Source organism: Chanodichthys erythropterus, chromosome 8, assembly GCF_024489055.1.
Source record: "Chanodichthys erythropterus isolate Z2021 chromosome 8, ASM2448905v1, whole genome shotgun sequence".
NCBI classification, from domain to species: Eukaryota; Metazoa; Chordata; class Actinopteri; order Cypriniformes; family Xenocyprididae; genus Chanodichthys; species Chanodichthys erythropterus.
In genome coordinates, this window is record NC_090228.1 from 38,199,656 (window position 1) to 38,271,744 (window position 72,089).

At 39.6% G+C, this 72,089-nt stretch overlaps 3 protein-coding genes and 1 pseudogene across 4 annotated transcripts in view; 3 read left to right on the forward strand and 1 right to left on the reverse strand.

Moving 5' to 3' along the window:
* Positions 1 to 2,034, forward strand: part of LOC137025223 (zinc finger BED domain-containing protein 5-like) — a 4,546-nt gene extending 2,512 nt beyond the window's left edge. Inside the window, exons 2-3 of the mRNA XM_067393248.1 lie at positions 465 to 682; positions 814 to 2,034. Coding sequence (XP_067249349.1) covers positions 465 to 682; positions 814 to 2,034 — 1,439 coding nt within the window. The remainder of the gene's footprint in view (positions 1 to 464; positions 683 to 813) is intronic.
* Positions 2,035 to 19,529: 17,495 nt separating this feature from the next.
* Positions 19,530 to 30,515, forward strand: LOC137024883 (E3 ubiquitin-protein ligase TRIM65-like). Its single transcript, XM_067392825.1, has 6 exons — positions 19,530 to 20,067; positions 20,973 to 21,068; positions 21,155 to 21,388; positions 22,292 to 22,451; positions 22,605 to 22,652; positions 29,646 to 30,515. The coding sequence occupies exons 1-6, from the start codon at positions 19,585 to 19,587 to the stop codon at positions 30,167 to 30,169; spliced, it is 1,545 nt and encodes a 514-aa protein (XP_067248926.1). The 5' UTR covers positions 19,530 to 19,584; the 3' UTR covers positions 30,170 to 30,515.
* A 14,895-nt stretch (positions 30,516 to 45,410) lies between these two features.
* On the forward strand, positions 45,411 to 50,401 carry LOC137024879 (tripartite motif-containing protein 16-like). Of its 2 annotated transcripts, none has more exons than XM_067392820.1 (6): positions 45,411 to 46,002; positions 46,412 to 46,507; positions 46,594 to 46,827; positions 47,667 to 47,875; positions 48,002 to 48,021; positions 49,157 to 50,401. In XM_067392820.1, the coding sequence occupies exons 1-6, from the start codon at positions 45,430 to 45,432 to the stop codon at positions 49,681 to 49,683; spliced, it is 1,659 nt and encodes a 552-aa protein (XP_067248921.1). In that variant the 5' UTR covers positions 45,411 to 45,429; the 3' UTR covers positions 49,684 to 50,401. The 2 variants fall into 2 exon arrangements, with proteins under 2 accessions (XP_067248921.1, XP_067248922.1); XM_067392821.1 differs by having other exon boundaries at positions 47,667 to 47,820; positions 47,974 to 48,021.
* Positions 50,402 to 66,909: 16,508 nt separating this feature from the next.
* LOC137024871 (NACHT, LRR and PYD domains-containing protein 3-like) overlaps positions 66,910 to 72,089 on the reverse strand; it is a 24,484-nt pseudogene continuing 19,304 nt past the window's right edge.

A 72,089-nucleotide genomic window follows, 5' to 3' on the forward strand; every position in this document is an offset into this window, starting at 1 on the left:
GCAGCGCAGAAGCTGTGCTTATGCAGAGCGGGATTAGCATGCATGTGCTCTGGCAGCGTTTGTCGTACACAGATAAACCGTTGCTTGTGTACTGCAAATACAAATGAGTATCGTCCATTCTGTTATCTGTTATCCTACAAGGCAGCAGTTCCCAAAGTGGGGGGTCGCGAGATGATTTCCAGAAACTTTATTTTTTTTATTTATTTTTTTTTTATATATATATATATATAATGTTAAAAAAGGTTGTAATGCGAGTATAAATTTAGGATAATTAAAATAAACTGGAAATAAAACTTTGTTTGCTCCGATTAATTACGACAGTTAAGTGACGGCGTCAATCACAATTTACAGCACAACAACATGCGCTAGCTGGATGCACATTTGGTGTTTGGCTAAACAGCGATCTGTCTATTTTGAGATCTAAACTTGATCAAAAATGAAACGGTGGTTATTATCATCAAAAGAAAAAGAGAAGGGAGCAGAGATGCCTGCTGATGAGAGAGCGGGATCAGCAAAAAATACAGAGGGCAGAGAAGAGGATGAGCCGCCAAGACTACCCTCCACCACTGGAAGGGCAGCCCGCCAAACCCATGCCCCGCAAATGGACCATCCCTCCTCGAAAGCCAGAAAATACAGAGAGGAATACATAAACTATGGTTTCACATGCATTGTTATAAATCAGGTACAACACCCTCAATGCGTTGTGTGCTCCGAAGTCCTCGCACATGAGAGTCTGAAGCCCGTGAAAATGCAAAGACACCTGAACACCAAACACCCCAGCCTCACAGATAAACCCACTGACTTTTTCCGCAGAAAGAGTTACAGGGACAAAAGAAAGTCCTTATTAAACAAACAACTATCCCCACTAAAGCTCAGAGGGCTTCATATGAGGTCGCATATTTAATTGCACAGACCAAAAAGCCACACAACATTGGAGAAACTTTAATCAAACCAGCAGCAATAGCTATGAGTCACGTCATGCATGGAGATAAACTGGCCGCTGAGTTGGAACAAGTGCCGCTCTCTGATGGGACTGTATCCCGCCGCATTACAGAAATGGCTCAGGATATCAAGTGTCAACTGATTGACAGAGTGAAGAAGAGTGGGAGGTACGCCTTACAACTGGATGAATCCACAGACGTGTCCAGCACCGCTCAACTCCTTGTATTTGTCAGATATATTTTTGAGGGGAAACTAAATGAGGAAATGTTATTTTGTACGCAACTGGAGGGATCATGCACGGGCGAGGACATTTTCAATAAACTGGACAGCAAACTTAAAGATGAAGGACTATCTTGGGGCGAGTGCATATCAGTGTGCACAGATGGAGCTGGGGCAATGCTGGGAAAAAAGAAAGGACTAAAGGCACGAGTCCTCCAAGTTGCACCTCACCTCAATTTCACGCACTGCATCATACACAGAGAAGCCCTTGCGTGCAAAACCCTGAATGCAGAGTTTAAACATGTTCTTGACACTTCTGTGAAGATTGTTAATTACATAAAATCACGTCCACTGAACACACGACTGTTTTCCACTCTCTGTAATGAAATGGGATCAGAGCACAAAGGCCTGCTCCTGCACACAGAAGTCAGGTGGCTGTCGCGAGGAAATGTGCTGAGACGCCTGTACGAGCTGCGGGATGAGGTGCGCATTTTCCTCACAGACCAAAGATCCCCACTTGCTGAGCATCTGTCTGATCCTGACTGGGTGACAAGACTGGCATATTTGTCATGTATTTTTGAAAAACTCAACGGACTTAATGTGTCCCTGCAAGGTGAAAACACAAACATCTTGTACCTTAATGATAAAGTGCAGGCATTTGCGAGAAAGCTGGTTCGTTGGAGAGAGAGAGTGGAAATGGGACGCATAGACATGTTTCCTGAACTGGAAGAATTCATGGAGGAAAATGCACTCAGTGTTAACAGCATCAAGGCGTCTATTACTGCTCACCTTCAGTCCCTTTTGGATCACTTTCATAAGTATTTCCCTGAAGGAGACGCTCCCGACCAATATGACTGGATAAGGTCACTGTAACACGGTTCGTAGATGTGGGAAGAAGGAGGCGGGAACCGGCGAACGTTCAAACAAAGTTTTAATTCCAAAAATAAACAAAGAACAAAACTAAAGTAATGTCCGCGAGGGTCTGCCGGCCACACAAACATAATAAAACATAAAATAAAGTCCAGGCCTGGTCCTCTCTCGTCCTTCACGGTCGTCGCTCCTCCTTTTATGCTCCCGGAGCTCCTCCGTGAGAGACTCAAGGCCGGTGCGCCTCCCAGGTGATGCTCGTTATCACTTGCGTCACCGGCCTCGCGCCGTTCCCTCACGGCTCTCGCCCGCCCTGGTCACCACAGTCACCATTCAGTGTAACCACGGCAAATCATCTGGCGTCAGATATGGAAGATGCGCTGATAGAACTTTCAACCGATCGAACCCTGAGGACGGCATTTGACGGCAAGACGCTGGATGAGTTCTGGGTTTCTGTCGCGCTGGAATATCCACAGTTGTCGAAAGCCGCGTTGGATGTACTCATGCAATTTGGCTCAACGTATTTATGCGAAAAGACATTCTCCGCGCTGACTTACATTAAGAATAAACACAGGTCACGGCTTAACGTGGAAGATGATCTGCGGGTGGCGATCTCCAAAATTGAACCTAGAGTGGACCTGCTTTGCTCCGCGCACAGCGCCCATCCATCACATTAAGCGTTTTTCTGAATACAAAGTTATAGTTGTTCCAAGGCGCCAGCCAACGCTGTACGCGTGTTACAGGCAGCTTAAGTCTTACGTTTTCATCCACCAGGAAAAAAATCGTTAGTTCAGTCACAATCAGAAAGCATTTGTATATCTCTCCTTAGGCACATGGCACAAGATTTGAGTTATCTTTTATGTGTGTAGGACAAACTTACCTTAGAAAAAAATTTCCGAAAGTTCTTACAACAATCTTGTTCCTCTGTGTCATTATCGTTATAGCAGTAGTGTGGATTTGCTATTCTCATAGAATTAGAATAGCCTAACTATTAAAATTTTACAGTTATTATTATAGTTATTGTTCTCAGTGTGAACGTGCCTTATCAGTTCTCCTTTGAAATACTTTAAGATTCATGAAGAGTTCATCACACACTGTTATTTATGCGAAAAGACATTCTCCGCGCTGGCTTTTCTGATTACAAAGTTATAATTGTTCCAAGGCGCCAGCCAACGCTGTACGCGTGTTACAGGCAGATTGATCGTATTCTGTCTGTAAGCATTCCACAGTTATGGGATGTATTTGTTTTTGTCCATAATTTGTTAATAAAATAACCTGGCTTAGAGATTGTGTTCCTTTTTGTTTTAGCTCTGTCAGTCTGTAACCAAATCGCAAATTCTCACAAGCTGTTGGAGGAAAACACAGAGAGGGAGAGGGAGAGGGAGAGAGGGGGAGAGGGGGAGAGGGGGCGGGTCGTCAGCAGTCTAATATTGGGGGTCGCGGTCTGAAAAGTTTGGGAACCCCTGCTACAAGGTGTGGGATATCAATGTGGGTTGCAGGCAAGGTCCATGATGTCAGAGTGTTTGGCACTAGAGGTGTCAGAGTGATGCACTGTTCCCTAATATCAGAGAGAGGTTTGCAGGAGAGGTGCCAGTGGTGATTTTGGGGATGCAGCATATCCACTACTGCCATGGTTGATGAAACCATAGCCTGAAAACCAACAAACAACCCCTGCACAACCCTTTTAACAACTGGCTCAGCAATGCACAGATGAGTGTGGAAAGGGCATTTTGCCTTCTTAATTGCCTTCACAATTTTTTTTAAAGTTAATAGTGAGGAATATGATGAGATTGATGTTCATAAAGAAAACAAGACCCGTGAATGGAATCATCTCCATTCAAACACCACATCAAGAGATGCCTTGTGTTCATGTTTCTCAAATCTGTAGAGGTTTTTTTTTTTTTTTTTGGGCTGGTACTGGCATTTAATTCATATTGTTCATTACATTGCACTTTGTTTGTTAACATGAACTATATTTTTCTATGTGATGCTGCCAATAAATTCATATTGTTCTTTCCAAGAACAGTGTGGATATCATTTGTCAAGACAAAACATCAGCTAATGTCCCAAATATGTTGTATTCAAAAACATATTTGTGACATTAACATATTTTTATTCAAGTGCTTAAAGCACTTTCAATGGTATTAACCTCAGTACACAGAACACAACCACTAAAGTGATAACATGTTGGGGAAAAAAAGTGTTCTCACTTATGTAGCGGTTGTTCCTCTGCGTTGTGTTGAATTTTTGATGGTAAATAAGGATTCTCGAAACAAAGCTGGTTTTTACCATAGATCTTTTAATATCAGTGCCTGTGTGGTGAAACACACAAACAGACAGGCACTGTTATCTGCATCTGCTCTTAATTTGCCTCTCCTCTCTGATGGCATTGAAGCAAAGAGTAACATACACACACTTTACAACACACATACACATAATATAATATATATAATAATAGTATGAGTAATAAAAGTAATAATAATATAAGTCATATAATATAATAATAAATTCACAAACATATCATTCTTATATACCAATAATTCAAAACAGCATTACAGTGATTCTTGTATACCATTTAACATACCTGTGTGGTGAAACACACAAACAGACAGGCACTGTTATCTGCATCTGCTCTTAATTTGCCTGTTAACCACAAATTACATGTTAAGTACCCCAGGTAGTTAACCACAGAACACACAATGAATGCAATTTACAATATATATATAAAATCTATCTCTTAAGGTGTACAAAATACAAAATATATTCAGGCTAAAATATATATTTAGTTTACAAAATATAATTATACATACACGTCTTTTTAATTAAACATATCAATCTATTATTTATCAATTTCTATTTATCTATATATAAATATTCCTTAATTGAGATGTTAGCCGCATAGCCGCTAACATATCCTTCACACACGCGACGCACACACTTTGCCGCCATCTCACGCAATGCACTATTCACCAGTAAAGAGCACTCAAATAAACTACATTTAACAAGTCGATAACACGAACTAATGGTCAAATATAACATCACACAGAACACTTTCTCTTATTTGATCATATAAACATGACGAACACTTATAACACATTTTAACATTTAATGAACGGAGCTTATGAAAATCGTACCTCTCCTCTCTGATGGCATTGAAGCAAAGAGGACGAACTTCCGATTGCGCTGCGTTTTGAACGCCTTACCTACGTATGACGTCAGCCGACGTACATACTATATTTAATAAAAGCACGCAACATTTTCAAAATAAAATGCCCCCAAAACAATTAATAATAAAAAAAAACAATTATATATATATATATATATATATATATATATATAAAAAAAATAACAAAAATGATTTATAATCTGGTGTAACAACATATCCCTGCTACATCCACCCCCACTGTTTTACACCAGATTATGCATTACATACAAAGTCTTGCTAAATTAGCGAAGGATGTCACATTCTCTGAAATCACATTAGATTTGTTCAGTTCATCCATTCAGCATTCAGACTGCGTGTCGCGTTCAGTTACGACAGTCAACACAATGAAACTCTCTCCAAGATGAATCAATGTTTCTATTATTATACTTAATCAAGATACCGGTAATACAATACGCATCAATATTTCTTCACTTTGTGCTTTGAACTTTTCACTGCGGAGCGCTGCCGCTGCGCGCTGATTCCAGAAAGTATTATGAAAAGTTAAAGTCTGCGTCACTTTTCAGTTTTCATCTTACATCTCATCTCAACACTTTTTGAGGATCGTGAGTGAACGTGATCATCTCTTCTTCTTTACTACTTTACAGAAGGAAATAAACATGAATGAAAATCAAAAAATATGTTGAAAGTTGCAGTAGCTTACCGAAATCTGTATCACGTCAGTTCAATCAGTGTTGTAAACAATGTCACATAGGAAAAGCCATTCATTGACCATAAACTTAGTCAGCAACAACAAAAATAAAAACTATTTAAAACAAAACGGATTTGAAACTTTATGTAAGCATAAGTATTATAATATAATATATAATAAAATGGACAAACTGGGTGTGTGTAATCAAAGGCATCGTTTTCATTTTATTCTGGAGACTGAACTCGCGCTCTGCTGCCACACTGGAGCACACTCACCACCTACTGGACAGGGGTGGGAATTACAGTTAAGTTACATCAGCCTCAGTAATCTGTCAAAATGACGGACAGGCTGCAGATTTTTTCCGTCACTGCTAAAAAAAAATTCCATCAATGACGGAAAATTCTCGGTTAACCCGACCTTTGAGATTATCTATTATATACACGCCACACTACCGCCGGTGACACTCCACGAACGCGGTGGCGCGGTTGTCATGCCGACCGTCACAGCCCTAAGTGAGGCATACAGTTTATTAGGTAATTTAGCGCTTTTCTTATTACTTGAAGATCGGATCGGATCGGTATCGGCCGATACTGAATCCCAGGTATCGGGATCGGTATCGGAAGTGAAAAAGGCGGATCGGTGCATCCCTAGTTAATGTACTCATTACACTCGCAAAACATGTATTTAACAAAAACAAGCAGAAAAAAAAAATGAAAGTCTTTTAACTCTTTAACAAACCTATTTGTTGTTCTCAATTGAACAGTTCAAATTTCATGAATTTCATACACTCTCTGAGTTGACATTGACTGTATCAGTCTGTTAACTGGCTTAATCAATCTCCCAAATCTTGACCTAAAGCCATCTTGTAGACCAGAGACTCTTTCATTCCCCTGATCTTGCACACTGGACAATGTCATAGGAATTTCTGCAAGTTGAAGTACACTCATCAACTTCAGAAACACAGTCATCACTTAGAACTGCTGATACAGAAGAATCATCAGACACCAATGAACATACAGATAAAATAGAGTTGGGCAAGTTGTCTGAATTTGCGTTACACACAGGTGCGCCAGACATCTCAGAGTCACATTTCACAACTGTGTCACCAATAGCTTCACTCTCATCAGCATTAGTGCACTCCACAGACTCTATTTGTGTAACATCTGTGGCAGCATCAAGATCTGCAACCCAGCGAGAGGTTCGATCGTCACTCCGAGTTTGATCATCTTCATCACATGACACACAGACAGTGGAATCCTCGACATCATCAACACCATCACTACCATCATTCCAAGATGGCACCGGCAGGAAATTGACAGGCATCAACAGATTACGATGTACGGTTTTGGTACGACCTGTCCCAGGATTTCTTATCTGGTAAGTGTTCAATGCACCCCTTTTTCCCACAACAACATACACAACTTTTTCCCATCGGTCGGCTAACTTATTTTTCCCTCGTTCACCCTTATTCGCAAGGAGTACTCTGTCACCCAACTCAAGAGAATGACCTTTACCCTTTCGATCATAATACTCTGCTTGTTTGGCTTGCTGTCTTTTAGCATGTTCTTGTGTGATTAACATTGCTTCTCGCAAGTCTTTCTCAAGAGACTGTACATACTTGTGAACAATAACGGTCTCATTACTCACCAAGATTACCAGTGGACATCCTGTTCGAAAATGTCATGCTGTTCGGCCGAACATCAAGAAAAATGGTGGAAACCCAGTGGTCTCATGCCTCGTACAATTGTACGCGAAAGTAAGAGTGTTCAGCATCTGTGGCCACTTAACTTTAGATCTCGGAAGCAGTGAACGGATCATATCACCCAGTGTACGGTTAAATCTCTCAGTTTGTCCATTACCCATTGGATGATATGGGGTCGTGTGCGATTTACCCACACCTGACAATCTCAACAACTCGACCATAAGGGAGCTCTCAAAGTTTGCACCCCTGTCGGAATGTATTCGCTGTGGAAACCCATAAATACAGAAAAACTTGTTCCACAGGACACGCGCAACAGCTTCTGCAGTCTGATTTGGGCACACATAAGCACAAGCAAGCTTTGTGAAATGGTCAGTGACCACTAACACATCAACTGTTCTGTTGTTAGAATCCTCCGCTGACCAAAAGTCAATGCAAACCATTTCAAGAGGGGCACTCGTGTGAATTGATACGAGTGGAGCCCTTGCCTCTGGTTCAGGCCTCTTACTCAAAATACACCTCTGACACTCATTGACGTATGTCTTTATGTCTTCCTCCATAGACTCCCAGAAGAAAACCGGATTCTTAGACACTCTGTATAAGACACCCAACCTTAAGGACAAGTTTACCCCATTGGCGTAGTATTTTCACAGTTCTTTTAGACTCGAACACTTTTTCTCTGCGAGATGGACGTCTGCCCCTCTCCACAAAGAACTTCACTCTATCAATTGCAGGATCCTGACTCTGTTTTTCCAGCAATTCATCATGAGTTAGGCTGCGGAGCTCACTCTGCTCTACGTCTACCAAACTCTCTAAATGTTGCACATATGACATGCTTCTAATGGCTGCACCATGCTCCCAGTCACGGTGAGAATGAAGAACAGCTGACAAATCTTGGCGAGACACTTTGCCAGTAAGGGAAGTGCACCCTACATATACATCTCCACCTACATTCACAGGCTCTGACAGCCCATCTACCACTTCACCATCCTCGCGTTCACACGAAAGATGGAACATGTCCTGTACCTGTTCGACAGCAACAGCCTCTGCCTCATGCAGCAAAACATCATAAGGCGTCCGTGTCAATCTGTGCAAAATTCTCGAAGTCGCAAACGGTTTCCTGCTTAATGCATCTGCCACTATATTTTTCGGACCGGGGATATACTGAATATCAAAATCGTAAGGCGCCAGCTTCGCTACCCACTGTTGTTCACATGCATCCAGCTTGGGCTTTGTGAGGATGTACTTGAGTGGGTTATTATCAGTCCACACAGTAAATCGGTGTCCCCGCAGCCAGTGACTGAACTTATCACAAATAGCCCACTTCATCGACAAAAACTCAAGTCTGTGTGCTGGGTACTTCGACTGTGCATGATTCAAAGACTTTGATGCAAAGGCAATAGGCCTTGCCACGGCACATCCCTCCTGAACCTGCGACAAAACGGCCCCGAGCCCACTAGTGGAGGCATCCACAGACAACAGAAACGGCTTCGAAAAATCTGGATGCGCAAGCAAAACTTGACTCACCAAGGCAGACTTCAAACTCTCCAGAGCTGCTCTGCAGTCATCAGTCCAATCTGTTGGAGAAAGTGAACGACTCCTCAGTCGTTTTACACCCCTCCCCACTCTAGGTCTTTTCTGCCCTGTCAACAGCTGAAACAAGGGTTTAGCCAGCATAGAACAATTTTCTATGAAATGCTGGTAGTACACCACCATACCTAAAAAGGATCTGATTTTACTCGCTGATGGCGTAACACAATCACTCTCCATCAAATCCTTCTCAGATATATTCACAATGGCCTCAATTTTCGCTGGATCACTGGCCACCCCCTCTTCAGACACAATATGACCCAGAAATTTTACAGACTTCCTCAAGAACCTACATTTTGAAGGAGACAATTTCAAATTGTGGTCTTTTAGACGCCGGAACACCATCTCCAGCCTTTCCAAGCTCTCCTCTTCTGTCTTACCGAAAACTAATAAATCATCTAAATAACAAAGAAGGTTTAAGAAATTCTGGTCACCAAACACAGTCAACATCATTCTCATAAATGTTGCTGGGCTGTTACAGAGTCCCTGGGGCAAACGATTATATTCATGGAGCCCCAATGGCGATCAGAACGCCGTGAACTTCTTGTCATCTTCGTGCAATGGAATGTTATAGTACCCGGAAGTCAGATCCATAGTAGAAAAGTATGCGTTCCCACCTAGCGCTGCAAGAACATCCGATTGGTGAGGAAGAGGATGAGCATCCTTCACCGTGCGTGCGTTCAACCATCGGAAATCAGTGCATATCCTTAAATCACCATTTTTCTTCCACACTAAAACCAAAGGTGACGCATACTCACTGCTCGACTTCCTAATGATCTCCTTGTCCTCCATTTCATCTAAAGTCTCTTTCAACTTCAAGTAATGAGCAGGAGAAAGACGCCGGTATGGAAGACGAAAGGGCCTATCGTCCGTAACTCTGATACGATGACAAAAACCTTTTGCGTCGCCACAGTCCAAACTGTGCCTGGAAAACACACACTCATTTTTCAATGAGATCTACCAACTTGTTCTTCCAAAAGGGAGACACTTCACAATCCCCGACGTTCAAGTCGCTCAGCCCCAAGTCGTCCAACCTGCAGTTACCTGTCAAACTTGGTCCAGATGTAGAGCCACCCCCAGTAAGACTACCACATGACTTGTCAGAACGTACTGCACCTGCATTTTGACTAAACACTCTGTCAGTGGTTAGATCGAGGTCCTCCAAAGCGACACAAGGATAAACATCAGCTACCTTCACGTTTTTCCTCAACACAATTTCTGCATTGGTCGGGTTGATCATCTTTACTGGAAGCCAGCCATTGCCCCACAAAGGTGAAACAACCCTCCCAATCAGCACATTGCGATGCGCGCAACGTGAAGTACTCGGTTCGATGACCACTGTGCTCCCTACTAACAGTACTGACCCTGGAGGCAAACGACCCCAAACAAGATGTTCACTCCTTGGCTGGAGTGTCACAGCTGACCTCAGTCTCAGAGTACCCACCTTGTCAGGAATCGAATCACCCCTCCATCTTTCGATACAAGAAAGCATGCGTAAAAACTGGCCATTTTCAGATTGCACAGTCGAGTCAGGTCTCTTTACCACTTTCCAAAATTGGTCTGTACGCTTCATCTGACTTATTAGAGGTTTCAAGACATTTGTGCCAAGTATGATCGGGTCCTTTTGACCCCTTACAATCAGAACTGGGACAATGAAACTGACCCCGTACACTTCAAGCTTCAGATTGCACACACCATCTGGAGTAGTTTGTTTGCCACCACAACCCACCAAGACAATATCTGAAGAGCTCAGAATATCCTGGTCCAGCACCCCAGCGTCTCCAAGTTGAGGAAGTACTTCCGCACTCAGAGTGGTCGCCATGGAGCCACTGTCCAACATCCCCCGAAGCTCAACTTTGTCCTGTAGTAACACACTTGTATAAAATAAACTGTTACTTTGATCAACTTGCATGCTGTTCTGGAAAATGACTGTTTTTGTTTTGCCAACACTCTCACAGAAGAAGGAATAAACAGACTCAAAATCATTCTCAGAGGAACTACACAGCCCCACTTCGCCCTCTGCCCGAAGGGAGCTGTCTAGTTTCCCTGAGACGCAACTTTGTCATGCTGACCGGAGCCCACCCTGGACGTTACTCTATGACTGTCGCAGTTGTAGCTCGCATGTCCAGCCGCAAAACACTTGAAACACAAATTATACATTTTACAATGAGCAGTCGTGCTGTGCTCACTGCTTTGACACACTCTGCATTCTCGAATCTTATTGCCCGTTCGTTTAGGCCAGGGGCCTCGCACAGACTGACTGTTGCACACTAACGCTTTTTCAAGCAAAGACAAGACTTTGTCCAATGCATTCTCGTCAGCTACGCCCCCACCCTGTTCAGACTTAGACGAAGAGACAGGCACATCCACGTCTGGCTCTGAGACAACCGTGGTGAATTGTTCGACAGTGTGATTCGTCAATTTACGTTCCCTTAACAACTCGTCAAGCTGCTCCTGCACCTCAGATGCATTCCATGACTGTACAGGCTTACTCTTGAAAACGAAAGCTAACTCTTTGTCAGGGCAGTTACAATGAACATAACGGCCACCTCTTTGCTCCTGTTATCCAGAGATCTCCCTTCCCATCTTAAACTTTGCTCTGCAACATCCGCTGCCTTGTTTAGTCTTATCCAAAAATCCCAAGCGCTCTCTCTGGGATATGGTCTCACAGAATAGAAGTCAGCTAAAGGAATACCTGAACTGCTCTGGTCCCCGAAGTGCTGCTTCAAAACAGAAAATACAGAGTCAACAGTAGGAGTCGTAGAACCATTGCGCAGCCATACTCTCATTACATCTCTGGCCCGCCCCATAACTCTGTTCATTATCTCATCAACCAGTTCAGACTCTGTCACTTCTAGGGCTGCAGCTATCGATTCTTTTTGTGATCGATTAATCGGATCATTTTTTTTAAACAACCAAAACAAATAATGCATAGCAAAAATGATGTGGCTGTAAAATGATCAAGCATTTGGCTTTTATTTCTAAAAAAACAGGTATTGGTTCCAACTCCAACATTTGGCTCCAAAACTAAGCCTATTTATTGCAATTTTTTACCCATTTAGTGTTTATAAGTGCCAGTGCAAACAATTATATAACAATACAGTTAAGTCAACTTACTGTAAAACATGTATAACATGTAAAACTATGAATACAAACTTAAATAGTAAAGGCCATTTGGCCTTAGTTTTGTCTTCTTAATACAACATTACAAAAAAAGGATTGCACCTTCTGAAAATTACCCACCTGAGAACAAAAACACATGCCGCGTGTGAGGAAGAGTGACGCCCCAGTCAGACCAGTTGCTTCATTGCAGTTTGGTACGGCAGAAATAGCCTACATACAATCATTTTCAATAGAACGCTGCATTTGGCTTGCATCACTTGCATTGCGGTGCATTTTAGGTGAAGCATCCATTCGAAAAATCGCGTCACAACATCACGTCCCTGTGTATACAGTGAATGCATGCTGAAATTATTGTTGCGTGGCTACATAAAAAGTTTAAGCATATGTGATGCATTGCCGCGATTGGTCTGACTGGCGCGTGAGAGAGACGAGGGTGTATGCGTGTGTGTGTGTGAAGGGGTTCTTTTTTTTAGGCTATACTCTTACAATTGAACGTGAATACGTTTACTACTTAAAAACATCAAAGCTAAACATCATATCTATCTTTACTCTCCGCCATCGCGCCAACTAAATTCAAAATGTCACGCGCTATGGTGTGCTTCCTGAACACTGAACAACGGTCCGTGTGAATCAGATCCCTGCGCGTATAGTGCGCGTCATAGGAATTTAACGAGGCTTCGAGGCAGAGTTTTTGCCTCGAGGAATTTTTGTAATCGAGTTAATCGAGTAACTCGATGAATCGTTTCAGCCCTAGTCACTTCAAGTTTGTTCAAATATACCCTCATCATGTCTTCCCATTCCAGGACTGAGTATTTGTCTGAACTATCTCCTCGAAAGTGTGGTGGTGCGGACACCTCAGCTTTCAGGATCAAGTTCATTTTTGATGCGTCAATGACAGTAGTATTAGAGGGGTCAGTCACATGACCACTGACACCTTCCTGTAACTTTCTAGCAGATGGATGATTAGAAAAGTCAGGCCTCATCATACTCTCTCTAATTGATTGCCCAATCTCAATACCAATTTGTCTTATGAGGTTACTCATTTGACCAGACATTTCTGACTCTTGAGGAGCGAATTCATAGTTACTGGCTGCAGCGATTGGACTACCGCACATTTGGACTCTGTCATTGGGGGAAAGACCAATTGCTCTACCCCGACCTGTACTACAGTACTCAGGATCTTCAAACAGCTTTGCTCTGTCAGGCGTATTCAAAAGACTGCCCCGCCCCCTACCAGCTGTAAACGTGTTGTCCCACCCCAAATCACTTCGTTTAGCAGCCATTTCGCTCAGGCATCAGAATACACTCTCAAAACACAAAAATATTAATAAAACAAAATAAATCAATGTAAAAGAAACAGTTTAAATTCAGAAAAGTGAAGGAAAAAGAAAAAAAATTATTTGACCCTAAACCTCATATAAAGCGCAGTCCACTATTTCTTTTTTCCAACGTCCTCCTGTCAAAAAAAAAAAGTCAATTGATGATGTGAAGTACCTTCATTTACAGTTCAGTCAAAAAAGTTAGGCGGCGACACTCATCGATGATCCAGCCTGGCGCTCGCTCGATCCACCTTAGACACAAATCACCAGTTCAACAGTCCGTGCTTCGCCCACCTGCGTCTTCAGCGTTGAACTTCTGTAACAGTACGTCAGCAGTCTCCTCCTAGACACAGCTCAATCCGTCAGACGTCCGAGCTCCACCGAAGAAACAGCAACAGATGACAGAAGCACCGTCTCGCCTCCAGCTCCCCTCATCGGTAGTCACACACCACGTCAGCAATCCCGGCGGTCGACAACGATCAACCAGTCGACAGGTCACGGCACCAGTTTTGTAGCGGTTGTTCCTCTGCGTTGTGTTGAATTTTTGATGGTAAATAAGGATTCTCGAAACAAAGCTGGTTTTTACCATAGATCTTTTAATATCAGTGCCTGTGTGGTGAAACACACAAACAGACAAGCACTGTTATCTGCATCTGCTCTTAATTTGCCTCTCCTCTCTGATGGCATTGAAGCAAAGAGTAACATACACACACTTTACAACACACATACACAAAATATAATATATATAATAATAGTATGAGTAATAAAAGTAATAATAATATAAGTCATATAATATAATAATAAATTCACAAACATATCATTCTTATATACCAATAATTCAAAACAGCATTACAGTGATTCTTGTATACCATTTAACATACCTGTGTGGTGAAACACACAAACAGACAGGCACTGTTATCTGCATCTGCTCTTAATTTGCCTGTTAACCACAAATTACATGTTAAGTACCCCAGGTAGTTAACCACAGAACACACAATGAATGCAATTTACAATATATATAAAATATATCTCTTAAGTGTACAAAATACAAAATATATTCAGGCTAAAATATATATTTAGTTTACAAAATATAATTATACATACACGTCTTTTTAATTAAACATATCAATCTATTATTTATCAATTTCTATTTATCTATATATAAATATTCCTTAATTGAGATGTTAGCCGCATAGCCGCTAACATATCCTTCACACACGCGACGCACACACTTTGCCGCCATCTCACGCAATGCACTATTCACCAGTAAAGAGCACTCAAATAAACTACATTTAACAAGTCGATAACACGAACTAATGGTCAAATATAACATCACACAGAACACTTTCTCTTATTTGATCATATAAACATGACGAACACTTATAACACATTTTAACATTTAATGAACGGAGCTTATGAAAATCGTACCTCTCCTCTCTGATGGCATTGAAGCGAAGAGGACGAACTTCCGATTGCGCTGCGTTTTGAACGCCTTACCTACGTATGACGTCAGCCGACGTACATACTATATTTAATAAAAGCACGCAACATTTTCAAAATAAAATGCCCCCAAAACAATTAATAATAAAAAAAAACATATATATATATATATATATATATATATATATATATATATATATATATATATATATATATATATATAAAATAACAAAAATGATTTATAATCTGGTGTAACAACATATCCCTGCTACACTTACAAAGCACAATATATAAGTTACATAAGTGTAACTGTATCAAGACACTTTTGGGAAAACAATGCTTTGTTAGAGAGATAGTTCATCCAAAAATGAAAATTCTGTCATTATATTCTCATGGTCAATTTTTACAAACCTTTATGAGATTCTTTCTTCTGTGGAACTTTGAAGAATGTGGGTAACCAAACAGTTGATGGACACCACTGACTTTCACAGTATATATTTATTTCTAAACTATGGAAGTCAGTGGTGTCCATCAACTGTTTGGTTACCCCCATTCTTCAAAATACCTTCTTCTGTGTTGGTTGGATACTAGATTTAAGGCCGATTATTTTGTTGACAGCATCATACCACTGGAATTTATCCTATTTTTTTTTTTTTACCTCTCCCCTCAATTTCCTGTAGGAAGTCCTGGAAAAAGTTAATTTCCTTGCTGTATTTCAGAAAACTCTTCTCAACTAAGACAGGGTGGCATTTCTCCAAAATGAAGGCTTCAACCTTAAACAGACATAAACAGATTTAATTTGCATTTGAACAGATGGCTCAAACAAATGAAATTATCATCAGTTATGTCATCATTTACCCACCCTCATAAGTTTCCAAACCTGTAAAATATCTAGCTTCCGCCAGACTGCCTTCCGTATACAAGTTATGAAGAAAGTGTAATCTGGAATTGCGTCAAATAGGGTTAAATAGGGTAGGCATAGGATGTAGCGTAAGCTTTGTGAACTGCAAGAGTTTTACACTTTCTTCCCATGCTGAATACGGAAGGCGGCTCGTGTGGAAGCAAGATATTTCACTTCATAACTTGTTAAATATGGATTTTTTTATATATGAAAATGCATCGTTTTGCTTCAAAAAGTCTTTATTAAACCCCCGGTGTTGAGCTGTGTGGAGCACATATTTATGATGGAAGGATGTGGATGGAAGCACTTTCTTCAGCTCATACTCTACAGCTGATCCCTACACTTTTATGTTTCTATAATGTTATGCTGTCATAGAAGTGTAAATTCAATTACATGTTTTAGCATTGAGGTCATAGTTTGTGGGGGTGTTGTTGTCTTTAGCAAGGCAACAAGTGCAGGCCTGAAAAACATGATGGAGCAGGAACAAAGACCAACCCCTTACCGGACAACAGCATGGTTTCTGGAGCAGGTGGACCACTGGTTTGACATCATGTCCTCTCACCACCCAGTAATGGCACTGAGCACATACAAGATGGAGGAATACCAAGAGGCCATTAAGTTCCTCCAGGACACCATCCAACTCTTACGTGGACTGAAGATTAAATGAAATGGTAGATGGAAGCTTGTGCAAACAGGATTTGTGATGGCAACATCTACATTTCTATCAATCCAACAAGACATGTTGGCCCAGAGACACGTTTGTGTTGACCAGCAGGTTTACCCAAGACTGTCTTGAAAACCTGTTCAGCTGCTTGTGACAGTGAAATCAGGAAGCTATCAGGAGGATGACAACTTTTGTCTTTTGGCAGACTTCCTGGACACAAAGCGGACACTGGTGACTTCAAAAGGAGCACCCCCCCCCCCCCAGAGACTGACCAGATCCACATTCCAACACCCACACACACAGGCACACACAAAAACACACAATCATACATTTTTGACTGTATATGTAAAATACAACTATGCTGAAATATATCCATCATGTATTTTAGGGCCTATGCATGTTTCCTAGTGTTTAAATGAGTGTATTTGTGCTAGTGTGCATTTTAATAGTGGAATTTTGTCTGTAAACCATAACTTCTTTTCTATGCCTTTCTGATCTGTCGAGTTTGATCTCTCCGTAAAGCTCCGGACTCGAGCTATTCACTGAGATATGTCACATAGCTGACAAATGCATTTTTCTATGTGTTTAATGATACTGTGAAGAAAGCACTCCATCTCGAAATCCGATCTGATAGTCATTAAGTATGCAAATTCATCTAGGAGACCAAACAAAGGAACTTTGCCCGCCAAATAGTGCTGCGCATCTATTGGCCGCTACAATTCAGGAGGTGTGTTAGCTTGGGTTTCCATAAAAACAACGACACACTTTGTCTCCCGATTGTCTCACGAGCACCTCGTGCACGTCTCTCCCGGACGCCTCCGGTGACCACACGCTGCCATCGCGCTCATCTTCGGGACCACTTCTTTGGACTCTCTCTCTCACTTTCTCTCTTCGGTTAAGTTACTTAAGTTTAAACCTCTTTTGAAAACCCAGCCGGAGAAACCCTCTCGGAAAGGACCAACCAAGCCAAGCGCATTGAAACTGCTACACACAGACTTGAACCAATAAGCAAGTATTATCATTTATCTGAAATTTGTTTAAACTGATTTCTGTGCTGGCTCTCTCAAAAAGGTTTAACTGTGTAATTTGCCATTCTTTGATCATCTTTCTTTCCCTGTCTTTTCTTCATTTTCACTCTTGTGTATATATATGTGTATACTTCTGTATATATTTTAGACGTATAATCTCTGTAGTCGTAGCTGCATATATTAAACACCTAATTCATGCTCGATTGATCTTTTTGCTCATTTCAACAAAGCCAGGTCACTTTAACGTTTCGATCCTATACCCTTGCTTTACGTTTGGATGCTATCATAGAAATTTATCCTCGTGGCCAGAGGATAATATTTCTGTCGTAATAGTCTGTGGATAACTTACCGGTTTGCTGGACGGACCGATAGTTCTCTACATAATTATCAAACCAGAACTAAGCATATATGTAATTGATTATAATTAATTGTAATTAATGCACAATATATGTTTAATTCCCCCTTGGGTCGGTATGTGCAAAATAATGATTCATAAATCTTTATGAATTATTATATTCATATTCCACCCATAAATTGATTAATAACTGTAGTAAATCGCTACAGCCATAAACATGAGTTATGTTATGCAGCTGAAATTCTTCACTGCATTCTTAATTAACATGATTTCAGTTTTTTGGTCAAAATTCAGTCTCCAATTGTTTCAATTTTATTGTCTCTTCAATTTTAAAATTGCAATTAGCAATTCTACTTTCAGTTATCAGTAATCTGCAGTTATGCTTTCTTTTTACTGGGATCATCCACATTAATACTGCATATCCTGTATGTCTATGAAAACAGTCTGTGTAACTTTAATGACTGAATTAACAAAGGAACAACTTTGATTTATATTATCTAGTTGAGCTACTGTTCATTGTAATCAGATGTACTAATATGGTCACAACTAAGTTTTTCTAACTTTAACAACAAATCTAATAACTAAAGATAAACATTGAATGCCAATTAAAATATGACAACTAGGGCCTGGTTATGGTATAATGCGGCTCTCCATGTACGCGCTTTGGATGAGTAACACCAAATCCCTTTAAGACAAGGCATTTCATTCAGCGGCCATCTTTGAAACGCCTCTTGGGCATCCAGCTCCAATCTCTTTGAATGGGGAAACATCAAATTCTCCAAAGCTGTTTACCAAGCTTTCGATTAAATTTCATATTTGAAATCACCAATGAAATCTGACAACAACTGTGTCATAAATTTTGTTTCCAAACGCTTGAATCATGACAAAAACGACATTGGATCAAGCTAATGTGCAGTCCTAAATGCGCGTCTCTTGTGTCTCATTTCAGAGGTGCATGTCTGACTGTTTCTATAGGAACCGGAGCTTCTAACGGCCACTGCAGTGACGCGATGACTGTACCAGTCAGTGATTGGCTCTCATTTAGAAGGCGGGACTTATTTAGCCATATTGCCCGTTGCATTTTCTCCCATTCACAACAGTATGAGTAACAGTACGTTCACTCTGTGAACCTTCATTTTTGCTCAGATCTGATTTTTTTGTATAGCTGTTCATGTTGTTTTAAATATGGCCAATATCAGATTATGGATGTGAGCTGACCTGCATGCACAAAAAAATGATACAAACAGGGTTGCCAGGTTTTAACCACAAAATCCACTCAATTTCTTCTCATAACTACTCCAAAACTAACCCAATCGTGTTCTTTGGGGTATCCCAGTAAAAACATTCACGTGTGTCTGAGACTGAGACTGATTAAACACAATGTGTGTGCGAACAAACATGAAAACTAAAAACTTAGCAGCTCTTCAGGACCAGGAATGAGGAAGCTGCTTTACAGACACACCTGTTTTAAACACGTCACTAAAACACAGAACCAGGAAACAAGAATCACCTGAGTTCAGAGTGCACTCACCTGAGTGTAGTTGAGCTGTTGTGCGTTTGTGTCTCTGTGTTCATGCTGTAAAATGGCAGAAGCCAGAATTTCTCAGGATGAGTTCATGTGTTCAGTGTGTTTGGATCTCCTGAAGGATCCAGTGGCCATTCCCTGTGGACACAGTTACTGTAAGATCTGTATTACAGGCTTCTGGGATCAGGAGGATCAGATGAGAGTCTACAGCTGCCCTCAGTGCAGACAGACCTTCAGTCCAAGACCTGCTCTAGCTAAAAACACCATTCTGGCTGAAATGGTGGAGAAACTGAAGAAGATTAAACTTCCTGCTGACTGTTACACTGGAGCTGGAGATGTGCAGTATGACGCCTGTACTGGAAGAAAACACAATCTGATTGAAGCCACTGGACGACTGCAGGAGATGATCTGCACGAAACACGACAAGATCCTTGAGGTTTTCTGCCGCACTGATCAGGAGTGTATATGTGTGCTGTGTACGATGGATGAACATAAAAACCACGACACTGTATCAGTTGCAGCACAGAGGACAGAGAAACAGGTATGAACTTAAGGAGGTCCCATTATGTTCATTTACAGGTTCATAATTTTGTTCATGGGGTCTACTAGAATACATTTACATATTTAATGTCTGTTTTCACCCTCTCTGTCTGGTTTACTTTAAAACGCTTGTAATGATGATTGACAGGACTGAATGATTAGGCTCCTCCCAAACCTATGTTTTTAACTTCATTTATAACATCTGAACTGGGGTGCGTTTCCCGAAAGCATCGTTGGGGAACCATAGTCGTAAGTCCCATTGAACTCTATTGGTAACAACGGAACTTGCGACCGTAGTTCGCTTCGGGAAACGTACCCCTGCATGGTTCAGAAAGCAGTCTTTATAAAAATGATGAGAACACAATAAAAGATTGATGTTGTGAACTGTTGAGGAAACTATCAAGTTAATCTGCGTTAGGAAGGCCAGAAAGGGGAAGGAATATGTTCTAATTCACAGTAATCATAAAAAAGTAGGCAAAAAGTACCTGGATGACCAACTACTTCTGAGATTCTGAAGGGTGCGGTCGATGGACTTTATCCCATGAGGCCACTGGAGAGAATTTATGGCAGTGAAGCAATGCAACTGATGCTGGTAGATCATGTGATAATGACAACATGGTGAATGTGATTTGTCCAGATTACATTCATACTATATAGAACGTACTTTTTAGCAGTTGTAAAGTTACTGAAAGTTAAAGAATAAGTAAAATTACTTATTCAAATATAAGTACTTATTCAAAATAAGTGTTATGCAAGATAAAATCATGCAAGTTTGGAAAGACATGAGGATGAGTAAACAATGAAAGAATTTTAACCCTGAATCTCCGCACTTCACTGATACTGGATTCATATCTGTTTACTTGATGATTTATGTGATGTTTCTTCTGTCATTGGTTTGTCCTTTAGCACCAGCTGAAAGAGACGCAGAGGTGGTTCCAGCAGAGGATCCAGCAGAGAGAGAAAGATCTTCAGCAGCTGAGAGAGGCTGTGGAGTCTCATAAGGTGAGTCTGGAGAAGAAGAGAAGTTTGAGAAGTCTCAGTCAGGACTCACTGAAGCCACTGTGTGATTGTGATGTGTGTCCTAACAGCGCTCTGCACAGACAGCAGTGGAGGACAGTGAGAGGATCTTCACTGAGCTCATCCGCTCCATTGAGAGAAGCCGCTCTGAGGCCACACAGCGGATCAGAGATCAGGAAAAGACTGCAGTGAGTCGAGCTGAAGGACGACTGGAGCGACTGGAGCAGGAGATCAATGATCTGAGGAGGAGAGACGCTGAGCTGGAGCAGCTTTCACACACACAGGATCACATCCATTTCCTGCAGGTAACAGAGATCTAGAAGAACAGGATCATAGTGGACTGAGCAAGAGACTCACAGAGAAACATTTCATGAGAGCAGAATGAGCCGTTGACTGAAGTGTTGATCTGTGTGTTCGGTTATTATATAATCATCAGTCAGACTCTCATCTGATCTTCTTCTTTTGAAAGAGACGCACTTACAAATGCAGTTCAGCTCTGGAAATCTCTTAGGAAACATTTTCCTGAAAGATATATTGAGATTCCAGACATCAACAGCTCAAAGCTTCACTAATATTTAAACAATTTTAGTTTAAGTTTCCACCCGCTAGATTTTTCCATCATCTCTTATCTTTTTACAATCTTTGACTTATATTACACATTTTGATTAATGTTTACCAAAGTCAGATAATCTTCAAACCTGCTGAAACCTTTTATAATAATTTTCATGAACACATTCATGAATTTGACAGTGAAGTCCTCAAACAGGAAGTGAGGCTGTATATTAGCAATGCTTCAGTGTATTTAAACCACAAAATCTGACCTTGGGATCGTGTCCTAAGAGTCCTTGTGAATTTCAGAGCCACATGTTCAAGCTACTCATTGTCTTTGAACTGCTTTTCCTGATCAAATCTACTCAACCCTGCCATGTGACTCCATTGATGCTCTTGATCTGTTACATTTATGTTATTGACAGATGTTTGATCATCAAGTGTTTTCCTAGAAAGTTCACATATAGTGTAAGTGTCAAACACTAGAACTTACAGCTCTAACATGATATAATGAACATGAGAAGAATGAAGTTGATGCTGTGAAAGTGCTGGATTGAGGAGAGTTACTAAAGATCAACAAGAGCTGCTCAAATCTGACAGTAGTGCAGGTTATTGGCTGAAGTGTGGAGGTGATGAGCTTTGATTTCTGTTTTCTGTAGAGTTTCCAGTCTCTCTCAGCTCCTCCTGAATCTACAGACATAAATTACGATCCCTTCAGTTCTCTCTACTCTTTTGATGGCGTGAGAGAATCTGCCCGTCAGCTGAGAGACAAACTGGAGGATTTCTGCAAAGAGGAGCTGAAGAAGATCTCTGACAGAGGTAAAGTCCTGGAAATTCATCTGCTCTCAGAAATGATCCTCCATCATCTCATATCATGTAGAAGATCATATTAGAAATGTCTTAGGAACGGATGCAGGGATAATTTTCTCTTGTCATGATAATCACACTCTTCATGTCTGTTGATTTCCACAGTCACTTTCACCAACATTGTTCCCAGAACCAGGAACGACTTCCTACAATGTAAGTCACTAAGAAACAAGCAGAAAAACTCAAAGTGTGGTCATGTTCTTCGTGCAGAGAGGGTGGGGGGTCAATGGAAGCAATATCTTCAATAGGGGGGTGTTGAGGTGTTCTTGGGTGGCATTTGTATATGCCAAATATTTACAAGATGAAACTTGTAATTACTTGCAAAAGAAAATGATCTGCAACATTATAACAACATTCTACTCAATGTGAACATTTCAAATGCATTTGTCCTGTTGTCAGTAGCACAAGTGCACGGATCGAGTCCATCAGAAATTGAACAAGAAACGCGAATCTGTGAAAACGTGATGTCATGCACATGCGTACTGTGTGTTTAGTCTATCCACCTTAATTTTCAAAGCAGAAATAAGGTTTTTCTGTAAATTTGCGAGACTACTGATTTATTAGCTGCTATAGAGAAATAATGAGAGGAATATCAAAGTGCAGTAAACTGTAAATAAATAAGGTGGATAGGCATGCATGTTTGGAGTGAGAGCCTGTATAAAAATGTGTATACGCAGACAGGTAGGCTAATCTTTCTTTAAATAATTACATCAGCAACTACTTGTCTGGTATGCGTAATACAACATTTTTGGTCATTTTCGTGGATCCGTGTGAACAGCGATTTTTTTTGATAACATTTTCATCTGTACAAAGAAAAAACGTTTCCGTATTTAGTACATCGTGAAAACGTACCATAAATGTCTTTACCATTTTTTTTTTGTTTGTTTTTATTTATTTTTAATTGCACATTTTCCACATTTACAAAGTAGGACAGAGAGCATAACTATAGCTCTCGTGTTACTTCCAAGATGGCGCCAGTGCAATCGGCATGCCGTCTCTCTTGTGTGTTTCAGTCTGTAGTAACGTTACCTGTACTGTTTGTTCTTTGTGTGGTATTGCACTGGTATCATGTAGACTCAGTGCTGACCTACGATCGCCAAGCCCTATTTAACATCAAATGTTGTATGGAAGCTGGTTACCTGGAAAACTGCCCAGTTCTCCGCTACCTCCGCTTTGCCGCGTTTACGACTTAGCCGGAGAGGAGTGGAACGTTTACATCTTCGCCAACTGGATTTTGTTCGACTGGATCGGAACCCGGAACCACAGTCTCATCTCAACATGGCCTTAGTCAATGCTAGGTTCATGTGCAACAAGACTTATATTTTAAATGACTTTTATACTGGACGCAACTTGGATATCCTTTTCCTGACGGAGACATGGGCCTCTGCCGGGGAGTCGTCAGTTTTTGAAAAACTGTGTCCGCCGGGCTGTTGTTTTATTAGTACACCACGATGTACTGGCAAGGGCGGTGGGGTTGCCATGGTTTTTAAACAAACCCTTAACGTACGTCCTGTTTCTGTCGGGAGTTATGCATCATTTGAGTATCAGTTGAGTATTTGATTCCACTGCAGTGTTCTGTGCGTTTATTTATAGGCCACCTAATGTTGACAGTGCTTTTATACGAGAGTTTTGTGAATTTGTAACTCATATCATGCCATCATATGATCAGCTGTTATTATTGGGTGATTTTAATATACATGTGTGCTGCCCAGGTCGACCCTTGGTCAGTGAATTTGGTAATATTTTGGAATCTTTTGGTTTTATGCAACATATAAATGGAGCAACTCATATCCATGGTCACACACTGGACCTTATTTTGTCAAATGGTGTTGGTGTAGAAGATGTAACCATAGAAGATGTCTCCTTCTCTGATCATTGCCCTATTGTTTTTAATGTCCATGCTGAGAATTCTGCAGTTATGGAAAAACATCTGGGCCATTACTCTCATTGTATAAATTCATCTATTCCTCCTCAGTTTAGTGAAATCTATCATGCTAACGCTGTTGAAGGATCTATTCTGAATGCTTTTGAGTCTTCCATTGGGCCTGATGAACTGACTTCTCTTCTCTATACATCTTGTTCTAATATTTTAGATGCTATTGCACCTTTTAAGTTAAAGTCACCCAGACAGAAATCGTATTACTGGCTCGACGATAATGCTCGCTCTCTCAGGCGGGCATGTCGTCAAGCGGAGAGGAAATGGAAACAGGATTCGTTAACTGTGTCTCTTGAGTTTTTCAAAGAATGTTTGCTTAACTTTCAGAAAGCTGCAAAATCAGCTAGGTCTAAGTATTTTTCAGGTTTGATTACTACACACTCTCATAGACCTAGAATTCTGTTTTCCACGATTAATTCAATAATTAATCCAGGTTGTCAGTTTCATGTGGAACCCTCAACTGAACTTTGTGAAAAATTTTTACTTTTTTTTTCAGATAAAGTGTTAGCTATTCGCTCCTCTTTTACCTTGCAGTCATCAGATCTGTCATTGTTCTCGCTGGGAAGTCCGGCTTCCTTTTCTTGTTTTCAAATTGTTTCTTTGAGGGAACTCTGTGATCTGGTCAATAAGATGAAGAAAACTGCCTCTTCACTTGATGTCATTCCTTCTGAGATTATTAAGGCCTCTTTTTCTGAAATTGGTACTTCCATTCAGTCATTGATTAACTTGTCTCTTAGTGCTGGGGTTGTCCTGAAATGTTTCAAGCATGCTGTAGTTCAACTTTTGCTTAAGAAACAGGGTTTGGACGAAAATTGCCTTGATAATTATTGGCCTGTCTCTAAGCTTTCATTTTTATCAAAACTTTTAGAAAAAGTTGTATATTCACAATTGATTTCCTTTTTGAATACAGCTAAATTAACAGAACCTCTCCAATCTGGTTTCTCTGCTCATCATAGCACTGAGTCTGCTTTGCTTAAAGTATTCAATGACATTTTGCTTGCAGTGGATAGTGGTAAAAATTCAGTTCTGCTGCTTCTTGATCTTACAGCTGCTTTTGATACAGTTGATCATGATATTCTTCTCTGCCGATTAGAAAATCGGTTTGGTATTGGGGGTATTGCTTTGCAGTGGTTCAACTCATATCTTAGAGACAGGTCTTTTTCTGTTGAGTTAGGTAGGTTTTCTTCATCTGTTGCTCCTATTACCTGTGGAGTGCCCCAAAGATCCATTTTGGGGCCACTTCTTTTTAATTTATATATGCGACCTTTGGGAGACATTATTAGGAGACACAATGTTTCATTTCATTTATATGCTGATGATACCCAGTTGTACATACCATTGAAAGCTGGCGATACTATTCAACCCTTATTGGCCTGCCTTGGGGACATCAAGAAATGGCTGTCCAATAGCTTTCTTCGACTAAATGAAAATAAAACGGAAGTAATCGTCTTTGGTCCCCCTAAGTTGAAAAGTGGTCTTATAAATGAGCTTGGCAAGCATTTCCCTTCAGTCTCCTCCCAGGTTAGGAATCTTGGTGTCATTCTGGATTCTGAACTTTGCTTAACTAAGCAAATTAATACAGTTGTCAAGAACAGTTTTTATCAGTTACGGATCATCTCGAGACTGAAATCATTTTTAACTTTTAATGACCTGGAGAAAGTCATTCATGCTTTTATTACCTCTCGCCTTGACTACTGTAATTCATTATATCTGGGTCTTCCTCAGTCATCCATTGCACGCTTACAGATGGTACACAATGCAGCTGCGAGACTGTTGACCGGGGCAAAGAAAACAGAGCACATTACACCAATTTTAGCCTCTCTTCATTGGCTTCCTGTCTATTTTAGAATTCAATTTAAAATTTTGTTGTTTGTTTTTAAAGCTCTTAATGGTCAAGCCCCATCTTATCTCTCGGTTCATCTTATTCCTTCTTCATCCTCCAGATCTCTAAGATCTTCTGATAGAGCTCTCTTGGTTGTCCCTCGTTCACGTTTAAAAACGAAGGGTGATAGGGCTTTTTCTATTGCGGCCCCCCGTCTCTGGAACCAACTTCCACTGGACATTCACCTTGCACCTTCCATTACAACTTTTAAAATGAAGTTGAAAACATCTTTATTCCCAGGCATTTTAAATGGATTTTGTCTATGTTTTATTGTTTTATCTGTTTTGTTTATTTTATGTTTATGTTTATGTTTATCTTTGACTTTGTTCAGAACTTTGGTCAGCTCTGCTGTGATAAATGTGCTATATAAATAAACTTTACTTACTTACTTACTCTCCTTGGACGGTAATTGTTTCTCAGGGGGACACAAGGTATGTTCACCATTTACAGGGGCTAGTCTGTGATTTAATTGCCATCCAAATCCAGAATGTCTGTGTTTTTCTCTGACCACCCCCGGCCTGTTACAGTTCACGTCTCCCCTGGTCTCCATTTCCCATCACCCTCCTGACCCGCCATGGCCGCCCAAGGCTCCTGACCCGCCATGGCTGCCCGAGGTCCTAGATCCACCCTGGAGACCTCCGTACCTGCCTGCATCTCCCTCACGTGTAGGTCTCCAGGGTGCCCACCCCCCCTCCCCGGTTGTTCCATCCATGGCGCGAGGACGCACCTACCGGGAGGGGGAGGTAATGTTACAGTTCACGTCTCCCCTGGACTCCATTTCCCATCATCCTCCCTGTCTCACACCTGCACACACTTCCGAATCAACTCCCTATCATCACGGATTCCCCGGACCTCCTCTCTTTAAATGGACTCACTTCCCTGCACTCCTTGTCTGTTCTTATGTTTGCCTATGTGTACTTTGGTTTAGTTGTTCTGTGTTCCTTTGCTAAATAAACCCACTTTTATTGATGTCTGATTCTGAAGTGTTCCTGCTGCAACTAGACCATATAACAGAAGAACAGACCACAATCGTGAGGACATGAGTAACAAGATGGGGATATTCCTCGTACCGATTCCTCCAGCAGTCAGCAGATCCACCAGCTCAGCGGTTGACCGACTATGGACCCTCAGAGAGGACGGTTGCCCGCTGGAGAGGTACGTGGAGGAATTTCTGAGCTTTCTTGCCTAGTGAACTGGCCAGATGCTCCACTTAATGCCTGTTTTCTGAAGGGCCTAGGCGAGGATACGATCCGTTATATTGAACCTGCCTTTTCCTTCTCCCTAGTCGAGTCTATTAATCTGATTCTCTTTCTAAATGGTTCTGATTTCGAAATTGATTTCGCCTTGGCGTCCCAAGGCTCCTGACCCGCCATGGCTGCCCGAGGTCCTAGATCCGCCCTGGAGACCTCCGTACCTGCCTGCACCTCCCTCACATATGTGTAGGTCTCCAGGGCGCCCACCCCCGTCCCTCGGGAGGGGGAGGTAATGTTACAGCTCACGTCTCCCCAGGACTCCATTTCCCATCATCCTCCCTGTCTCACACCTGCACGCACTTCCGAATCAACTCCCTATCATCATGGATTCCCCCGCACCTAGATCACACTGTTATCACTCCCTTTAAATGGACTCACTTCCCTGCACTCCTTGTCTGTTCTTATGTTTGCCTATGTGTACTTTGGTTTAGCTGTTCTGTGTTCCTGCCGTCCCAATCCACATCTCTGAGTTATTCTGGCAGCAACAGGTGTGCATTAGCCTAACATTTAAAATATGTAGCCTATTATATTACAATAAAAATATAAACCAAACAGCTTCATGCTTACCTGTAAATAAGAGGCAGAATTAACTTATTTCTGCTAGATTCCCCATTTTTAAAATGACAATTTGAGATAAAATGCAAGACAAAATCAATTTAACTATATAACACGTCTTAGTGCTTTTAAACTTGAGATTTAAATAATCAAATAATAAATAGGATATTGCTACATTAAATATTAATATTCTCATTATTCCAAGCATGTTCCATTTTATTCACAGCAGACATTCATGTAGCCGAATGTGTGAGCACCGTGCGTGCTCCCGCAAAACTTGCTCCTCCACCGTGAATAAATCTCCATCTGAATGCATGAGTTTGATGCAAATTTATTACTCGTGAATTTAACAAAGATGTAAATCAGGACAGCATTGAACTGGGGATTTAACATATTCTTCAAAAACATCTTTTAACTAATAAATAATTATTATTTTTCACTGAAAGCCAATTAAAAACATTCACCCAAGATTTAGAGGTAAAATTACAGTAGAAAAAAAAAATATTTTCAAGAGTTTCAGGAAAGTAAGAAACTGAAAACTCTTCTGAAAAAATTTCAACTATGATGTTATTCTAAACAGGATTTTGTAACAAGTTAACTCTTTAACCTTTGGAGCGACAGATAGAAATTTAAAGAAAGCTCAAGATCACGAAAGTCTACAGCACTGAAAATCACCAACAATACAATAGATATACAATGCTTAAAAACTTGTAAATCAAATTATTACATTTATTGTTGAATTAATTTAATGGACCCTTGCTGAATTAAAGTATCATTTTCTTTTAATAGAAAATCATACTGACCTCAAACATTTGAATGGTGTAAATATAATAACAGGCCTTTAAATTATAATGAACACAGAATAATAACCAACATTAATATTCAGGGAAGACTGTGTAAGGAACCCCGCATCGGCCCAAAAACGGAATCCGACACGCCTGGGTGAAGTTTTGGTGAATGTCTTCAGACATTCACCCATCTCTGTATGGGGGTTCTGGTTACAGAAGGTCCCACATGACTGCTTTGCTCTTTACCTTTTATACCAGGACCAGAACAAAAGGATCGTAAATGTTTATTACACCAACACCTGTTTTGGGGGAGAGGAGAAGAGACACCACCCAAAAAGAGGACAGAATTTTCCTTAATTTTCCATCTTTTTCATAATTCTAGTGACTGCTGTGAAATTGATACCATTTTACCAACCGCACTGAGACTTTTAAAATGATACCAAATGTGTGGGGACAAGGCATTGTCCTATGCTATTCTTTTAAGATCTGCTCTCCAGATACGCTTTATTGCAGGATACTTGATCTCAGTTTTCGTTTAACAGGAAAATCAAGCCTTACAACTGATTAGACCAGCCCCAAAAAAGTTGAGAGCCACTGATTTAAATGATGATTTTCACAGGATATCTGGTAAACTGTACTGAGACACTGATGATATATTGAACATGAAGAGTTCAGAAACATTAAAAGATCAGATTCATAATTCCTGATTCTTATGTGTTTTATCTCCATCAGATTCCCATCAGTTCAATCTGGATCTGAACACAGTGAATAAACGCCTCCATCTGTCTGAGAAGAACAGAGTGATTACATTCACTAACACAGTCCAGCTGTATCCTGATCATCCAGACAGATTTGATAATGTGTATCAGGTGTTGTGTAGAGAGAGTGTGTGTGGACGCTGTTACTGGGAGATTGAGTGGAGTGGGAATGATGTGCGTATATCAGTGTCATATAAGAGCATCAGCAGGAAGGGACGGGGTAAAGTGTGTGTGTTTGGACGTAATGATCAGTCCTGGAGTTTGTTCTGCTCTTCCTCCAGTTACTCATTCAGACACAATAACATACAGACTAAACTCCCAGTAATGTCCATCAGCAGTAGAATAGGAGTGTATGTGGATCACAGTGCAGGAACTCTGTCCTTCTACAGCGTCTCTGGAGACACAATGAGCCTCATCCACACAGTCCAGACCACATTCACTCAACCGCTCTATCCTGGGTTTAATGTTGGTTATAAATCATCATTGAAACTGTGTTGATGAATCAGAATAGACTGTAGAGAGATTCTACCCATAATGCTTTGAGCTCATGATGAATCAGTAACAGTGAGATGTTATAGTCTCTTATTTTCTCTTCATTACATTAATACTACAGCTGAACTTCTGTCAGTGAAATAACATGTCAGAATAAATGTGTGTAATGAATCCTCAGATAGACAGTGAGATCAGTGTGTGTGTGTGGGTTTTTTTTTTTTTTTTTTTTTTTTGTGTGTGTGTGTGTGTGAGAGCTTGTATTTATTACTTTGGGGTCCAGAAGACCCACAAAGTACAAAAGATACGGAATGTTTGACTTTGAGGGGTCCTTTAATTGGACCCCACAAGGACATAATCTTTTATATGAGACTAAATGTTGACTCAATTTACTATCGTCCTTCCTTTCACTATAACTAAACCTTTATATATATATATATATATATATATATATATATATATATATATATATATATATATATATATATATATATATATATATATAATATATATAAGAATGTTTTAACATTATTATAAATTATATGTATAATATAAGAAACTTAAGACACATTTTTAAAATGTTTTAACATTATATCCAGTACATCAGAGAGTCCTTCAGGAGTGTCTTTGCTAAGTGCCTCTTATGTAAGAAGTAGACTGGATCTGATTTTTTCCAAAAGCACACCTTCAATGTCTATACACTTCTTCTATTCACCTGCTAATTGTATTGTTTGACAGGGGAACCTCTAATATTTATTTTGCTGCTTATTGTCTTAATGATGGCTTTGCATGCTGGTAAGATTACCGTCTTTGTGATTGTGTGGCGTTTTTTTTTTTTTTTTTTTGACATGGCTATTTCAGCCACAAGATACAGTAGCTAGCCTTCAATGCTTTCTCACACACTTTTCATTATAACTTCTTGTTTTTTGTTTTGCCTTTTTAGTCAGATAAAATATTCTGCATCCTTGCTTACTAGTGATGGGTGATTTTTTTGTCAGATGCAGAAACAATTAATTGTCAATTTCCCAGTTAACAAAGTTATGTTGTGGGAACAGTGATTTGAAATGTTCTAAAAACGTGGAAATGTCCAGTTTGCTTAATGTTTCTGAAACGTTTTCTTAAGGTTAGAATAACATTCCTTTTAACATTCCAAACATTGTTTTCACCTAAATTTTATTATCGATACAAAGTTCAAAGGATGTTCATTTGTAACGTTCCATGAATGTTAAAATGTCCACTTTCTTTAATGTTAAAATGTTAATTAAGATTAAAATAATTACCTCATTAATAATTTATTATTAACTTGAACACAAGGTACAAAAATTCCAAGAACATAAAAATGTGAATTACAAAAGGCTCCCCGCCCCAAGCTCGCAACTCTATAATACATTGCATAAACAAAGTTCACACAGCTAATATAACCCTCAAAATGGATCTTTACAAAGTGTTCGTCATGCAGCATATCAGATCATGTAAGCATTGTCACGGATTACACTGAGACAAGATGGTAAGATCCAATTGCAGTTTAATAAGGGTAATCCAAAATCATAGTCATCCATACAAAGGTCAAAACCATAAAACTCAGTCCAAACAAGAAACCAGAAACACAAAATAAAAAACCAAACAGAGAAACAGGAAACCCAAGAGCAAGTAACACAGGTTAAGACTCGACAAACAATGACTAAAACCACAGGGTAGAGCCCTGCGCGGGACTGATTTCCTTAACCCGCACCCGCCCGCTCCCGCTGAATGTCTGACCAGGACCGCCCACTCCCGCAACCCGCGTGTTCCACTCCCGCCCGCGCCCGCAATGTTTGTGTCCAAACCCACCTGCTCCCGCGGACTTTCTCTCAGAGCTTGTGAAAACAGGCCTAAACAAATACTCTCAGACTAAATTCGTTCAAGTTAACATCCAGAATAACAGACTTTAAACATGATTGCGTTTAAATAAGAAAGTAGCCACAAAAACAAAGCACCACATGTGATAAAAACATTGGGTAGTTTTCTTTATTAGCGTTATAAAACATTAACCGTTAAAACAAAACCACAACTAGCGGCACCTCAGTTTTTGAACGCAGCCTACTGCATACACACTCACCGAACGATTAACTAAACAAGCAGTTTAAATAACAGTTTAAGTAAATAAGCCAAAGCACAAAACGAGATAACTTTAACTTATTAAATAAACACCTGTACATAGGACTTACAAAGTAGACTAGATGTAGCCTACTTTAAACAAATTAAATATAAAATGAAATAAATAAAATAAATAGAATGCCTCAACAGGCTATTGCAAAAAAGAAAATAAATAATACTAATAAATAAATAAAAATAACGTAGCCTACTTAAACTAATGATCACTGGGCCTTGCATTACTTACTCCAGGAAAAGTATATTGCTGACTGACTGTGGTCGCAGACTTGTGCGTCTTTCTTCCATGATCCGCCCACACACACTGAATGCCCTCTCTGGCGGTGCACTAGATCATGCGAGAATGCTCAAAATAAAACGCGCGAATTTTAAGAATTGTTTCCAAGTGTCTGACTTGTCTTGCTTTGCTTTTATCATTAAAGAGCCGCTTTAATTTTCCTCTCAACTTCATTTGTTGACCATTTCTATTACTCACCAAATTCCACCATTCCCCGCGGGTCTCCCGCAAAGTTTTCTGACCGCCCACTCCCGCCCGCAGCAAAGGTAAAACCGCCCGCTCCCGCGAGATTTGCGTTGGGTCCCGCGGGAGCACAAACCCAATGCAGCCCTCTACCACAGGGTATATATAGACAGACACTAATAACATGAGTGAAGACAGCTGGGTGCAATGAAGAGATAATGAGTCCAGGAAGCGGGTTATGGGAAATGAAGTCTGCAGTGGTGAGGCTATAGTCTGGGTTGGAGTGCCCTCTGGTGGCTAACTAGGGCACTCCAACTGGTGATCATGACAAGTATAGTATTTATTTGGATGTTTACATTTGATTATGAATGAGTTTGATAGTACCCTATGCTGTGGCTAACGGGGCTAAAGCTAACATTACACACTGAGATTTATAAAGAATGAAGTTGTGGGGGTCACGTGATGCTATAAGAGTTGCAAGACGTGTCTGACGGAGCTCCTCGCCTTATATCTGACATTTCTTTAAAAAAAAAGTCGTCCTACTCGTTTCAAACGCGCATAGAATTCACGATTAAGTGGTCAAGATGTCCCTCGACGCTTTTTGGTCGCAATCGGATCCGACAAACAAACAAGCAAGAAGAAATACACGCCAGAACAAGAGCGCAGCAGCTGAGCAAGATGGCGACAACCCAGGCCTATCTGCCCCTAATGAGACTACGTTATCGGGAGATGCAGTAAACTGTATCGTCGAAAAAGTATCGATTGTTCTTGAAAAGAAGTTGCAAGCTATATGCGATCCAATCTCTGAAATTTCTGGCAAGTTGGATAGCATGATTAAGAGAGTTATAGAGGCTGAACAGAGAATCTCCGACCTCGAAGATAACCAAGCTAACAGCTCAACGCGCCTGGCGTCTGTCGAGTCGTCTTTGCAAAAAACACTCGAACGAGTAGAAGACCTTGAAAATCGAAGCCGGCGCCAGAATATCAGAATCGTTGGTCTCAAAGAGGGCACAGAGGGGAGCGACTCGACAGCTTTTTTTGAAACTTGGATCCCGGCCACTCTAAATATGAACGCAAAGGACGGACGGATAAAATTGGAAAGAGCGCATCGAACTGGTCCACTGAGAAACGAAGGTGAACATCCGAGAGCGAGACCTGTGATCGTTCGTCTACACAACTACAAAGACAAAAGACTGGTTTTAGAAGCAGCGAGACGTTCGGGTGACCTTAGCATTGAGGGGAAGCAAGTGTCGTTTTTCAAGATTTCTCGGTTGGCGTGCAGAAGAAGAGAGCGGAGACGGCAGAGGCCCGAAGACGATTGCGGGAAGCAGGATTCAAATATGCCTTCATCTACCCCGCCACCATAAGAGTGTTCAACGCAGCCGGCAAAGACACTTACCTGACTACGCCCGCGGAGGTGAACGCCTTCTTGGAATCGACTCAACGACTGTAATATCCCCTCACAGGTACTTATGTCGTTCAAAATGTGTAAAGCGCTGTTTAATATATCCTGCAATCAGTGCGGACTACTGTGATACACGTTAGCCTGTTTGGCTTGGAGCAACGTTGACACGAACAATAAACTTATGACACGCAGAGAAAACATCTTCGTGCTACGAAATTATGAACATAAGACTCCCACGCTGTTACCTCTCTGCCTGCTGTTTTTCTGGCTACCCTTAACAGGACCAGCCGACGAATGTGAGAGGTTTACAAATTTAGTTTCTTTTTTTGTTTTCACAATGTTACATCCCCCGTTCACGTTTGGGGTTAAAAGCTTTTTGTCCACCTGCACAGTTCTGTTTTCATGCAGGAGGTTTTTTGTTTTCTGTGACTCAAGTTGTTGTGGTTTTCCTTTTTATTCATTTATTATGCTTTTTATTTTCTCTAACAGTGTGTGCACTTTAAAGCAGTTAATACCTATACATATAATTGATATACTAACTATCAATGAGTAATACAAATAGCTCGAACATAAGGGTACGTACTTGGAACGTTAAGGGCGTCAACAATGTTGTTAAACGAAAGAAGATCCTAAATATTTTGAAAAGGGACAAAATTCATATTGCTCTTTTACAAGAAACCCACCTGAATGATCTTGAGCACCAAAAATTCGGCAGAGACTGGGTTGGCCAACTTTATTACTCATCTTTCTCCACCAAAAAGCGTGGAGTAATAATACTGATCCATAAAAATTTACCATTTCAACTACAAACAAGCTATTCTGATAGAGAAGGTCGAATGGTTATTATAAAGGGCCTGTTGTATGGAGAGGAGGTTGTGATAGCAAACATATACGCTCCAAATACATATGATGATGATTACTTTTCCCAGGTTTATAATAAAATAGCGTGCCTAGACTGTAACAATGTAATCTTCGGAGGGGACTTTAACTGCTACCTTAACCCAGATATGGATAAATCACCAGCAGCTAACACAGCCCCTAAAACTGCTAGTATTATTAAAACCTCATGTCAAGAGCTTGGTCTGAATGACATATGGAGATTTTTAAATCCTACTGTTAAGGCTTATACATTTTATTCCTACCCACATCAAACTGCTTCACGTATTGATTATATATTTTTTTCAAATCAGATGATAAGATTAGCTGAGAAATCTGATATAGGCCCCATAACTTTATCAGACCATGCACCTGTAACTGTTACAATGCTACCACCTCGCCCTAATTACCAATCAAGGATATGGAAACTTAATCCTTTCCATCTCCTAGATGAGAAATTTGTTGATTACTTAAAAGAACAGACAGATGCATATTTTTATTCCAATGATACAAATGGAATGGACCCTAGAACAATTTGGGAAGCTTACAAGGCTTTTCTAAGAGGAATGATAATTGCCTACACTAGTAAAAAAAAAAAGGACTTCTTATTTGAGCAAGTGAAACTAGAAAAGAGAATTCTCACAATAGAAAAACAGTTTCACTCCTCAAAATCAGCCCAACTTCTTGTTGAACTTAAATCTTTGAGAGCCCAATTAAACCAATTACTTACTAGGAAGGCAGATAGGGACATATTATTCGCAAGACAAAGATTTTTTGAAATGGGTAATAAACCCAATCGTCTCCTTGCTAGATTAGTTAGAAAGATGTCCACAAAAGGATATATCCCAGCAATTAAAGATTCCTCTGGATGTAGAATAACAGAAAACAAAAAAATAAATGAGATGTTTAGACAATATTATGAAAAATTATATAGCTCAGAAATAGATAAACAAAGTACATTGGAAAACACTTTTTTTAAAGATCTTCATATTCCTAAAATAAACAATAAACAACAAGAACTCTTAGAAGCCCCCATTTCCCTACTGGAAATAAAAAGTGCAATTAATTCTTTACAATCAGGAAAATCTCCAGGGCCTGACGGCTACCCAGTGGAATTTTTCAAGATTATGAATGATAAAATAAGTCCATACCTCTTGAAAGCTATCCATACCTCGTTTCATGTATCTAAACTGCCTAATTATATGAATGTAGCTAATATCACTGTAATACATAAAAAAGAAAAGGATCCAGAGGAATGCAGCTCTTACAGACCAATCAGTTTGTTAAATGTAGATTTAAAGGTTTTAGCTAAAATCCTGGCTAAACGTCTTGAATATATAATTCCCAACATTATAGACCCAGATCAGACAGGGTTTATAAAAGGCCGCCACTCCTATTGTAATACTAGAAGATTATTTAACATAATATGCCATCTTGACCAAAACTCCATACCTGGAATTTTACTAGCAATGGATGCCGAAAAGGCGTTCGACAGGGTGGAGTGGAGTTATATGTTTGATGTCATGACCAGATTTGGGTTTGGTGAAAACTTTATAAAATGGGTCAGATTGCTTTATACATCACCTAAGGCTGCTGTATTAACTAATGGCATTCTCTCTGACTCATTTGTGCTTCAGAGGGGAACTCGTCAGGGTTGCCCCCTCTCCCCTTTATTATTTGCCATAGCAATAGAACCCTTGGCAGTTTACATTCGAAATAATCTAAAAATTCAGGGTGTTAATATCGGTAACAGACAACAAAAGATACTGCTTTATGCTGATGACATTTTACTAACTATAACTAACCCGCAAATGTCATTACCGCAACTAATGGATTGTATTAAGCAATTTGGAGTCATTTCTGGGTACAAAGTTAATTTTCACAAATCAGAGATAATGCCGTTAGGATCACTAAACAAATCTGAACCTAATTTTGTTAAACCATTCAAATGGTCTCCTAAAGGTATAAAATATTTAGGTATCCGTATTACACCTAAACTTTCACAACTTTATGACGCCAATATTAAAACATCTATATCCCGTGTCAAGGAAGACTTCACAAGATGGTCAAAACTCCCAGTTTCTTTTTCGGGAAGAATAAACCTTATAAAAATGATAATCTTCCCAAAAATTTTATACCCGTTATCCATGACTTTTTTAAACTTGACAAATGCCGATATAAAAGATCTTAATAAAGCTATGTCTAAATTTATTTGGGCCAGTAAACGACCTAAAGTTAAACTACAAACTTTACAATTGCCCACTGATACAGGTGGATGGTCACTTCCAAACTTTAAATTTTATGTATGGGCAATACAGGCTAGGATTGTCCTAGATTGGATACATAAACCTGAAGATGCTCTGTGGGTAGATGTAGAACAACAATTCTGTAACCCAGTCTCTTTGGTTAACTTATTAGACCAGAAAACCCAAATCCCTGACCAGGTAAAAGGAAACCCACTCATTATCAGAACTGTTAAAACATGGTCACAGATTAGAAGGTCTCTCAAGTATAATCAGAGCTTGCCCATACTATCCACACTGACAGGTAATACAAATTTTCACCATACTAATATGGGCTCTCAGTTTAAAAACTGGATTCATGTGGGTATATACAGGATACACGACTTATTCCACAAGGGTGTTTTTAGATCGTTTAATGAGCTACGCTCAACGTATAATATCCCCCAAAAGGACTTTTTTAAATATTTGCAGATAAGACATTTCGTCCAGACTAGACATGCCAGTCTTACACTGAATATCTCTGATTTCTTTTTGGATAGATTTTTTCTTAAGGATACCGAAGTCAAACACTTTATATCCAAATTTTACTCTATGGTAAGCCATCACAAAGCAGACAATCTGATATTGTTGCAGAAGACATGGAGTAAGAATTTAAAATGTGACATTGACGAAAATGTCTGGGAAGATATTATTAGATTACCATCAAATATCTCAGTCTGCAACAGATTTAAAGAAATGCAATTTAATATTGTACATAGAGCCTATATGTCTCCAAATAAATATAGCAAAATAAATACTACTGTATCTCCCCAATGTCCTAAATGCAAAAATAGCATTGGAACATTCTTTCATTGTCTTTGGGAATGCCCTTTGGTTGTTGATTTTTGGAATGGTGTTTGTGATAAATTATCTATAATATGTAAACAGAAGGTTACAGCATCCCCGCTCATGTGCTTGCTTGGTGTATTGCCCTCCTCTTGCCCGGAATATTCAGATATCTTTAAAACTTTACTGATGTTAGGGAGAAAAACAATTATGAACAAATGGGTCGGTACTGAACCACCTCTAATTAAGGACTGGATAATCCTGATCAAAGAAACTATACTTCTGGAAAAGATTGGAAATATGTTAAAAGGTAAATCTAAATCATTCCAGAAGCTGTGGACAATCCCCTTGAACTGTCTTGGCATTGACTATAAGACTGATATGTACCCTTAAATGCTCACATGTTGATACTGTAATTCTGAATTTGACCACACTGCTGTAATTTCTTTTAATCTTTTTTAATTAATTATTTTTTTTTTTTTCTTATTAATTATTTTTTTTTTTTTAATTATAATTTTTTTTTATTATTATTATTATTATTTTTTATATATATATATTATATAAATATTATTTCATTTTATTTTATTTTTTATTTTTATTTTTTTTTTCTCTTTTTTTTTATTTATTTATATTGTATACTGTTAATGTTTCAATCATCCACTTTTGTCTACGCTGATTATTTTTGAAAACCCAATAAAAAAAAAAAAAAAATAAAATAAAAAAAAAGAATGAAGTTGTGTTTATGAATTATACAGACTGCAAGTGTTTAATAATGAAAATAGCGACGACTCTTGTCTCCGTGAATACAGTAAGAAACAATGGTAACTTTAACCACATTTAACAGTACATTAGCAACATGCTAACAAAACATTTAGAAAGACAGTTTACAAATATGACTAAAAATATCATGTTATCATGGATCATGTCAGTTATTATTGCTTCATCTGCCATTTTTCGCTATTGTCCTTGCTTGCTTACCTAGTCTGTTGATTCAGCTGTGCTGCTCCAGACGTTAATACTGGCTTGTCTAATGCCTTGAACATGGGCTGGCATGTGCAAAAATTTGGGGGCGTACATATTAATGATCCCAACTGTTACGTAACAGTCGGTGTTATGTTGAGATTCGCCTGTTCTTCAGAGGTCTTTTGCACAAATCAAATTTACATAAGAAGGAGGAAACAGTGGAGTTTGAGACTCACTGTATGTCATTTCCATGTACTGAACTCTTGTTATTCAACTATGCCGAGGTAAATTCAATTTTAAATTCCAGGGCACCTTTAAAAAAAATAATTAATCCAGATCCAACTCCTCCCACTCATATACTTCGCTTCACCAGATGAACCAGCATATGAGAAGCTTCTCGCCTGCAGTGGACATCCAACCGGCCCACATCCAAGTGTGATGTCAGAAGATTCTCAAGATTTCATTGGTCATGTCATTCACAGTACTGATTACCTACACCAACACTGATCCCTAAACCTACCTTTCTCCACCTCCTAGATCAGGATCCAACCTCGCTCATGTACTGCAGTGAAGAGCTACTGAATCTAACAGGTCCAGTCTCTTCATGCTCCGTCTGTAAAGTGAACAGATTGAATGATGTTAGTAATGGTGATTTATTATTTCATAAGCATTTGATAATAACAGTGTGGCTACTCCATAAAAGTTAACCCTTAAGTTATTTAGGGTACTTTGTACTATAAATATAAAAAAGGTAGCTTATAAATGTTATAAAATCTTCCATCAGTGAGGGGAAAATATGGTAATATGCATCAAAATTCTGTACCTGCTAAACTTATTTGACTCAAGTGCAGAATGAATTAAGGGTTTATTAACAAACAACACACAAGACACAATGTGACAAGAGAAGAGGTGATGTCTGATTCAAATGTCATTGATAAGTACATCACCATGTGAAATTCAAATTATATTTTGTCCCACCATTAGACCTACTAGCAACAACTTTAAAGATGAAAACAAATATAATAATTATAATCCAGCAATATAATCTGAATATAATCTCTTGAATCAAAAGTTAGATCATGGCTCATCACTTTGTGCCAAATATGAGAATTGTCAAACAATTCAAAAATCACATTTCTCAATGCAAGATTGCAAAGAATTATGTCTTTCAGCATCTACCATACATAATATTGAATAAAGGTTCAGGGAATCCAGAGAAATCTCAGTCTGTATAGGGCAAGGTAGGACACTTAAGTTGAATGTGCATGACCTTTGACCCCACAGATGGCATTGCATTAGCATTAGAAACCATCATGCTACTGTGTTAAATAAAGCCACATGGACTCAACAGCGCAAGCAAGGACTAGGGTGACCACCTGTCCCGCTTTGCGTTGTACCGCACAGCAATTTGACTCCTTGTCCCACACGTCGCATATTGAGAAAATGTCCCGCATTTTCATCATACTATTGGTTTTTAATTATAATATTAAGAAAATGTGCATGCGTTCTTTTGCCTTTTTAAGAAAGCATTTTATTTAGGCTATTTTTTTTGCTGCGTAGTTTTTCATCTAACAGCGCTTTGACAGAAGTAATCCCGCCTTACACAAATACAACAGCCGTTTTTTAAATCCTATCCAATGGTTGAAAAGAAAGGAGTAAACACAGTCATTAGTTGGCTGTGATGGCTGTCAATCCAAATGTGGAGTGGAGTTGGACTTGGTCAGAACTGTTTCAAAAATAGGGTGACCATGGACATGGTGACCGGTTTTTGGTGTTCTGTCCCCGACTGGAGCTGTCCCCGTTTTACAGCTTGTTCAAAACAACCCGCATATACATGATTGCAAAAAGACCGACGAACATACAGCAGCCTGCTGGAGAAATTAGTGATCATGTTCTCCAACAGAGGGGGCTGACAGCTACACTACGCGCGCGCGCCGCTACTTCATGGGGAACGTAATCTGGACCAAAGCGCCATTATCGTCAAATATCAAAATAAACATAGTTATCGGTTTCAAGATAGTAACATGCTAACTATATATATATATATAACTATATCTATTTAAACGTCCGCGAAAGTTCCGCAGTCCGCAGTAATTTTCACACAACACGCCTTAACTACACTCAGATATGAATAAAATAAATAAAATAAAAATTTAAAAAATACACGTACTTTGTGCTTAAAATGAGTATAAATTGCAAAATAGTTAAAAATAGTTAAAAGTTAAAACAGTTGTAATTTCTGTATACAGTAAAAAAACAGCTAAAATATTAAATTCAATAATGTTAAAAAATATTTGTTAAATGCTGTTAAATATCTATCTTCTTATAGGCCTATTTATGTTGTAATGTGCTTTTGTAAAGTCACACTAATGTTATAACAGGCATATTGTTTTGAATTGCTTTTACAGGGGTAGGCTATTAATTGTGTAAAAGTTTTTTGGGTGAATTGTAAAACCAGAGCAAAAATCCTAATAACAAAACTAAATCAATTATTAATGTAATAATAGCCTATAAGGAACCCACAACAAATAAAAACAAAAACATTCAAAAATGTATTGTCCCTGTTTTTTTTGTTTTTTTGACCATTCAAATAGGAAATGTCCCCAGTTTTCATTTCAGAAATCTGGTCACCTAATTCAAAAATAGTTATCTGCATGATGCCTGCTGCCTTTAGGGTCAGTGATGTTTAATTTAAATTACATGTAAAATAAAGACATGTTATGTTACATTGTGATGTAATGGTGTTTTCTGGAAGGGACTAAAGAACAAAGTATTTTTATCAGCTGAAAGGCAGAATACAAATGTTGTTTTTAAGTTAGATAGACATTATATAACAGCTTCAGGTTGTGTTTTATTGTTGGAAACAACTTGTCCCACATTGTCCCACACAAACTTAGTAATCGTCCCACATTTGGTTTGTTTGATGGTGGTCACCCTAGCAAGGACAACAGCGAAAAATGGCAGATGGAGCAATAATAACTGACATGATCCATGATATCATGATATTTTTAGTGATATTTGTAAATTGTCTTTCTAAATGTTTCGTTAGCATGTTGCTAATGTACTGTTAAATGTGGTTAAAGTTACCATCGTTTATTACTGTATTCACGGAGACAAGAGCCGTCGTTATTTTCATTATTAAACACTTGCAGTCTGTATAATTCATAAACACAACTTCATTCTTTATAAATCTCTCCAACAGTGTGTAATGTTAGCTTTAGCCATTGAGCACAGCCTCAAACTCATTCAGAATCAAATGTAAACATTCAAATAAACACTGTACTTACGTGATTAGACATGCTGCATGAAAGATCCATTTTGAGGGTTATATTAGCTGTTTGAACTTTGTTTATTCTGGTTAAGCCAAGCGCGAGCTCTTGGGGCGGGGAAGCGAGAGATTTAAAGGGGCCGCGCGCTGAATCGGTGCATAGTTAATGATGCCCCAAAAGAGGCAGTTAAAAAAATTAATTTAAAAAAATCTATGGGGTATTTCGAGCTGAAACTTCATAGACACATTAAGGGGATGCCTTAGACTTATATTACATCTTTTGAAAACTGGTTCTACGGCACCTTTAAGCACGATTACACAAACACATTTTTTGCTGTAGATATTTTAAATAGGTAACAAAAAGCTTACTCCAAGTCTCCACTTTATAATTCAATTTTAATTGACATTGTTTGTAGTTATATCATATCTAGGCCTATATCTAATGTTAAATGACCAACAGTCATATCCTGCCTTGTTCCCGCTAATCCTGGCCCTGGAGAACTACTTCAATCATTTTGTTTGTGTTTTATTATGGAGAGAGCATTTTATTGATGCTGGTGATTTTATAATAAACTTATAAAAAATGTTTATAAAAAATATGTTTTGTATTGATATGCACATCTCCCATTATCTCTTTGTCTTCAATTGGTAAAAATTACCTGTGTGTCTTTATTGGGAGTTATTTCCCTGGTGCCCCACCAGTGTGGCGTAGCCGGATCAGTTTAATTGTGATTAACATTTCCATTCGTGTTTATCAATCATTTTTACTTTAATAAAGACATGTTTTTGTATTGGTTTTTAGAAATCGCATAAGACAAATCGCATAAATCCAGAGTTTGGGAATTAATATACACAAAAACATAGTAGATTTTTAGAATCAAACATTTTAAAAGAGAACAATACATCACAGTTGTTTAAACTGATGAGCATTAAGCCATTTCGTCAGCAAGTTGTTTCCCATCGTGCTTTTGATCAGCGCAGTTGGTGGAGAGCAACTGCGCCCGACTGCAGAATCCGCCTCGCTGTTTTTCTTGACACGCGTCAGCATGACATCAGAACAAGGCGGCCTACACTTGGACACATTTCTAACCGGCATGGATCTTGCAGTGATCAGCTGTGATCAGTTCTGCAGAGATTTTGCTCATCTCAAACAAGCCTAAAGCTTCAGCCGTCTGCTCTCATATCGCTCTTGCGGTACTTTGATGTAAAATAATGAGACCAGAAAACCAAGTCACAGGCGGAACAAGATACAAAGGCTCAAAAATGCAGTAAACACAGACATGCAAGGCCTAGTGAAGAGTGACGGAATGAACCAGGCTTATATAGACAGAAACTAACAAGTAAATGAGCAACAGCTGAATGTAATCATGGCTGATTAGTCAAGGCAGTGGGTTATGGGAAATGGAGTCCATGATAGTGAGGCAATGGGAGTGCCATCAAGGGCACTCTGGGACTGCGTTCCAGTTCGGTTTTTAAATGCCCTTCCCTCGCTAACTTCACTCGGTCTCGTTGACTCGGATGTACGTCATTGCTTACGTTGCACGAGTGCCCACTTCTGGTGGAACCTTTGTATGGGCTGAACTGGAACGTCCTAAGCCCTTGATCACTTGGAATCCGCAATGGAGCTGATTTATTATTTATTTTTTCCCCTTACAAAATTGTTTAATACAGCATTCTATATGTATATATGTGTGTTTTAAATGTTTAAAAAATAATTAATATATCATAGAGTTGTTTGTGGTGGGGTAAATTAAACGTGATATGCGGTGACGTCACAATCGTGTTGCATTGTGGGTTATGGAGCTGCCTGAAGTGTACATATGAAGTAGACTCGCTCCCTCGATCAAAATCGAGGGAGCGAGTGTCTGTCCATATAAACTTCCCTCGTCCACTTCACGAAGTGGAACGCACTTCAAAATGGCGGCAGGGATTCCCCCGAGGGGAAGTGTTTAGAGAAGTTCGCGAGTGCGTGTCTAAAACCGAACTGGAATGCAGCCCAGATGGTGATCATGACAGCCGGAATATAATTAGCAGTAAATATTGAATCAATCCATAAATTATTATTTCTTTTGATGGTTTGACAGAACGTTTTGCACCATTGCGTAAGACTGCTGTTACATTTGTACTTTTAAATGAAGATAAAATAACAAAATAAATTACTGGTAATAATAATAATAATCATATAATATTTAATCTTGGCTAATTATTTATCATATAAGTGCTTAATGTTCCAGCTATTTGAATAGCCTACTGTTACAGTGAAATATTACAGTGATGGCAGACAAAACGCTTGAAACATAATAATTCACTGATGTATTTCAACAGGTCATGCACAGTTTATGTTTTATGGTTTTCCCCATAAAACATAAACTGTGTTATTCGCAAAAAAATCTGCTGTTTTTTACAAAATGCAGCACGATGATCAAGATTTGAATGGCCCTCTTGCATTTTAATAAAAAAATAAATAAATAAAAATACACCACAAGATCATCATATCTCACAGTCAGTGCCAGAAATTTCCTCAACAAATTATGTGCAACGAGCTGATTATTTTTACTATTCTGAAGTGAGAGGAATGAAGAGCACTCCTCTTTCACGTGCGCGGGTGCACTGTTACTGCTGGAAAAGAGAGATTCCCTTCTGGACATTTCGTGGGAAGTTAACTCTAAAACGAGTGTTTGTTCTCCTGAACTCATGCAGCAGCAACACGTGTGGATCTCCTTCACATTAAGAGTCTCAACATACATGTGTGAGTGAATTTTCCATCCTGCAGTACCAGTGTAGTATTTAGATACAGATTTACTGAACTTTTAGGGTTTGTCTTGCTTTTCTCTGACCTATATTCTTTGAGTTTGTGTTTGAGACTGATTAAACACAATGTGTGTGGGAACACGTGAAAACTATAAACTTAGCAGGAATGAGGCTCTTCAGGACCAGGAATGAGAAAGCTGCTTTACAGACACTCCTCCGTCACTCAAACACAGAACCAGGAAACAGGAATCACCTGAGTTCAGAGAAACTGAAACTGAAGTGTAGTTAAGCTGTTGTGTGTTTGTGTCTCTCTCTTCATGCAGTAAAATGGCAGAAGCCAGAATTTTTCAGGATGAGTTCATGTGTTCAGTGTGTCTGGATCTCCTGAAGGATCCAGTGGCCATTCCCTGTGGACACAGTTACTGTAAGATCTGTATTACAGACTGCTGGGATCAGGAGGATCAGAAGAGAGTCTACAGCTGCCCTCAGTGCAGACAGACCTTCAGTCCAAGACCTGCTTTAGCTAAAAACACCATTCTGGCTGAAATGGTGGAGAAACTGAAGAAGATTAAACTTCCTGCTGACTGTTACGCTGGAGCTGGAGATGTGCAGTGTGACGTCTGTACTGGAAGAAAACACAAAGCCGTCAAGTCCTGTCTGGTGTGTCTGAACTCTTACTGTCAGAATCACCTTGAACAACATGAGAGTTTGTTTAAAGGAAAGAGACACAATCTGACTGAAGCCACTGGACGACTGCAGGAGATGATCTGCCCGAAACACAACAAGATCCTTGAGGTTTTCTGCCGCACTGATCAGAAGTGTATATGTGTGCTGTGTACGATGGATGAACATAAAAACCACGACACTGTATCAGCTGCAGCACAGAGGACAGAGAAACAGGTATGAACTTTAAACTAGACACTGATGAAATAATGCTATATTGGTATCCATATGATCAGGTGACATCCTTTACGCTGCAAACGTGAACAGAATCTGCAAGTGGACTTTCACTGCTGTGCTCCGCATCAAACTTAACTTGATTAACATTTTAGCAGAAACACTTTCTGTGTGAAGCTCTATATCAGTGTCAGTTTTGCTTTAATGATACTAACACTTCCATTGTGAAAAAGGCCTTATGCTTCATGTAAATTCATGTGCAGTGGTGGAAACTGGTCAATAATCCTTTCAGGAGTTTGAACCTACAGTCATTGGTTTTTAACTCTACGATTACTGGATTCAACTCTTTACATGATGATATAGTGACAGCAGTATAATGTGATGTTTCTCCTGTTATTGGTTTGTCATTTAGCACCAGCTGAAGGAGACACAGAGGTGGTTCCAGCAGAGGATCCAGCAGAGAGAGAAAGATCTTCAGCAGCTGAGAGAGGCTGTGGAGTCTCATAAGGTGAGTGTGGAGAAGAAGAGAAGTTTGAGAAGTCTCAGTCAGGACTCAATGAAGCCACTGTGTGATTGTGATGTGTGTCCTAACAGCGCTCTGCACAGACAGCAGTGGAGGACAGTGAGAGGATCTTCACTGAGCTCATCCGCTCCATTGAGAGAAGCCGCTCTGAGGCCACACAGCGGATCAGAGATCAGGAAAAGACTGCAGTGAGTCGAGCTGAAGGACGACTGGAGCGACTGGAGCAGGAGATCAATGATCTGAGGAGGAGAGACGCTGAGCTGGAGCAGCTTTCACACACACAGGATCACATCCATTTCCTGCAGGTAACAGAGATCTAGAAGAACAGGATCATAGTGGACTTGAGCAAGAGACTCACAGAGAAACATTTCATGAGAGCAGAATGAGCCGTTGACTGAAGTGTTGATCTGTGTGTTCGGTTATTATATAATCATCAGTCAGACTCTCATCTGATCTTCTTCTTTTGAAAGAGACGCACTTACAAATGCAGTTCAGCTCTGGAAATCTCTTAGGAAATATTTTTCTGAAAGATATATTGAGCTTCCAGATATCAACAGCTCAAAATTTAATTTCCCTCAGGTAGATTTCCCATCATCTCTTATCTTTTTACAAACTTTGACTTATACTACAATTTTTCAGTAACGAAAATCATAGAATCTTCAAACCTGCTGAAACCTTTTATAATAATTTTCAGTAACACATTATTGCATTTGACAGTGAAGTCCTCAAACAAGAAGTGAGGCTGTATATTAGTGATGTTTCAGTGTATTTAAACCACAAAACCTCAAACGTTATAAATAATAGTAAGTCTACTCATTAATTTTCAGCTGCTTTTCTTGATCAAATCTACTCAACCCTGTCATGTGACTCCACTGATGCTCTTGATCTGTTACATTTATGTTATTGGCAGATGTTTGATCATCAAGTGTTTTCCTAGAAAGTTCACATATAGTGCAAGTGTCAAACGCTAGATCTTACAGCTCTAACATGATATAATGAACATGAGAAGAATGAATCTGATGCTGTGAAAGTGCTGGATTGAGGAGAGTTACTAAAGATCAACAAGAGCTGCTCAAATCTTACAGTAGTGCAGGTTATTGGCTGAAGTGTGGAGGTGATGAGCTTTGATTTCTGTTTTCTGTAGAGTTTCCAGTCTCTCTCAGCTCCTCCTGAATCTACAGACGTAAATGACGATCCCTTCAGTTCCTCTTTTGATGTTGTGAGAGAATCTGTCCGTCAGCTGAGAGACAAACTGGAGGATTTCTGCAAAGAGGAGCAGAAGAAGATCTCTGACAGAGGTAAAGTCCTGGAGATTCATCTGCTCTCAGAAATGATCCTCCATCATCTCATTTCATGTAGAAGATCATATTAGAAATGTCTTAGGAACGGATGCAGGGATGATTTTCTCCTGACATGATAATCACACTCTTCTTGTCTGTTGATTTCCACAGTCACTTTCACCAACATTGTTCCCAGAACCAGGAACGACTTCCTACAATGTAAGTCACTAAGAAACAAGCAGAGAAAATTGCCATTTAAAATATGTAGTCTATTATATTACATTAAAAATATAAACCAATCAGCTTCATGATTACCTGTAAATTAGAGGCAGCATTAACTTATTTCTGGTAGATTGCCCATTTTTAAAATGACAATTTGAGATAAAATGCAAGACAAAACCATTTTTAACTATTTAGTGTTTCTGTCTTAGTGCTTTTAAACAGGAGATTTAAATAATCAAATAATAAATAGTATATTGCTACATTAAATATTAATGTATTCTCATTATTCCAAGCATGTTCCATTTTATTCACAGCAGACAGTCATGCAACCGAACGTGTGAGCAGCGTGTGCTCCCGCAAAACTCACTCCTCCACCGTGAATAAATCGCCATCTGAATGCATGAGTTTGATGACTGAGGTGCCATGCAAATTTATTACTCCTGACTTTAACAAAAATTTAAATCAGGACAGCAATGAACTGGGGATTTAACATATTCATCAAAAACAGGATATCTTCTAAAACTAATGAATAAATATGATTTTTTTTACTGAAAGCCAATTAAAAACATTCATCCAAGATTTAGAGGGAAAATCACAGTAGGGGAAAAAAAAAATCTTTTCAAGAGTTTCAGGAAAGTAAGAACAAACTGAAACTTCCTCTGGAAAATTACAACTATGATTTTGATTTTATCCTAAACAGGATTTTGTCTCTTTAAAGAAAGCTCAAGATCGCCAAAGTCTACAGCACCAAAAATCACCAACAATAGACCTACAATGCTAAAAACTTTATAAATCAAATTATTACATTTATTGTTGAATCATTTTAATGGACCATTGCTGAATTAAAGTATCAGTTTCTTTTAATAGAGAATCATACTGACCCCAAACATTTGAATGGTGTAAATATAATAATAGGCCTTTAAATTATAATAAACACAGAATAATAACCAACATTAATATTCAGGGAAGACTGATTAGACCGGCCCAAAAAACACTGATGTAAATGATGATTTTCACAGGATATCTGGTAAACTGTACTGAGACACTGATGATATATTGAACATGAAGAGTTCAGAAACATTAAAAGATCAGATTCATAATTCCTGATTCTGATGTGTTTTATCTCCATCAGATTCCCATCAGCTCAATCTGGATCTGAACACAGTGAATAAATTCCTCCGTCTGTCAGAGAGGAACAGAGTGATTACTGTCACTTACCCAAAGCTTCAGTCGTATCCTGATCATCCAGACAGATTTGATCATTGGTTTCAGGTGTTGTGTAGAGAGAGTGTGTGTGGACGCTGTTACTGGGAGATTGAGTGGAGTGGGAATGATGTGCGTATAACAGTGTCATATAAGAGCATCAGCAGGAAGGGAGAGGGTAATGAGTGTGGGTTTGGACGTAATGATCAGTCCTGGAGTTTGATCTGCTCTTCCTCCAGTTACTCATTCTGGCACAATGACATACAGACTAAACTCCCAGTAAAGTCCATCAGCAGGAGAATAGGAGTGTATGTGGATCACAGTGCAGGAACTCTGTCCTTCTACAGCGTCTCTGGAGACACAATGAGCCTCATCCACACAGTCCAGACCACATTCACTCAACCGCTCTATCCTGGGTTTAATGTTCATATTGGATCATCGGTGAAACTGTGTTGATGAATCAGAATAGACTGTAGAGAGATTCTACCTATAATGCTTTGTTTTAGCTAATTGTATTGTTTGACAAGGGAATCTTTGATATTTCTTTCGCTGCTTATCGTCAAGCATGGTGTTAATGATGGCTTTGCATGCTGGTAAGATTACAGTCTCAGAGATTGGCGTTTTTTTGACTTGGCTACTATTTCATTCACAAGATACAGTAGCTAGCCTTCAATGCTTTCTCACACACTTTTCATTATAACTTCCTCTTGTTTTTTGTTTTGCCTTTTTAGTCAGATAAAATATTCTGCATCCATGCTTACTAGTGATGGGTGATTTTTTAAATTTTTTTATTGTCAGATGCAGTTACAATTAATCGTCGACTTCTCAGTTAACAAAGTTGTGGGAACAGTGATTTGAAATGTTCTAAAAACATGTAAATGTCCAGTTTGCTTAATGTTTCTGAAACGTTATCTTAAGGTTAGAATAACATTCCTTTTAATATTCCAAACGTTGTTTTCACATAAATTCTATTATCGATACAAAGTTCAAAGGATGTTCATTCGTAAAGTTCCATGAATGTTAAAATGTCCACTTTCTTTATTGTTAAAATGTTAATTAAGATTAAAATAATGACCTCATTAACCCTCAGGGGTCTGAGGATTTTTGGGGCCCTGGAGAAGTTTTGACATGCCCTGACATTTGTGCTTTTTTCAGTTGTTCATAAACATATTAATGACACAAGTGTCATTACATTGTATTCAGTGCAAACTAGGCTACAATAATATGTGGGAGCATGTATGTACATGTTTGTGTTTTTGAAGGAATAACGTTTATGCATGGTTATTGAAAAAACAAAAAACTTAAGTCACTGAAATAAAGTCAAAAATATATATTAAATCTGTGTTCACAAGACTTCTGGGTATTGGGGGTTGTAGACTAGAGTTTTTGCTTCAAAATGAGGTAAAAATTATGCTGCCTGCTTGTTCATATAAAACAATAGAGAGATTTAAATTTTCTAAAAATCTTTGGTCAAGAAACAGTATGCGTGGAGGCGTGAATCATCATGAATGATGGGTGATTCTCACCTGAGAAGACAAAAGAATCGCATAAAGAGCTCTAATGACCTGCATAAATAATAAGCTCTTTCAGTCAGGTAGGCTGTGAAAAAACCCTCTGTGATCATGTCTCAAGCTCATTCTATTATATATATATATATATATTCTATTATATACTTTAAAATATAATGCATTTCTGTGATGCAAAGTGTCTGAACAATTATGTTACCTCTATGGCATTTCATATAGGCTTTTAGCTTAAAAGCATGCACATTTGGAGAAATATTGATGGATTCTCATATGTTTATGTCAATCTTCTATACAGAGGAGTAATATTTATTCAATATTTATTGTCATCACTGTGAACACTGGATACTGTGTTTTCAATTCATACTTGCAGCCGGAGGGCGCTCTGTACACCTTTCATCTAAAGAAGAACAGGAACCAGGAACTAACGGCATGTCTTCTAGAGGTCTGTTTGTGCGAGAAACCGAACAGTATTTATATAATTTTTTACCTCTAAAACGCCGCTATGTACAACTGCATTCAGCATTCGTTTAGTGAGGACTGATCACGCTCTGACAGTGGAAGTGATGTCTCGAACTCATTGAAGTATATGCGCGAGACATCACTGTCGTTGTCAGAGCGTGATCAGACAACAATCAGCAATCCTCACTAAACGGGTGATGAACGCTGTTGGACATAGTGATGTTTTAGAGGTAAAAAATTATATAAATACTGTTCGGTTTCTCGCACAAACCGATCGTTTCGTGTCTTAGGACATCAATGTGTCGTCACGAGCCGCAGGGTTTAATTTGGATTTGTCTGTGGAAGTGTTTTAGACTCTTATTGTTTGAGTTCCCATCCACTCTTATTATAAGACTGACAGACGGCAACGGTTGGAGTTAAAAATCATCATTTGTGTTCGACTGAAGAAACAAAGTCACCTACATCTTGGATGTGCTGGGGGTAAGCAGATAAACATCAAATTTTCATTTTTGGGTGAACTATCCCTTTAATGATGAAGAAGCGTATAGTGTCTGTATGCAGTGCTCCAATTTGAAGTAATACATCCCCAGTGGTGTAATGGACGTGGCCGGTCCCCAGGGGGCGTCCATCTAACGCTGCCACTGCCAATACAGATTCACATAGGATTAGAGGGATTTCGAATCCATTTTGAAGAAAAGTCAATGAAATTAGCAGCTGCTCCAGAGTCGATCACGGCTGTAGTCTCAATACAGTTTTTACTTAAAGCCAGTCTTACAGATATTAAAACATTAGAGGATGAATGAGCTTGTACACTGAGCTTGAACACTCACGGCAGGCGAATCCCTGGATGTGGGTCGAGTGGGACAAGATGCTCTCATATGTCCCGGTTGTCCACAATACAAGCACAGCCTCTGTTGTATGCGTCGTTCTCTCTCCGCTGGTGAGAGGTGGGTGTATCCAATCAGCATGGGTTCTTGATCAGATGTCGTTAGAGCAGCTGGCAACAATACAGAGGGGGTTTCTGTTCGGCCGTCTCGAGCGGATCAAATTGTCAAGACGAATGGCAAGTTCAATGAACTGATCCAAATCTTTCCCCTCATTGCGGCATGCGAGCTCAGACTGCAGTTCCGTATTTAATCCCTTACGAAACAACAACATCAACGTGTCATCCACCCACACAGTTTGAGCTGCGAGAGTGCAGAAAGTGAGAGCAAACGGTTTGTTTACCTTGGCGAAGAGACAGTAGTTGTTCTCCAGCCGCCTTTCCTCCCTCTGCATGTTCAAAAATCTCCCGGAATCTTTGTAGGAAGTCACTGATTGTTGAAAACGTTGGCTGCCCATCACTCCAGACCGCCGTAGCCCATTCCAAAGCTTCTCCTGTCAGCAGAGAACAAACGAATGAAACACGACTCTCCGTGGGGTATAACGCAAATAGTGAGCATTGTAGCAGGAAACCTTTACACTTTGTGGGCGAGCCGTCATATTTTTCTGGGAATGCAAGCCGTGGGCTGCCGGTCGCCATTACCGGTGCAGCGTTAGTTGTAGGGGTGGACACAGGCTTCAGCGGCGGGAAGATACAAACTCTGTCATGTCTTCACCAATTCCTCAGTGATGGACGTTAGCCGGGTGAGCTGCTGTTGGTGAGTAGCCAGGATACTCGCTTGGGTTGAGACCTCGGTGGATAGCCAGTAGATAACTGCTGGATCGGGGTCGGGCGAAATCTTCTGTAACGAGGAGTCAGAAGCCATGGGATCCATGCGCAGCTTTATTGTTGACAATCGTAGTACAACAGGCAAGGGTAAATCACCGGCAACAACAGTATCACAGACAAGGCAGAAATGTAACGAAGGGACAAGCACAGGGTCGGGGCTGGCAGCAGACAGAACAGGCAATATCCAAATACACAGGCAGAGAGTCAGAAGGGCAGGCAGCAAGACATCGTAACAGAATAAACAATCCAAGGTCATACACGGGAAAACAATACATATGGAAAAACACTCAGGAATGTCAGCCGTGGCAAAACAAGACTTTGCAGTGTGTGTGTGTGTGTGTGTGAGAGTGCGTGTTTTATAGTCCACCGGAAGGGGATCAGCTGAGTGCGTGATCAGTGCCAGGGAGTGGGTTATGGGAAATGAAGTCCAAAAGTTTAGTACTCCGGTGACGGAGCCCTCAGGTGGTGATCGGAGGGAGCCACAGAGGCTGAATTCGTGACATTCATATGTAAATTGCGCAAGCTTATTTTGTTCATTAGATCGAAAGATCTGAAAAAAAAAAACGTACATAGACCCACCCCTCAAAGAAATCAGGACAGAAGTGGTTGAAAGTGGACAAAAGAGACGGATTAAAATACCAGATGTAAACGGGTATGTGTCTCCCTGGTCAACTTGTGATCCGATTGAATGAAACACATCTTAATACCAGGTGGAAACAATGCCTAAGACCTTTTATTTCTTCATCCTATGGAAATCTGAACAGTGACAGTTTTTATTACATCATTGTCATGTACCTGTAATGGTGGGAGACTCAGGCAGGGGATCCAAATGCAGCGTTTTATTAAAAGTGAGCGTGGTCGTACAAGCAGGGTCAAACAGGAACAAACAGGAGCAAAAAGGAACAGGCAGAGTCGTAGTCAGGGTACAGGCAAGGGTTCGAGGCAGGCAGCAATGGGTCGTAAAACAAGAATCAGGCAGAAACAGTAACAAACAGGCAGACAGGGAAAATAACGCTTAGAATTGTACACAGTTATTTATTTATTTATTTATTCATGAAAAACCATAATATCATCATCATTAGGCATACACAACAGTCATAAATCATTACAATTCAAGTGTAATTTTATTTGTGGAAACTTGGAAGCCATATAAAGAACTTTTTTTTTATTTTCCATTAAACATACAATATGTACAAACCAAAAAAAAAAAAAAAAAAAAGCTTTTACCATAGAATTTAGATTATTTTAGAGATATTTTTGTTTGTTTAAAGCAGAATGCTCTTAATTTAGATTTTTTTTGACTGAATGACAGTATTATGGGTACAATCTCTCTATACCTCTGAAAATCGTCTCTTCAGTTGTGTTTTACATGTTTCTGAGACAACAGGGAAACCTTTGACATCATTTCCTCCTGATTCACTGAAGGCAACAACTGCAATTGAATGAATGAGCTCCCTTGCATCTTCCAGTTTATCAGATTTCATTTGATAAACTTGCATCTGAGATGGGGTCCAGTAATGGCAAAAAAACCTATCAAGGCCTATGTCATGAATGCTTCCATTGTGGGGTACACTGTATTTTATTAGATGCAATGACATGATTGGGTCTTTGTCTCCAAGCTCTTTGTCACCCATCTCTTGTTTGGCTTTTCTTAATGTTGCCAGATTTGGTAGGTGGCTAGGCTCTGGGTCACCAACGTCCATCATTTTGTAAGCCTTAGCTGCTCGCCATACATGTGCTGGTCTTTGGCCTTCCCAGAGTTCTTTAGACACACGTGTTCTCAGATCCTGATAATTTGTGTTTTGCTTTGCCAGTATGGAGACTGTCATCAACATTGCGAATTATGCATTTGAGAACAACTGGTTCATTATCTGCTGGCATGTTCTCTGCTGTTATACACATAATTGGACACTGCACAGAGTGTGATGCACATCTGTCTACATAGTGAGATGCAACATTTGGAAAAATATTTGCTCTCCTGAATCTAAGAGTGCATGAGGTCTTGATATTTTTCCAAATCTCCTCATACATGACGTGTGTCCATGCACCATGTTTCAGGATGGTGTATTCTCTTTTACATGTGTTGAGAGATTTTTCATTGTATGAAACTTTTTCAGGCCAGATTTCTTGCCATCCTTGATGAGAGATACTTATCTCAAATGTAATATTGCAGCACTGACCTTCTGAATTTTTGTCTTCCTTTGACTCTGGTGAATAGAAATCATCCGAGCTTTCTTGTGAGCTGTTAGTATTTGGACCTTGATATGGGATCTTCAATGCCTAGCTCTATTCTATTTTGCCGTATGTTGTGCCTGTTTATTTGGACAATAGTGTAAATGTTCTTTGGTGAAACTTTTAGTTTTTGGCTTAAATCTGCCCACACCTTTTCTGTTGAAACTGCTGAATCATCAGAAATTCTGCAAGTATTGTGAAGCAAGGACAATAGTGAAAAATGGCAAATGGAGCAATAATAACTGACATGATCCATGATATCATGATATTTTTAGTAATATGAGTAAATTGTCTTTCTAAATGTTTTGTTAGCATGTTGCTAATGTACTGTTAAATGTGGTTAAAGTTACCATCGTTTCTTACTGTATTCACAGAGACAAGAGCCATGTCGTTATTTTCATTATTAAACACTTGCAGTCTGTATAATTCATAAACACAACTTCATTCTTTATAAATCTCTCCAACAGTGTAGCATTAGGCACGTTAGCCGTGCAGCATACTATCAAATTCCTTCAGAATCGAATGTAAACATCCACAAAATACATGCCATATCTACGTGATCTGATATGCTGCATCATGAACAGTTTGTAAAGATCCTTTTTGAGAGTTATATTGTGAACTTCTGTAGTATTTATTTAATGTTTAATGGAGTCGCGAGTTTGGGGGCGGGGAGCGCGATCATTTGAAGGTGTACACACACCAAATTAGAGCATTTTTAATCCCACCCCAAAATAGGCAGTTAAAACATGGTATAATAAAAAATCTATTCTTTTTTTGAGCAGAAACTTCACAGACACATTCTGGGACACCTTAGACTTATATTACATCTTGTGAAATCTAGGGAACCTTTAAATCTGGCCACTTCTTCATATCGTCTACGTTAACCACGTTGACGATGGATGGGACCATATGAGACCATCTTCAGGAGGCATCTGAAAGGAATTGTCATACTCACCGGAATGCTGCGGAGGAAGTGGCAATCCAGTCACCGTCCTGCGGATGAGTGTACCTCAATGGCGAGCTGTAGATGGTTTCTTGAAGCTGAAGGAAAAGATTCTGAGGCAATAGCGTTCAGCGCCGCCCTATAGTGCGGAAAGCCTGCCTCTATTTCGCTTGAATGCCATTGGCAGACGGATTCTCGCCCATGACATTTCATAAGGCCTCAATAGATTCAGGGAAGGAGGGGATAACCCCATAGCGCCACCTTCTGGTGACGCAGTGTCGAAAAACAGACTCGAAAGGGAACCCAGAATATACTGTCAATAGAGGACATCTGCATTATATCTGGTTTGAAATTCTATTATTTCTTCTATTTGTGTATTCTATGTATAATGTTCACTCATGTTATTATTGCTGTAGCGAAAATTAACTCAAAGGGGAAATATTAATAATTATTCATAACTCATTAGGATTATTAATTATGATTAATTATGAATATGCAAATCCGTTAATCAGATTAACTGGACGTAGCTACATTAAAATTAACATTACAATCAGTTAACCTGTTCGTCCAGTGAACGCTCAGTGTTGATTGTTTATTAATTCTAAGAAATGTCAATTTCCACGTTATGGAAAAATAATATTTCTTATTGTACTGTACTACTCACGTAGTCCGGATCTATCACTTAAGAGGCAATTCATTAGCAGACGGAGTCAGAACCAAACGTGTATTGTGCACAATCTTTATTAACTAACTCACAAACACATAACTAAACTAACAAACACATAACATAACATAACATACATAAAGGGTCACACACACACACACACACACACACGCAAGTCAGAATGAGTAATGATAGTGTTGAACCGGAAGAGATGATGTTACTAGAGCTACATGAAATGTCAAAGGCAATCTGGAAAGGACTCATCAGTTTCTTTTAGCAATAGCAAAGGTAAAGTCTTTACAAATCAATACTAAATCGCTGTTTAGCATCAAAATGTACGATACTTGCAAGATGCCTTTAGGCTGAAGAGCGTCGGATCTGCAGGTTGAGGATAACTCTTGAAGTTATCATCTGAAGTTTGTTGCCAGTCTGTTGGGTGATGAGCACATGGCTGGGTGTTGTAGGCCAGGGGCCTACCAGCCTTGCGGCCGGGCCTAGAGAGGCCGGCCGCAAGGAGATTTGTTCAGTCGTCTAGAAGCAAGGAAGAAGAGAGGGAGTGGCACTGTTCGCTGGTTTTTAACCTCTGGTCAAAGTCACACCTCTCAGTTGTTGACCGGACCAAGCCAGATGTTGTAATTCTGGGTGGCAACACCCCTCCTGTCAGGGCTTTTACAACCCAGAAAGATTAACAAGCTGAGTTCTTGAATCAGAACTATTAAATATTCTTTTAATACTGATGTGTTGCACAGGTATGGATGTACCGCATACACAAGCATTTAAATCTTCCCGCTACGAACGTATAGACACTAAACATGGCATGATTGAAGTTACCGTGCAGGTCATAACATTTAACAATCATCAAACATGTAAATACAATGAGTACAATACAACATCAGTAATAATGGATACCATTTCCTGAGAAGGATTCATTTATAGCACAGTCTGTCTATACATTAATGCCATAGAGTCTGTGTTCTGTGTGGAAAATGCAAGGAAGATGCAGATTTTCTGTGTCTCTACTCTGTTCTCCATGCGGCAACCACATTCCTCAGCGCAATAAACTTGTAACTGAAAACTTCCCGGGGGATGGGGACAGTCAAATCCCAGAGTGAGCTTAAAACTATTGGTGAACTAACAAATAATTGTGTCTGATTTGTCTCAGTCATTACATAATTCCCCCCCTTTCGCTCGTTGTTGTCTCTCTTATGACAACAGTGAGTGACGTTGACGGTGCCGGAAGATCAGACACATCACTGGCACACAAGGCTGGAAGGCTGTGATGGGCCCTGGTTGTGTGTCTCCTGGAGTAGTGGTCGTTTCATGGCGGTTGATGCAGACAGTCTGTAAACTCAGGTCTCTGAGCTGGTGCTGCAGGAATCAAAGCATCCAGTGCCTTGACAGTGTGTCACCTGTCAGTTAGTGTTGGTACCGTTAATGCGGGCAAGATGTTTGCTGGTGGCAAGGTTCAGGTCTCTGAGCTTGCTCAGCAGGTGTTGAAGTAGCAGGTGCCTTGACAGTGTCACCTGTCGTCTGGACGCCTGTGAAGCAGGTGGTTGTAAAAGGAGGTTACAGGAGTTGTAGTGTGAAGAGGGTTTCAGACTCACCTAGGTCTGATGGCAGAGGAGCAACCGGTGATTGTAGCCTCTGCTCTCAGTCAGAAGCAGCCTGAAGTTTGCAGTGTCACTCTGCTCTTGTGGCGTGGCTGGCTTGAGCAAGTCTGAGTGGTCTTGTGTGAGTGGTCAGAAGCTTGTGCTTCTGAGTACTTCTCAAGTAAGTACTGTTCAAGGGGCTCCTTACTAGCGTTAGAAGCTCCTGCAGGTTCGATGCAGGCATGTTCAGTCGCCCTTGTGCTACCTGACGTTGGAGATCATGCGGTGTCTGCAGGAAGAGGATGTTTCCATCCATGGCTTCTCCCTGTAGTAGGTCTGGTGCCTGGGTCTGTCTGAATTAATCCTTCTCCTTCTGTAGCTTTAGAGGATTTCAGGCAATTAGCTGATAAGGTGTCAAGCAGAAGGCTTTGGCTCCCCCCTCTGTACCTCTGTGCTTGGCTGGGGGAGGTTCTTCTGCTGCAGGCAAGAGAGTCTTAGTTCTCCTTGGGCCATGTCAAGTTCATCTTTGGTGTTGTCCAGCTGCTGGGTCAGAGCTTCAGTCCCAGATCTGGACACATCCAGAGGACGTTCACAGGTCCTGATTGTGTCATCTTTGACCTAGAGTTCAGAATTTGCTAATTTTAACAGTGACTATTTGTCCAAGAGTTCTTTTACCACGTCTTCTCTGGCTGCCTTTTCCAGCTGCTCTCGTTGCGGAGCAGCTGTCAGAGCCGTTTGCAGTTTGTGGCTTCTCTTCTGTGTCTCTATTCTGTCAGGGTCCTTGTGTCTGTCCCGAGCCTCCAGCTCTAGCTGGTCTATGTGGCTTTTAGCATGCATCAGTTCCTTGTGAGTCTCTGTGATCTGGAGTTTGAGGTTGTTCACCTCCTGTTTCAAAACAGTGAGGATGTGGGCCAGGAAGAAGTTGACTTCAGTCAGATCATTGTGACCATACCTCTGGTTTGAGTCATCTGCCTTTACTTCTCTTCCATCTTTGTCCAGTTGCTTTTGGCTCTGTTGCTGTGATTGATCAGCAGCACTGGTTAGGAGGGTGTTCCTCACGACACCTAGCCAGCCCTTTCGGTCTGCCATCTGGGCAGTTAGGCTGAGCATCTGCAACATTTAGGCACGCTTGTGGTGAGAGTAAGGGCAAGAGACTACTGCAAGATCAAACAGAATTTAGGGCTAAAGGCACAGTGAGCAGCCAGGTGTATAAAATACAGCTAGGTTTAATAAATGACTTAAGATGGTTCTTGTGGTCAAATTATTTCTTAGTATTTCTTACTGATGGCTCACAACAGGCTTGACCTCTGAACAAATGGAAAAGAGAAAGGGAGAGGAAGAGGAGAGCTTTCCTATTAGATAGTGCTTATTAGTGGTGCTCAAAATTATGCCATAGCAATCATTCAGATTCCTTTGTAACTGGCTCATAAAATTGAAGCAACTGTTGTAAATAAACAAAATCAAGAAGGAGAGTATGTCTAGTTGCTTGTGGTTATATTGGGAAATTAAACCACACAAGACTAAAAAGGAAGATGTAAATAAATCACAAAGATGAAAGAAATAATACTAGTAAAAATTAATAGCTGACTGCTATTATAATTAAAATCAATAAAAAGATTTAAAGAAGTGACTAAAACAGCAGAATGGGTTTAGATCAGTTCACACTGCACACACACAAGCTGTAGTTAAAGGTTTCACATAAATGATGCTAACCGCTAACTGTAGAAGCTATTAGTTAGCTTAGCCTGAGCGGAAGGGTTGCTAGGTGGGGTTAGCTTAGCCACCTAGCCTGGTTTGTTTACACCATGGCATCACAAGGTGATGAGTTAGCACTTCCTGTGACAAGTCGTTGTCATGGGAACCAATGCACACCACAGCAATTCAAACAGTTCATGAAGACGGTCTGCTCATTTCAAACTAGTTACGTACAGAGTTAAAATGTGACGCTTATACTTTCAGATTTTCAAAACTTGATATTACATTTAGTAAAATGCAAATATGTTTTGGCATTTGCAAATTTTACTCATGTAAACTCTTCTCTCTACTTTAAACAACGTCTTGTACTTGTTTAAAGGGGTAATTACACAGTTTGCTGCAAGTCCAAGCTTGTTTAAGCATATATAGTTAAGTCCGTCTTGTGCAGGTATACTGATATTCCTTTCAGCGAGTGAAACACAGTTTTGGTCAAGAGGTAGCTATGCTTGTAGATGCAGCCAAAGTTTAGATGAATGACATCAATCTTAACTATAAAAGGGGAGCATTACCCAAATCTACATTTATATAACGCTGTACTGAGATTCATTCATCAGAAACAGGTTAAGCAATACTGCAATTGGTATTTCTCCAACCAAAGCAGAATAATCAATTCTGGTACAGTTTACATGCCGCTGAGTTGAGATTCCTTCGTCAACACAGGCTTACGCTCTAATACTGAGATTAGGATTTCTTCGCTAAAATCAGATTAACTTTACACTGATACCGTTTGAACATATGCTAAAATGTCTTAAGACTCTTTCTGTTACGGCAGAGGTGTCACTTCAAGCTATAGTTTTATCTGCATCTAACAAGCCAGCACCATCGATCTACAAACCAACGTTGTCAAACGTCATGTCGGAATTATCAATTATTAAACACACTTTTAGTTGGACGATGGTTTAAGCAAGTGGCGTTAGGCCATGCTGGCTTAACCGGCTCAATCTAGTGTCATATTTCAAAATAGCTCGTCGTGGATAGTCATGAGCATTTGAGATTTACACATTCACACAAGGTTTCCTTCCACTCCTACTGCAGACTCCTGCATTTCTGCGAACACACATTTTCATCTACTTTAAAAGCTTTATGCCCTATGCTGCCTAGGAACCTTTGTAGAAGCTATGGGTAAAGCACTGCGTTGGCAGTTCAAAGTCATTGGGGTCTTGAGAACCCCCTGCTGAGGGGCCTTGTGTGTTACAGGCCTTCTGTGTCAGGTCACATGAGTGGCACTGTGTGAGGGCAGGTGGTGCTGTCCAAAGGGGTGACTAGCTGTTGTAGGAGGCAAAGGTCCTGTTGGTGTCCTCCATTCATTCCAGGTTTGTCTAAGTCGGTGGCAGTAACCTTGGGACTTTCAGATCTGCCCTGCTTGGTGTCGGGGGCAGCACTCAATCTGCATTCAGGCTTCTGGGTCTGAGAAATCCTTTATGCAGACTGGCTTCAGCTGCTGATAGTCTAATTGGAGTTTTTCTGGCTGTTAAGTCAAAACTCATAGTGAATCTGGTGGGGTGTGATCCAGAACAGAGAGCCTGTCTTGGTGGATCACACCAGTCAGGGACTTTGGAACAAAAGAGAATGTCTATTATGTTGGCATTGGTGCTGTGGTCTCCTAAGCTGCAGGCTCTGGCCCCTCCCCCCTTTGTGAAGGGTTGGGGGAGCTCTCGCTGCTGCTGCTGCGAAGTCCATCAGGTTGCAAGTTCCTTGTGTGGTCCATTCGTAGTTGTTCGGGCTGTTTCAGTTCTTTTCGGACCACAATGTGTTTGTTTCTCACGCTGCTGAATTGTGGAGTCAGTGTTTGACTTTCAGTTCTGCATGCGGGTGGCCTTCAAGGGCCTTAGCTTTAGTGTCTCTTTAAATTCAAACCTTACGTTCCTTACGTTCTTTAACTGGCAAAGTTCAACAGCTGTCAGAGCCTCCTGAGGACTGGTGACCTCCCTCAATTGCTCTGCTCTGTCATGGTTCTTGCATCTGTCCTGTGCCTTCTCATGCTGAGTGGGTTGGTTCTCTGTGGAACTCAGTGACTTGCAGCGTTCGTTCAATTACCTCCTGTTGGAAGCCCGTATGAGCATGGGCTAAGGAGAAATTGAAGCTCCTTTTGGCTCAGGTCAGGTGTCAAGTGTCTGCTGGTGCTGCCGATCTCGCTATCCCTTACTCTGCTGTTGCAGGTTGTTGACTGCTTTAGCTGAAGGGCAACCATCACATTGTTCCGCTGGGTCTCCAGGGGGTCCTGGATGGCAGGGCTGGATGTACTGGGCAGACAGGCACACTTATGGGGACATGAGAGAAAGGGATAGCACAGGCAAATGCAAGTTCGTACAGCTATGTGGGCCATATAGGAAGTGGCTAGCTGAAGTGGGGGAAGCCAGCATGAGACTAAGGTGTTTAACTATCTTGGATGACAGCTGTAAGCTGTGTTGACTGATGACGGGGCTGGTACACGTCATTAAACTATTACTCAGAGTACAGATGATTCCTTTCCAGAAATTATCACCATAAGGTAAATGAATAGAACAAACTGGTAGAGAGAGAGAGAGAAAAAAAATGAAATAAGGAAAGGGAAAGGAAGTAAAGAGGTTTTTTACCCATTTAGTCTTGCTAGGAGATATGGTTAAGCAGGTGTCACTGGTTCAAGTGATGACCTAATCTCTAGACTAACAGAGAAAGACCAGATGCCTTGAGGTCGAAAGGAGAAGAAACAATGGGAAGAGTTTCTAGTCCTTTCCGGAGCCCCAAGTGCACTGGACGGTGGCCGTACTTCATGTACTCAGCACTAAGGAGTGAGGAGGGGGAGCTGAGAGATAGGTGTTAGCGTAGTAATAACCTATAACTCATTATGCCTCATTAAGGAAACAACAGTTTCTAGAACTACTGTAATCCTATAGAAAAAGGGAAGAGGGTGATAGTAGAATAACACAAAAAAAATAAATAAAATAAAATAAAAATAAAAACAGAAGGTCCCTTTAGACCTAGGGAATGTGAATACCCAGGTTGATTTAATTAAATGCTAAGTTTGATTAAATCCAACTTGACCGAACAGAGATATAGAAAGAAAGTGAAGGAAATAAAATGACACGTAGAGGAGGAATGAAGTTGAACAAAATAAAATTAGAATTTCCTAGTAGATTTAGAAATCTAAAAGGAAAGTTAAACAGACAAAATTGATTTAATTAAATTTTCAAATTTAACCAAATTCAACTTGGCTGCATAGGGATAGTCAGGTGAACAAAGTATTAGCATGAAGTAGAGATAGGAAACTAAACAAATTGATTTAATTAAATTTTAAATTTAATTTAAATTCAACTTGACTGAATAGAGGTACTCAGACTTGACAACATGAGTGACGCCACATACGCACACACACGCACACACATACAAACGGTTTAAACCAGAGATGGGTGCCTTTTGAGGCATGCCTTGTGAAGCTTTGGAACTCAAATGAATCGTTTGTGTTGCATCAGTGATTCGGAGCGTGTGTCAAACTGCCACAGTCACGTGATTTCAGTAAACGAGGCTTTGTGATGCGTCCTAGCAGTTTCAGAGTGTTTCAATAAGCGCTACAGTTTACTGAAATATCATGTCTTGACAGAAACCTCAGGTTTAAGGATATTAGATGATTCATTGATCACATTTAATTGATAACAACTTAATAATAACCACTTGTGAATGGCTTATTAAAGATGTCTCGTATTCATATATCTCTAGTATTCACTACGCTTACTGTTCTGGCTCGCAAAGGGGCGCTTTGAGCGGTTCGAACAGTGAATCATTTGTGACGCAATTGATTCATTTGATTCGGAGCTTCACAACGCATTGTGTTCCCATCAGCGGTTCAAAATCCCTCCTAAAGGGAATCCCAAAGTCTATAAAGTCTTTGGCTTGAATGCTTCACGCTTGCACATGTCTAGGTGCTAGCAGGGTGCTAGCAGCTTTTAGTCGAGGTAAAGGGTTTTAACTCGTAGGGTATACGCGTAGGGTTTCTATAGAGCTAGATTCGGCTACGCGTGCTTCGTTGTTTGCACAACAGTCTGTGATGTGGGTGTGCTGCTATCAGACTTTCAGAGGTGTCTGCTCTACACGCTCTGTTGTCATGCGTTGCCAGGAGACCAATGCCAGCCCGCAACACGATCAGAATGGAGCAGAATTCTAACCGCGTTGCAAGCCCGCATTAAGAACTCCAGTGTGGTCACGCATAACTCACAAATCACAACAGCACATCACTTCACAGACAGTGGTGATTGCTAGTTAGCTACGCTAGAATTTACACCACAGGTTCGCTGCGTGTGTTTCATATGTGCGGTCCCGCGCATGAATATGAATACAGTGACGGAACGAACAGTAAAAAGGCCTTTAATCGGTGACTGGGGAGTCTCGCCCAGAACACCATTACAAACGCTGTAGTGAGATTTCTTCGTCACACAGGTAAATTTATGCTGCTTAATCTGGAATTCCGTCATCAGAAAAAGGCTTATGCATTTACAGCTGAAAGTGGGGATTTCTTCGCCCAGATTCAGGTTAGTTTATTTGTTTGTGCTGCTAATCTGAGATTCCATCATCAGAAAGACTTATGCATTTAAAGCTGAAAGTGGGGGTTTCTACGCCCAAGTTCAGGTTAATTACTTTCGATACCCTTTTGTACGTGCTACTAATCTGCGATTCCGTCGTCAGAAAAGTTTTACGCTCATTTAGCAACTGAAATTATGATTTCTTCGATAATTTCAGGTTAGCTTCTTCATACAATTTAAACATGCATTATAGCATCGAGGAACGTTCTGCCGTTCAAGAGAATGTGCATTGAAGCCCCAGTTTGTGCATGTATAAGATGTTAACAAAAATTATGCCAAAACACATGATTGATTACTGGTCCATCTGCAAACAATTGCTTAAAATGATGCCTTTCGTTCTCCACCAAATATGTAGCGAAAATTAACTCAAAGGGGAAATATTAATAATTATTCATAACTCATTAGGATTATTAATTATGATTAATTATGAATATGCAAATCCGTTAATCAGATTAACTGGACGTAGCTACATTAAAATTAACATTACAATCAGTTAACCTGTTCGTCCAGTGAACGCTCAGTGTTGATTGTTTATTAATTCTAAGAAATGTCAATTTCCACGTTATGGAAAAATAATATTTCTTATTGTACTGTACTACTCACGTAGTCCGGATCTATCACTTAAGAGGCAATTCATTAGCAGACGGAGTCAGAACCAAACGTGTATTGTGCACAATCTTTATTAACTAACTCACAAACACATAACTAAACTAACAAACACATAACATAACATAACATACATAAAGGGTCACACACACACACACACACACACACGCAAGTCAGAATGAGTAATGATAGTGTTGAACCGGAAGAGATGATGTTACTAGAGCTACATGAAATGTCAAAGGCAATCTGGAAAGGACTCATCAGTTTCTTTTAGCAATAGCAAAGGTAAAGTCTTTACAAATCAATACTAAATCGCTGTTTAGCATCAAAATGTACGATACTGGCAAGATGCCTTTAGGCTGAAGAGCGTCGGATCTGCAGGTTGAGGATAACTCTTGAAGTTATCATCTGAAGTTTGTTGCCAGTCTGTTGGGTGATGAGCACATGGCTGGGTGTTGTAGGCCAGGGGCCTACCAGCCTTGCGGCCGGGCCTAGAGAGGCCGGCCGCAAGGAGATTTGTTCAGTCGTCTAGAAGCAAGGAAGAAGAGAGGGAGTGGCACTGTTCGCTGGTTTTTAACCTCTGGTCAAAGTCACACCTCTCAGTTGTTGACCGGACCAAGCCAGATGTTGTAATTCTGGGTGGCAACACCCCTCCTGTCAGGGCTTTTACAACCCAGAAAGATTAACAAGCTGAGTTCTTGAATCAGAACTATTAAATATTCTTTTAATACTGATGTGTTGCACAGGTATGGATGTACCGCATACACAAGCATTTAAATCTTCCCGCTACGAACGTATAGACACTAAACATGGCATGATTGAAGTTACCGTGCAGGTCATAACATTTAACAATCATCAAACATGTAAATACAATGAGTACAATACAACATCAGTAATAATGGATACCATTTCCTGAGAAGGATTCATTTATAGCACAGTCTGTCTATACATTAATGCCATAGAGTCTGTGTTCTGTGTGGAAAATGCAAGGAAGATGCAGATTTTCTGTGTCTCTACTCTGTTCTCCATGCGGCAACCACATTCCTCAGCGCAATAAACTTGTAACTGAAAACTTCCCGGGGGATGGGGACAGTCAAATCCCAGAGTGAGCTTAAAACTATTGGTGAACTAACAAATAATTGTGTCTGATTTGTCTCAGTCATTACATTGCTCTGGTTATTTTTTGCAGCTACAACCTTAAATATTAGTTTTACAGTTTGCTGAGATTGTGTAGCCTATAGGCTCTTCTGAGTATATGTGCGATTAACACTTTCTCACCATTTGTTTAATTACTATTCAATTGTAAATTTACAAAAATATCTATAATTCTGTTAAGCCATTCTGTTCCAAGAGCAATAATCGCTGACTTCTGTGTAGCCTATAAGATACAATTTAACTAGCCTAATTTTCATAGAAAAATGTTGTTTGTGCTGAAATGAATAACTGATTCAATGTAAATACTCATGGTGTAGCAAAAGCTGTTTCTGAAGAGATATGGGCGATGTGATAATGTGATGACACAAATTTGCACCTTAATCATAACCATTTGCCTTTTACACACACCAAAACAAAGACAGAAAAATAATTGACTTTATTGAATCTTATACAAAAATCATGTACAATTATATACAGTAAAGTGCAGTAAAGATCACGTGACTTCAGTGTTGATGATGTCTCCAGTGGCTCCATATTCATCATTTAATAGCTGTCAGCAAAGAAAAAACAGACAGTAACGTGCATTATTGCTGACATTTCTGTTCAGTGGATTGAATGATATCATAGGCTTTTTCCTGGGTAAAAAATGGTCTTCGGTGGTGGCTGACAAACATGGTCATCCACACACAAAGTAAAAAGTACCCTACTACGTAATCTGTGAGCCCAATACTGACAATACATTCAAAATAAATGCAAGAAACAGTTTGTGATTTTGATTATCCTATTTTGATATACAGTATTATGTATGATACCTTGATGATTTTTTTTCTTTTTTTTTGGCCCAGCATTTTCTTCTACACAGCAAAAACTGTTTATTTGACTCCACACTTAACAGTGTTAAATGAATACTGAAGCAGTGTTAAAGTTAATAAGATAATTGAGTGATGATTGACCATTATTTATTTTAATTGACCATCATTATTATTTTAAATCACCATCATGGAGATCAGTGTTTGCTTTAGTTGGGCTCTTGACCCTTGACTCTTTAATATTTGGTTTTGTTTGATTGCTAAAACTGAATTATAACATCCAGACAAGAGAAGAGAAAAGATGATCAGGTGGCATTGGTTATGTTTATTTGACCTGAGTCTCTGAGTTAGATTTAAATTACTGATTACAGCAGCACTGTGATTCTACAGCAGAAGATCAGCTTTTTCAATTCAAAGGATTTCTTAAAAGTTGTTCTGATTTAAAAAAAAAAAAAAAAAAAAAAACTCTTTCAGGCACACACAAGAATCGTTCAGACATCAAAAATCAGCTTGTGAATCTCAACAATGGTGAGAATAATAAAGCTTGTTGCAGTGCATTCTGGGTGCCACCAATCAAAATTTATCCATGGCTCCCATCATGCATTGCAGTATGAATAAATTATGAGCTGAATTGTCTTAGTAATTTCTTTTATTCTCACTATTTTATTTTTTGCTGTTATGTGACTTTTTAGTAGCTTGTTTTCTAATGTTCAGAGTTGATCTGTTTATCAGAATATGTTTGTCACCGTTTTTGAGATTCATATGCTGATTCTTGATGTCTGTGTGTGCCTAAAAGAAAGATTTTTTTTTTTAATAAGAACAACTTTCAAGAAATCTTTTGGATTATATTGATAAAGCTGATCTTCTGCTGTAGAATCACAGTGCTGCTGTAATCAATAATGTAAATCTAACTCAGAGATTGGGCTCTAAATGAGTTTGGTGATTCAGGTCAAAAAAATATTGCGAAAACATAACCGACACCACCTAATCATCTTCTTTCTTTGCTTCTCTGGCTGTTATTACTCAGTTACAACAGCAAAACAAAATCTAATATTAAAAAGTCAAGGGTCAAGAGCTCAACTAAAGTAAACACTGATCTTCATAGTGGTGACTTGAAATTGTGATTTTTTTTTTCCTTTGCTGATTCGCTTGTTAACATCAGGTATCTCCAATAATGATCAATCATCACTCAGTCACTTAATTATCTCATTGACTTTAACACTTATTCAGTGTTAATTTAACACTCTTAGGCCCCGTTTCACAGACAGGGCTTAGCCTAAGCCAGGATTAAGTCTTAGTTCAATTAGAACATTTAAGTAGCTTTTATAAACATTATTGGGGGAGATTTTAGAAACATTACTGGGGGTATATTACAGAAAGACCCTAACTTTAGAATCCTATCTTATCTGTTTGGTAACCATGAAAACTTGCTGAAAAAATGTTACATGTGCCCTGGGTGCGTGTTCTATTGTCATCATATGGGCTCTATTTCCCACAATTCCCCATCTAGGAACCAATCACACCTGTTTCCCATCAGTGACACTTTATAAGCTGCACACACACACATTGCTGAGTATTGTTTAGCCACTGGTTTCCATTGCGTTTGTTTCTTGTCCTCCCTTGTCTTGCCTAGCCTGTGTTTTGACCCTGGACTGTTTCCTTGTTTTTGCTACCTGCCTTGATCATTACCTGTGTTTTTGGATTACTCTTTTGCCTTGCCTTCCTGTTACTGTTTGCTGGTGATCGACCTACTGCCTGTTTTACTTCGCTCTTCTTATGATTAAAGCCTGCACGTGGATCTCCAACTCTGCTGTCGAGCAGAGCGGGCGATAGCCATGAGGGAACGGCGCGAGTGACAATGATTCCCTCACGGCTCTCGTCTGCCCTGCTCGTCACATCAACGTTACCCTTTCAACAGAACTTTGAATCTCTGCCGCATTTAAATTAAAAGCACTCCATTGTTTCTCCATTTTGATTTTAGGTTTACCTCAGAAGCAGTTTGCGTGTTTTTGGTTGCTTGGTAACAGAGTAACTGGTAACTGACAGTTGATTACCAAACTCGATGGAGCGGTTTAAGATTTCCTAAATACAGATAAGATGAGATTTTGTAAAATAGGATAAGAATCCTAAATCAAGTTAAGATTTGCTCTTGTAAAACGAATTTGTGAAAAATCCTAACTTAATCTTAAGTTAAGACCTAAGATTGAAATTTTCTGTAATACGCCCCCTGTTGTGCATCTTGAGACAAAACAATGGCTCTGACATATTTTAAGATCTGTCCGTGCAAGTTGCTTTCAGTTAAAACAGCTCAAACATGCATTTTAGTCTAGGACTAGCTTAAGCCATGTCTGTGAAACCGGTTGTTATTTTAACACTAACACTCTTAAAGTACACATGAAATCAAAATTGACCTTATTTATTTTGTTAGCTGAAATTGCTAGTTTTGTGGTGAATAATTCATCCGTGCAAGTCAATCCACACCAAAAAATTATTTGGCTTCGTAATATTTAATCAAAATCTGAAAATGCTCCTCCCCTCGGCAACGGTGCCCCTTCTCTAATGACATCAGTTTGACGGCTTGGGTTGAAAACATGGTTGAAAACACTTAAACCACTCCCCTCCAACCGAGTCTGCTATGAGCGAGAGATGGAGAGGATGAGCGCTCAAATAAAACACTGCCCTCTATTCAATATTCTGTTTCACTTGGAAATACGTCACGACACTGGAGAAAAGTCGTTTGCAATTTCCGGTTCACGCAGACTTTAAGTGTGGACACAAATAAACTCTGATGAGAGATAGTTTTTGCTGTGTAGACTGTGGCTGAGAATTATTCAGTTTTACAACAAATTCCAAATTATATATAGGCTATGCAATTATCAGACTCACTGTCCTCCTTTCTTGCCCTCTGTGCAAAAAAAGCTGTGATTTTTCCACTGGCTTTAATAGCTTTGTAAGTTAAGATCCTTTTTTGTCAGACCTGCTAATTATTTTGGTATAATCATTTCAATATTAAAAAGTAGCATTAAAAAGTTTATTTTAACAAATAGTCTACAATGTTTCAGGAACATCATACTAAACTTTAAATAACATTCTATGGTTCTAAGGAAACTGTACATTTTTATGTTCTTGGAATGTTGCAAATCAACGTTCCTGGAATGTTAGATTTTAAATCAAAATTAAGTTGAAACAACGTTCGAGGAACATTATACCTTATAAAAAATGTTCCTCTAACGTCAAGAAAACTGGACATTTTTTTACATTCCCAGAACCAACACTGAACACTTAGAGAACGTTCTTATAACAAAATTCTGTTAGCTGGGAACTTCCTTTGTTCTGGTTTCACCTCACTACAGTCTAAACTAAATGATTTGATAGGTAATTTACTACACATTGTCAATATAAATAACCTGAAAATAATTAGATTATTAAGGCTCATTCTCATTATCCACTCTTGCTAAATGGGGTTAGCACACTTGCGTTCTCATTTCAGAGGTGTTCTGAGTAAATTATTTGTTATACACCAATTCAGACAAAGTTAAGTCTCGTGAGTTCAGTGTTGGACAGATCAGTTGTTTAAAACATTCAATAAAATTAATTGGTTCAAAGTAGAGGTCGACCGATATATCAGTCAGCCGATATATCGGGCCGATATTTGTCTTTTTTTAATATATCGGCATCGGCCGATATCCGTGTTTAGTAGCGCCGATTTAAAGCCAGGCACGTCCGCGGGCAGCCCTGTGTTATTTTTCACAGCGCATCACCGCATAACTGACGTGCTGTGAGGATAATAAAAGATGAGACTATCAGCTCCTCTTTGAAAATTTTAAACATTTTAAAACAAGCTGTTTAATACTATTCTTCTCATTTGTTTCACTATATGTACGGGCCACAAGATAAATAATGGAATAAATTAAGACAGTTATATAGGCTACCGTTATCAGCATGTTATGTTGAAATTCGTCTCTGAGGGAAAATGCTCCATTACTGCAGCGTCAGGCAGCTCCGTCACTTTTACTTTCACTTTGAATACTGACCGAGGTTGATGTTTTACCGGCATAACTCTTCCGCAAAGTTTGCACGTTGCTTCTTGTGTGATATCCATTGGCTCCCCTTCTTGGTTGAAACTTTCGGCTCGCGGGGGGGCCGTGCGGATTTTGCTACGCCACTGCGCATGGTGTATGACATTTGTTCGGAAGCATGGTTTGATGCAGACAGTAGCCGGGTTTCCATCCAACTTTGCATTAATGAAAATTCAGCTCAAGAATATGCGCATCTGCGTGTGTTTCCATCAACTGTGTAATAAAAATGGACATCATACTAATAAAGTGATGTGTTCCGACCAATGACTATATATATATATATATATATATATATATATATATATATATATATATGCCGCACAATTATCCTCATTAAACCTGTCTAACGTTAACCGTCAAGAATGTCAGAAATCAGTAAGAGTTTAGCACTGTTCATGCATACAAGGCTGTGCAACATGACAACGTTTTTAATTGATTTTTATTTATAAAGTTGTATTTATTTTATTTAAATGTTTATTTAAGTTTACATTTATGTTCCAACAAAATTCTGCTTGATAAATGCTCTAAAGATTATGTAAATGATTGACAGATTTTGTTTATATTAGCCTACCTGTTTTATATATTTAATACTTGGTCAGTTTATTGATTTGTTTGGTTAACTTTGGATAAATATTTTATTTTAATACAGTGCAGTGCACAAAAAGATTAAGATTCGAGAGATGGTTCAAGTCAGTGTTCAATTAATAATGTTAAGTTTAGAAATGTTGTGCATCCACTTATTATTAGTGTGACATTTTAGCATGCAAATGAAGTGGAA

Excerpts from the sequence above, each read along its gene's own strand:
- LOC137024883 (XM_067392825.1), top strand. The coding sequence starts at position 19,585 with ATGGCAGAAGCCAGAATTTCTCAGGATGAGTTCATGTGTTCAGTGTGT. Across the intron at positions 22,452-22,604 it reads GAAGAAGATCTCTGACAGAG|TCACTTTCACCAACATTGTT; the intron begins GTAAAGTCCTGG and ends TGATTTCCACAG. Across the intron at positions 22,653-29,645 it reads CAGGAACGACTTCCTACAAT|ATTCCCATCAGTTCAATCTG; the intron begins GTAAGTCACTAA and ends TATCTCCATCAG.
- LOC137024879 (XM_067392820.1), top strand. The coding sequence starts at position 45,430 with ATGGCAGAAGCCAGAATTTTTCAGGATGAGTTCATGTGTTCAGTGTGT. Across the intron at positions 46,003-46,411 it reads CACAGAGGACAGAGAAACAG|CACCAGCTGAAGGAGACACA; the intron begins GTATGAACTTTA and ends TTTGTCATTTAG. Across the intron at positions 46,508-46,593 it reads AGGCTGTGGAGTCTCATAAG|CGCTCTGCACAGACAGCAGT; the intron begins GTGAGTGTGGAG and ends GTGTCCTAACAG.